Source organism: Salmo salar, chromosome 05 (assembly GCF_965601325.2).
Source record: "Salmo salar chromosome 05, fSalSal1, whole genome shotgun sequence".
NCBI classification, from domain to species: domain Eukaryota; kingdom Metazoa; phylum Chordata; class Actinopteri; order Salmoniformes; family Salmonidae; genus Salmo; species Salmo salar.
Window position 1 is genome coordinate 76957359 of NC_138295.1, and position 72089 is coordinate 77029447.

Below are 72089 nucleotides of genomic sequence, written 5' to 3' on the forward strand. Positions count from 1 at the left end.
CTCCCTCCCTCCTAGAGTAGAGCCCTCATCTCTTCCTCCCTCCCTCCTAGAGTAGAGCCCTCATCTCTTCCCCCCTCCCTCCTAGAGTAGATCCCTCATCTCTTCCTCCCTCCCTCCTAGAGTAGAGCCCTCATCTCTTCCTCCCTCCCTCCTAGAGTAGATCCCTCATCTCTTCCTCCCTCCCTCCTAGAGTAGAGCCCTCCTCTCTTCCTCGCTCCCTCCTAGAGTAGATCCCTCATCTCTTCCTCCCTCTCTCCTAGAGCCCTGCTCTCTTCCTCCCTCCCTCCTAGAGTAGAGCCCTCCTCTCTTCCTCCCTCCCTCCTAGAGTAGAGCCCTCATCTCTTCCTCCCTCCCTCCCTCCCTCCTAGAGAAGATCCCTCATCTCTTCCTCCCTCCCTCCTAGAGTAGAGCCCTCATCTCTTCCTCCCTCCCTCCTAGAGTAGATCCCTCATCTCTTCCTCCCTCCATCCTAGAGTAGAGCCCTCATCTCTTCCTCCCTCCCTCCTAGAGTAGAGCCCTCATCTCTTCCTCCCTCCCTCCTAGAGTAGAGCCCTCCTCTCTTCCTCCCTCCCTCCTAGAGTAGAGCCCTCCTCTCTTCCTCCCTCCCTCCTAGAGTAGATCCCTCATCTCTTCCTCCCTCCCTCATAGAGCCCTGCTCTCTTCCTCCCTCCCTCCTAGAGTAGAGCCCTCATCTCTTCCTCCCTCCCTCCTAGAGTAGAGCCCTCCTCTTTTCCTCCCTCCTAGAGTAGATCCCTCATCTCTTCCTCCCTCCCTCCTAGAGTAGAGCCCTCATCTCTTCCTCCCTCCCTCCCTCCTACAGTAGAGCCCTGCATCTCTTCCTCCCTCCCTCCTAGAGTAGAGCCCTCATCTCTTCCTCCCTCCCTCCTAGAGTAGAGCCCTCCTCTCTTCCTCCCTCCCTCCTAGAGTAGAGCCCTCCTCTCTTCCTCCCTCCCTCCTAGAGTAGAGCCCTCATCTCTTCCTCCCTCCCTCCCCTCCCTCCTAGAGTAGAGCCCTCATCTCTTCCTCCCTCCCTCCCTCCTAGAGTAGAGCCCTCATCTCTTCCTCCCTCCCTCCCTCCTAGAGTAGATCCCTCATCTCTTCCTCCCTCCCTCCTAGAGTAGAGCCCTCTTCTCTTCCTCCCTCCCTCCTAGAGTAGATCCCTCATCTCTTCCTCCCTCCCTCCTAGAGTAGAGCCCTCATCTCTTCCTCCCTCCCTCCTAGAGTAGAGCCCTCCTCTCTTCCTCCCTCCCTCCTAGAGTAGATCCCTCATCTCTTCCTCCCTCCCTCCTAGAGCCCTGCTCTCTTCCTCCCTCCCTCCTAGAGTAGAGCCCTCATCTCTTCCTCCCTCCCTCCTAGAGTAGAGCCCTCATCTTTTCCTCCCTCCTAGAGTAGATCCCTCATCTCTTCCTCCCTCCCTCCCTCCTAGAGTAGAGCCCTCCTCTCTTCCTCCCTCCCTCCTAGAGTAGATCCCTCATCTCTTCCTCCCTCCCTCCTAGAGTAGATCCCTCATCTCTTCCTCCCTCCCTCCTAGAGTAGAGCCCTCCTCTCTTCCTCCCTCCCTCCTAGAGTAGATCCCTCATCTCTTCCTCCCTCCCTCCTAGAGTAGATCCCTCATCTCTTCCTCCCTCCCTCCTAGAGTAGAGCCCTCCTCTCTTCCTCCCTCCCTCCTAGAGTAGATCCCTCATCTCTTCCTCCCTCCCTCCTAGAGTAGAGCCCTCCTCTCTTCCTCCCTCCCTCCTAGAGTAGAGCCCTCATCTCTTCCTCCCTCCCTCCTAGAGTAGAGCCCTGCTCTCTTCCTCCCTCCCTCCTAGAGTAGAGCCCTCCTCTCTTCCTCCCTCCCTCCCAAAGTAGAGCCCTAGTGTTCATACTGAGGTATCCTCTTCTATTTCCAGTTGAACCCTGTGGCATAGCTAGGTCTCTCTCCCTGTGGCATAGCTCTCTCTCTCTCCCTGTGGCATAGCTAGGTCTCTCTCCCTGTGGCATAACTGGTCTCTCCCCCTGTGGCATAGCTAGGTCTCTCTCCCTGTGGCATAGCTCTCTCTCTCTCCCTGTGGCATAGCTCTCTCTCTCTCCCTGTGGCATAGCTCTCTCTCTCTCCCTGTGGCATAGCTAGGTCTCTCTCCCTGTGGCATAGCTGGTCTCTCCCCCTGTGGCATAGCTAGGTCTCTCTCCCTGTGGCATAGCTAGGTCTCTCTCCCTGTGGCATAGCTAGGTCTCTCTCCCTGTGGCATAGCTAGGTCTCTCTCCCTGTGGCATAGCTAGGTCTCTCTCCCTGTGGCATAGCTAGGTCTCTCTCCCTGTGGCATAGCTAGGTCTCTCTCTGTGGCATAGCTAGGTCTCTCCCTGTGGCATAGCTATCTCTCTCTCCCTGGCATAGCTATCTCTCTCTCCCTGTGGCATAGCTCTCTCTCTCTCCCTGTGGCATAGCTATCTCTCTCTCCCTGTGGCATAGCTATCTCTCTCCCTGTGGCATAGCTCTCTCTCTCTCTCCCTGTGGCATAGCGAGGTCTCTCTCCCTGTGGCATAGCCATCTCTCTCCCTGTGGCATAGCTAGGTCTCTCCCCCTGTGGCATAGCTAGGTCTCTCCCCCTGTGGCATAGCTAGGTCTCTCCCCCTGTGGCATAGCTAGGTCTCTCCCCCTGTGGCATAGCTAGGTCTCTCCCCCTGTGGCATAGCTAGGTCTCTCTCTCCCTGTGGCATAGCTAGGTCTCTCTCTCCCTGTGGCATAGCTAGGTCTCTCTCTCCCTGTGGCATAGCTAGGTCTCTCCCCCTGTGGCATAGCTAGGTCTCTCTCCCTGTGGCATAGCTCTCTCTCTCCCTGTGGCATAGCTATCTCTCTCCCTGTGGCATAGCTCTCTCTCTCCCTGTGGCATAGCTCTCTCTCTCTCTCTCTCCCGGTGGCATAGCCATCTCTCTCCCTGTGGCATAGCTAGGTCTCTCCCCCTGTGGCATAGCTAGGTCTCTCCCCCTGTGGCATAGCTAGGTCTCTCTCCATGTGGCATAGCTAGGTCTCTCCCCCTGTGGCATAGCTAGGTCTCTCCCCCTGTGGCATAGCTCTCTCCCTCTCTCTCTCTGTGGCATAGCTAGGTCTCTCTCCCTGTGGCATAGCTCTCTCTCTCTCTCCCTGTGGCATAGCAAGGTCTCTCTCCCTGTGGCATAGCAAGGTCTCTCTCCCTGTGGCATAGCAAGGTCTCTCTCCCTGTGGCATAGCAAGGTCTCTCCCCCTGTGGCATAGCAAGGTCTCTCCCCCTGTGGCATAGCAAGGTCTCTCCCCCTGTGGCATAGCTAGGTCTCTCTCTGTGGCATAGCTCTCTCTCTCCCCCTGTGGCATAGCAAGGTCTCTCTCCCTGTGGCATAGCAAGGTCTCTCCCCCTGTGGCATAGCTCGCTCTCTCTCCCTGTAGCATAGCTAGGTCTCTCCCCCTGTAGCATAGCTAGGTCTCTCCCCCTGTGGCATAGCTCTCTCTCTCTCTCTCTCTCCCTGTGGCATAGCTATCTCTCTCTCTCTGTGGCATAGCTAGGTCTCTCTCCCTGTGGCATAGCTATCTCTCTCTCCCTGTGGCATAGCTAGGTCTCTCTCCCTGTGGCATAGCTAGGTCTCTCTCCCTGTGGCATAGCTAGGTCTCTCTCCCTGTGGCATAGCTAGGTCTCTCTCCCTGTGGCATAGCTAGGTCTCTCTCCCTGTGGCATAGCTAGGTCCCTCTATCCTTTTCCTTGGTCCTTCCCGTCACACTCTGTCAATCTCTGCTGTTCCCTTGAACCTATTCCTCCCTCTCTTTCCTCACATTTCCCAATCACCATCTCCTCCTTTTCCATGTCCCCTCTCCCTCCTCAATCTCCTCCCCCTCTTTTTCCCCACTCTCTTGGTGTTGTGTCTGTGTTCTCAGTAGGGAGGCTGGATCTTTTGAGTACAGGAAGAGAAGCTGGCACACACACACACACACACACACACACACACACACACACACACACACACGCTGAGAAACCCGAAACACAGCCGTTCCCACAGCTGGCCAATCAGGCAGTGTTGGCTAGGAAAACACACTTACTCATGCGCACACACATCAACACATTCTCATTGCAGAACAATCACACTGCCTTGTCTCACTCACACAAACTCATTCCCAGTATTGCCCAATCACGCAAGTTCTCACACACTGCTTTCCATACAAACAAACCTAAAGAGTAACCTCATTAACCCTAAAACACAAACAAACCTAAGAGTAACCTCATTAACCCTAAAACAAACAAACAAACCTAAGAGTAACCTCATTAACCCTAAAACACAAACAAACCCCACATAAGAGCAGGGGTGTATTCATTAGTCGGATTGTTTACTGTTTACTCTAGGAAGCAAACAGAACCAAATGGGGAGAGACCTACCTGAATTTGTCCAATAGAAACTTACTTTTAGAGTAAACGTTTTGCAACTGACTAATGAATACACCACTGGTGTTCCACATGGTCAAGTGCAGTGCTCTCACCTCGTTCAATATGTCTGCATATTCAGCCAATCAAATTGTACCTATTCATGTTAGGCCTACTGCTATGTGGATAGTCTTTTTCCACACAAGGAAAAAGACTGGATGTTAGACAACAGTATAAAACATTTATTCAATCAGTCTGAAGAACCAGCAAAGCCCCAACTCCCTTATTTCCATAGTGATAATATCCCATTAAAATAGCATATGTAGAATACCCTATACACAATACAATGCGTCAACAACAACCAAAAAAGAGCACAGACAATATACTTACAGTATATTTAGTTTGGACAAACATAAACCAATAAAAACAAAAAAGACCATTGTTCACATGCACACGAAGACATACGACCCAAATACAACAAATAAAAACATTGTGTATGAAACACAATAAGAATGGAATTCTTAGACTTCCCTCAGTTCATGGATTTAGAGACCAAGTACTGATTATGTAGAGTACATGACATGTCTGCTTAGAGTAGGGTAAGGGTTGCAAAATTCCAGGAACTTTCAATAAATTCCCTGGTTTTCCAGAAATCCTGGTTGGAGGGCTCCAGATTTCCTTCCTTTTCCCTTCAGATTCTATGAATCCACCAACCGGGATGTCTGGAAAAACAGGGAATTTATTGAAAAGGTCTTGGAGTTTTGCAACCCTAGTAGGGATGCACAACTGAGGGCTCTACGCCCCAGCTACAACTAGTACTACTAGAACCACACAGTCCTGCTGGTTTTCATCTCACTGTGGTACTGAATTGATCCACTCATATAACTGATTGACTAGCGAGTCCAGACCTTAGACGTCTGGTTATCCAGGTATACAGTGCTTTCAGAAAGTACTATTCAGCTTTATTCTAAAATGGATTAAAAAAATTAAATAATAATCCTAATCAAGCTTACACAATATCCCATGATGACAGAGTGAAAACAGGTTTATATACATTTTTGCAAATCAATAAAAAACAGAAATACCTTATTTACATAAGTATTCAGACCCTTTGCGATGAGACTTGAAATTGAGCTCAGGTTCATCCTGTTTCCATTGATCATCCTTGAGATGTTTCTACAACTTGACTGGAGTCCATCTGCAGTAAATTCAATTGATTGGACATGATTTGGAAAGGCACACACCTGTCAGTATAAGGCACATGACAGCCTGCTTGGAGTTTGCCAAAAGGCACCTAAATGACTCTCAGACCATGAGAAACAAGATTGTCTGGTCTGATGAAACCAAGATTGAACTCTTTGGCCTGAATGCCAAGCGTCACGTCTGGAGGAAACCTGGCACCATCCCTACGATGAAGCATGGTGGTGGCAGCATCAGGCTGTGGGGATGTTTTTCAGCGGCAGGGACTGGGAGACTAGTCAGGATTGAGGAAAAGATGAATGGAGCAAGTACAGAGAGATCCTTGATGAAAACCTGCTCCAGAGCGCTCAGGACCTCAGTCTGAGGCAAAGGTTCGCCTTCCAACAGGATAATGACCCTAAGCACACAGCCAAGACAATGCAGGAGTGGCTTTGGGAGAAGTCTCTGCACTTGAACCCGATCTAACATCTCTGGAGGGACCTGAAAATAGCTGTGTAGCAACGTTCCCACCCAACCTGAAGATCTGCAGAGAAGAATGGGAGAAACTCCCCAAATACAGATGTGCCAAGCTCGTAGCGTCATACCCAAGAAGACTCGAGGCTGTAATCGCTACCAAAAAAGGTGCTTCAACAAAATACTGAGTAAAGGGTCTGAATACTTCTGTAAATGTGATATTTCCATTTTTTATTTATTTTATAAACGTACAAAATAAAAAAAATGAAACCTCTCTTTGCTTTGTCATTATGGGGTATTGTGTGTAGATTGATGAGGAAAAGAAACAATTTAATACATTTTAGAATAAGGCTGTAACGTAACAAAATGTGGAAAAACTCAAGGGGTCTGAAAACTTTCCAAATGTACTGTACATCAGTCTAGTTAAATGAGAAGGATAACAACCCAGCAGATACTGTGGCTACCAGGAACAGAGTTGTTTACAGGGTACCATAGTGATGAGGACAAGTCAACTATAAAGGTGAGGGAGTCTCAAACCCCACTAGAGGCGGGATCATCCTGCCCTGTTATAGTTAGAGCGATTCAACCAATAGCAGCTCATTGATGCTGAGCAAAAAAGCTCCCACTGGGTAACAGAGACTACTGTGATTGACAGGGCAGGACTGTCCCGCCCATGGTTGAGTTCTCAGGTGGCAGTAATGATGTCCCAGACTAGGACAGAAGGCACTAAAAGGAAGTGGTGGAGGGAGAAAGATGAGGAAGATGCCCCTAACCACTGATACAGGGTCAGATATTTATTCAGAATTGTTCATCCCCATTGCTAGGGTACTCTGATCCTAGATCTGTGATTAGGGACAGCTTCTGCCTTGAGAGGAGAAAGTCTCCTTCAACCCTTGGTAGGTAGGAGTGATCATGAATCATTTACAATATGAGTAACAATATCAGTGATTGACAGCCTGACCATGATATAACAGGCTTCTTGACCCTCTCTCTCCCTTGCAACCATTGGTGTGCGAGTCTCCAGCCAATTAGATTTCGATGAGCTTATAGGATGGCACGCCTTGATTGACATATGCAAATCTCCAGAACAGGAAGAACCGGATGAGACTGGTCACAATGCCTGGCGTGTTTGGAACCTGGAACACACAAACAAACACACAGAGGTTAAAGCCTGGCGGTTAGGAGCGTTGGGCCAGTAACCAAAAGGTTGCTGGATCGAATGCCCGAGCTGACAAGGTAAAAATCTGTCGTTCTGCCCCTAAGCAAGGCAGTTAACCCACTGTTCCCCGGTCGCCGAAGACCTGGATGTCAATTAAGGCAGCCCTCCACACCTCTCAGATTCAGAGGAGTTGGCTTAAATGCGGAAGACACATTTCAGTTGTACAACTGACTAGGTATCCCCTTTCCCTAAAGGTAATTTACAATAATTTAACAGTCCCCATCCATCTAGCCCCTACCATGTCTCACATACTGTCTATTCAGACCCCTTGACTTTTTCCACATTTTGTTACTTTACAGCCTCATTCTAAAATTGATTAAATACATTTTTTTGTCTTCAATCTACACACAATAACCCATAATGACAAAGCAAGAACTAGATACAATTTGTTTTTAAAAAATACCTTATTTACATAAGTATTCAGACCCTTTGCTATGAGACAGAAAGAAATTGAGCTCAGGTGCATCCTGTTTCCATTGATCATCCTTGAGATGTTTCTACAACTTGATTGGAGTCCACGTGTGGTAAATTCAATTGATTGGACATGATTTGGAAAGGCACACACCTGTCTATATAAGGTCCCACAGTTGACAGTGCATGTCAGTGCAAAAACCAAGCCATGAGGTCGAAGGAATTGTCCATAGAGCTCCGAGACAGGACTGTGTCAAGGCACAGATCTGGGGAAGGGTACCAAAACATTTATGCAGCATTGAAGGTCCCCTAGAACACAGTGACCTCCATCATTCTTAAATGGAAGAATTTTGGAACCACCAAGACTCTTCCTAGAGTTGGCCACCCGGGCAAAATGAGCAATCGGGGGAGAAAGGCCTTGGTCAGGGAGGTGACCAAGAACACTCTGACAGAGCTCCAGAGTTCCTCTGTGGAGATGGGAGAATCTTCCAGAAGGATAACCATCTCTGTAGCACTCCACCAAATCAGGATTTTATGGTATCGTGGCCAGATGGAAGCCACTCCTCAGTAAAAGGCACATGACAGCCCACTTGGAGTTGACCAAAATGCACCTAAAGACTCAGACCATGAGGAACAAGATTCTCTACTCAGATGAAAACTAGATTGAACTATTTGGCCTGAATGCCAAGCGTCACGTCTGGAGGAAACCTGGCACCATCCCTACAGTGAAGCATGGTGGTGGCAGCATCATGCTGTGGTGATGGTTTTCAGCGGCAGGGACTGGGAGACTAGTGAGAATCGAGGGAAAGATGAACGGAGCAAAATACAGAGAGATCCTTGATGAAAACCTGCTCCAGAGCCCTCAGGCCCTCTGACTGAGGCGAAGGTTCGCCTTGCAACAGGACAACAACCCTGCCAAGACAACGCAGAAGTGGCTTCGGGACAAGTCACTAAACATCCTTGAGTGACCCAGCCTGAGCCCAGACTTGAACCTGATCAAACATCTCTGGAGAGACCTGAAAATAGCTGTGCAGCGACAATCCCCAACAAACCTGACAGAGCTTGAGAGGATCTGCAGAGAAGAATGAGAGAAACTCCTCAAATACAGATGTGCCAAGCTTGTAGCGTCATACCCAAGAAGACCCGAGGCTGTAATCGCTGCCAACGTACAGAGTAAAGGGTTTGAATACTTATGTAAATGTGCTATTTTAGTTGTATATTTGTAATAAATTAATACAGTTGCAAAATGTCTAAAACTTGTTTTTGCTTTGTCATTAAGAGGTATTGTATGTAGATTGATGAGGGTAAAAAAAATTATTGAATACATTTCAAAATAAGCCTGTAACGTGGAAAAAGTCAAGGGGTCTGAATACTTTCCGAATGCACTGTATACACACACACCATGATATAGTAGTCTTGCAGCTGTAGTCCATAGAGCGTCCAGGATGTTGAGGTGAGGAAGGTAGCTACAGTCAAAGAGAAGGACAAACGCTCCACACTACCAGTACGCACTATCTCCATCTGACAGAAAGAAGAGAGGGGGTGAGAGAGAGAGAGAGAGAGAGAGAGAGAGAGATGAATTGACACAATTCCAATGTATCCAAAAAGACAGCAGAAGGGATAAGACACAAACCCAGAACAACAGGAAGACACAGATGAGAGAAAGAAAGGCAGGAAATAGACACAGGATCATATGAGGAGACAGACAGAGGGAGAATGAGACAAACAGGAAGGTGGAGGGTAGGGCTGCACAATTAATCGAATTCACATCAAAATCGCAATATTAACATGTGCAATATCCATACAGGAAGAGATCCATATTGCATGCAATACTTTGAAATGCCACGTGTAACATCCGTTTTTATAGTTTACTCAGTTTGTTTCTCTTCCGCTCTCTTCTTGCAGCTGCTTCCCACACACCAAGCCCCGCCCCCTGTCACTCAAGCAGCACACTTCCTATTCCCTCCGAGGTCCACCCCAGGCTGAGCCCCTGCCCAGTCATGTGAAATCCATAGATTAGGGCCTAATGAATGTATTTCAATTGGCTGATTTCCTTATATGAACTGTAACTCAGTTGTTGCATGTTGAGTTTAGATTTTTGTTCAGTATATATCGCAATATTTGCACCCCAAAAAAAAGAATCACAATTTGACTTTTTGCCCATATCATGCAGCCCGGGCAGAGGAATAAACAGGAACACAGAGGCAACAGAGGGAAAGAGAGGAGGCAAAGGGCAAGGGGAGCGAGAGTGATGAGAGAGGAGGCAAAGGGCAAGGGGAGAGAGAGTGATGAGAGAGGAGGCAAAGGGCAAGGGGAGAGAGAGTGATGAGAGAGGAGGCAAAGGGCAAGGGGAGAGAGAGTGATGAGAGAGGAGGCAAAGGGCAAGGGGAGAGAGAGTGATGAGAGAGGAGGCAAAGGGCAAGGGGAGCGAGAGTGATGAGAGAGGAGGCAAAGGGCAAGGGGAGAGAGAGTGATGAGAGAGGAGGCAAAGGGCAAGGGGAGAGAGAGTGATGAGAGAGGAGGCAAAGGGCAAGGGGAGAGACAGTGATGAGAGAGGAGGCAAAGGGCAAGGGGAGAGACAGTGATGAGAGAGGAGGCAAAGGGCAAGGGGAGAGACAGTGATGAGAGAGGAGGCAAAGGGCAAGGGGAGAGAGAGTGATGAGAGAGGAGGCAAAGGGCAAGGGGAGAGAGGTGGTCATGTTCTGAAGATGGAATCTTATTGGCCTGTTGTTGGTCTACCTTCCATATTTATGAGAGTATGTGAGGAATCTGAGTACAGTGGCTATCAGGATGGTAGGTATCAGAACATTGTAAAAATAGCTCTGTTTGCCAGGCTAGTGAGTGTATGTTATCTGAACATTGTATTAAAGTTGTATAAAAGTTTCTTCACCAGTGCGTGGAATAATGTGTCCAATGAGTGGACATAGGGTGCATATTGTATAAAGACTGTGTAAGAAAGGGTTTGCATATTTACCAGGTCAGCGAGTGGACTCAGGTACATGCTGATAGTGAACAGGCTACAGGTGAGACCTAGCTGGGCCAGCTGAGACTCTCCCTGAGGCAGGAGAACACTGAAGTACAGCCAGCCTCCACAGACCACTCCTCCTGCTAGTAACGTCTGAGAGGTCACTCGCCTCTGGAACGAACACACACACAAAGTTTACTGACCCCATAATAATTTTAACCATTTTGGCACACACCCTGAAACTGGGCTTCAAGCAGGGAACCAGTGGGCAGATATACTAAAAGTCTACTTCAAACCCGAACGGAAAAATACAGACAATGAACTAAAGCAAACAAACCTTGAATATCTACAGAAATGAACACCAGACCATCTCTAAGACAAATGAATGCACTCCTGGGGGATTCAGGTCCGGCCGTATCTATGTGATAAGTAACTATAAAACACTGTGGTCAACGAACCTTGTCATGGTGTAGTGGCAGTAGGAGACTATAAAACACTGTGGTCAGCTAACCTTGTCATGGTGTAGTGGCAGTAGGAGAGACTATAAAACACTGTGGTCAGCTCACCTTGTCATTGGTGTAGTGGCAGTAGGAGAGACTATAAAACACTGTGGTCAGCTCACCATGTCATGGTGTAGTGGCAGTAGGAGAGACTATAAAACACTGTGGTCAACTCACCTTGTCATGGTGTAGTGACAGTAGGAGACTATAAAACACTGTGGTCAGCTCACCTTGTCATGGTGTAGTGACAGTAGGAGACTATAAAACACTGTGGTCACCTCACCTTGTCATGGTGTAGTGACAGTAGGAGACTATAAAACACAGTGGTCAGCTCACCTTGTCATGGTGTAGTGGCAGAAGGAGAGACTATAAAACACTGTGCTCATATCACCTTGTCATGGTGTAGTGGCAGTAGGAGACTATAAAACACTGTGGTCAGCTAACCTTGTCATGGTGTAGTGGCAGTAGGAGAGAATATAAAACACTGTGGTCAGCTCACCTTGTCATGGTGTAGTGGCAGTAGGAGACTATAAAACACTGTGGTCAGCTCACCTTGTCATGGTGTAGTGGCAGTAGGAGAGACTATAAAACACTGTGGTCAACTGACCTTGTCATGGTGCAGTGGCAGTAGGAGACACTATAAAACACTGTGGTCAGCTCAACTTGTCATGGTGTAGTGGCAGTAGGAGACTATAAAACACTGTGGTCAGCTCACCTTGTCATGGTGTAGTGACAGTAGGAGACTATAAAACACTGTGGTCAGCTCACCTTGTCATGGTGTAGTGACAGTAGGAGACTATAAAACACTGTGGTCAGCTCACCTCGTCATGGTGAAGTGGCAGTAGGAGAGACTATAAAACACTGTGGTCAACTCACCTTGTCATGGTGTAGTGGCAGTAGGAGAGACTATAAAAAAGTGTGGTCAGCTCACCTTGTCATGGTGTAGTGGCCGTAGGAGACACTATAAAACACTGTGGTCAGCTAACCTTGTCATGGTGTAGTGGCAGTAGGAGAGACTATAAAACACTGTGGTCAACTAACCTTGTCATGGTGTAGTGGCAGTAGGAGACTATAAAACACTGTGGTCAGCTCACCTTGTCATGGTGTAGTGGCAGTAGGAGACTAAAACACTGTGGTCAACTCACCTTGTCATTGGTGTAGTGGCAGTAGGAGAGGATGTAGAGGGACTGTAGACAGGCTCCTATGGTGTTAACCAGGACCAGAGTACCATCCGTCTTCAGTATCCCATAATACAGCCAGCCCAGGTTACTAGAGACAGACAAGACTTTAGCTCAGTGGGCTAACACAGTATGACCCAGATGACCCAGGTTTGATCAGTGGTCCCTGGCATGTTGCCTAGGCACCACACACACAGCTTACTTGAGGCATGTGGTGAGGAAGGGGAGGAACTGGACGTTATCTGCACTTTTGGAAGCTCTCATCTTCTTCAGGTCCGTCCTGACAGAGGATCACACACACACACACACACACACACACACACACACACACTTTTATAAGACCTGCTTGCAAATCTAGCATAAGAAAAATGATGCAACTTAAGTAAAACATTATTTTAGTATCCCCTGTCCTGAGTATTCTATTTACACAAGCCTCGGGCATTGAACGAATAACTAAGCAAATATTTGATTAACTCATATCTGTGAGATAAGGGTAGACCAGCTAGCTAGCTAACCAACACCTAGTTAGCTAGCAATGTTTAATGCAATACAAGCAAGCAAATTAGAACTGAATTTGGTCTCTGCTCAAGTTTGCGATGTTGGCAATAAATAACAGGTATCTAGCTAACGTTAGCTACTTAGTCAGTTTCTCTGAAAAGCAGAAAGCTGTCAAACTTACAGTCCAGTCGAGAACATCCCGACTGTAAATACGATGCACGCCCATGATAGAAACTGCAAAAACTCCATAGATCGGAAAACGGAATATGTGGTGCACTACCTAGATAGCTAGGTATGTATCTAAATTATGAGTAATTTCGCTATGAATATCAAATCAGCTATCGTGCAAATTGTTGACATCTGCATCAGCGACTCAACGTTGACGTCGTTCTAACTGCACTGTATTTCCGTGTTTGTAGTCAGGGGCGTATTCATTACGCCAATTCTGTTGCAAAACATTTCTTATACGGAAACAAACATAACGAAACGGGGAGAGACCTAACATCATGTGTCCAATAGAAGCTCTCGTTTTGCTCTGTTTGGTTCTTTAACGTAAACGGTTTCCTTAATGAATACGCCACAGTATTCTGAAATAATTCTGCACTCTGATTGGCAGATAAGGATGAGAGGCTGGATAGGTTTCCACCAATGATATGATGGTCAATATGACGATGGATGATTTCGCTCGTAATCCAGCAAGGACTTTAGGTACAGATCTTGGATCAGACTTTTCTCCCAAAACATTAACCTTAACCATTAAGGGAAAGAATGATAAACTGACCTTAGATCAGTGTCCACGGGCAATGCTATCCTACCCCCTCTCTCCCTGGAGACATGAAGTTGCATCTGTGATCACCAATAATGGGATTTAGATGTTGCCGAGGGTACCGCTACATCAGTGTCCAGGGACATATTATAAGGTCGCTAAATGCACTAATTTATATGAACGCAGCAGAATATAGTCTATGTCAAATGTGCAGGAGGGGGAGATCATGATACTCTGATCGAATAGTGTAAAACCATAGTCTGTTTTGGGATAGGTAGGCTACTGCTGCAAAAACCTACTACTCCTACTGCTAGCAGGTACCCCACCAAAAAAAGGGTCCATTTGCTACTTTTGTTTGATTACCTGCCATCGGAGTATTTAGAAATATATGGGTCAAACAATCAATTAATCAAATGTATTTGATAAAGTCCATTTTACAACAGCAGTTGCCTGTCAAATTTGTATTTATTTTTATTTAACCTATATTTAACTAGGCAATTCGGTTAAGAACAAATTCTTATTCACAATGATGGCCTAGGAACACTGGGTTAACTGCCTTGTTCAGGGGCAGAACGACAGATTTTAACCTTGTCAGCTCGGATACTGTATCTGTGCTCCATAATAGCTGTATATAACTCCCATCCTTAGCAAATAATATCCTAATGACATATTCCTCTATGGGACAGACAACAAGACAACAGTCAGAATACTGGGATGTCTAGTAGTGTAGTCTGGGCATCACACAGTGTGAAGTTTTCACCTTGGAGGCATGCTGGGTTGGAATGAATGACATCCTCTGCTGTATCATCACTGAGATCCAATATAAATACCCAAATATAGCCTGGAATGTTCTAAACAGTGTAACTTTATACCACATACACCCTCTTCACAATATGCACCTTTATGTTATGTAGGATAATAATGAGCAATAGGGTTTTGTACATTGTGAGGGGGAACTCATCTCAGTCACTACAGTGTGAAGTGGAACTGCTCCTAATTCATGTAATAAACATTTCCAGGTGAACAAAAAGGAGAGCAGTTATAGATGAAGTCAATCAAAAATCACTCCTGTTTATTACCAGTTGCAACAGGGAGACACCACCCAGCACTGAAGCAGAGAAAATGTCTAACTGGCCTCTTGGAGACAGAACCTTAATATCTTAATCAGACAGCACCAAATGTTCTGGAAACAGTAGCCGAGAGGCTTGTAGAATCTCAAAATAAAAAGGCAACGACCTTGTCAGCTGCTACAGAATCACACAGTGTTCAGAATGTCATCAATATAATAGTGAATAATCAGTGTGTCCTCAGTCCTTGTACTTGGACCTCCATTCTTGCGTCACTCACTGTCAACAGATACGGGAATAATCCATAACATTCATTATCAAGTCTAATGACCATCAACTCACACTAGCATTTCGCTACACCTGCAAAAACATCTGCTAAATATGTGTACGTGACCAATAAAATTAGATTTGATCAACCCGCACTAGTGACCATCAACCCACACCTTGAGTTTCACAAACAGAACAATGGAAATGAAGTGTAATAAAGAAACTCCAAATATGCTAAACATTGTGTCTAAACTGAATATGAACTTTAGTTACAGTACCATCAGAAAGTATTCACACCCCTTGACTTTTTCTACATTTTGTTATGTTACAGCCTGCATTTACATTAGATTTATTAGAGGTTTTGTGTCACTGATCTACACACAATACCCCATGTCAAAAATAGATTTTGTTTGTAGAATAATTTCTAAATTAATACAAAATGAAAAGCTGAAATGTCTTGAGTCAATAAGTATTCAACCCCTTTTTTATGGCAAGCCTAAATAAATTCAGGAGTACAAATGTGCTTAACAAATCACATAATCAGTTGCATTGACTCATTCTGTGTTCAATAATAGTGGTTAACATAATTGTTTTATGACTAACCCACACATACAATTATCTGTAATGTCCCTCAATCAAGTAGTGAATTTCATGCACAGATTCAACCACAAAGACCAGGGAGTTTTTTCAATTCCTCGCAAAGAAGGGCACCGATTGGTAAGAAGACGCTGAATATCCCTTTGAGCATGGTTAAGTTATTAATTAGGTTTTGAATGGTGTATCAATACACCCAGTCACTACAAAGATATAGGCGTCCTTCCTAACTCAGTTGTCAGAGAGGAAGGAAACTGCTCAGGAATTTCACCATAAGGCTAATGCTGATTTTAAAACAGTTACAAAGTTTAATGGCTGTGATAGGAGAAAACTGAGGATGGATCAACAACATCGTAGTTACTCCACAATACTAATCTAAATGACAGAGTGAAAATAAGGAAGGAATAAACAATATTCCAAAACATGCATCCTGTTTTCAACAAGGCAATAAAGTAATACTGCAAAACATTTTTGCAATTAACTTTTTGTCCTGAATACAAAGCTTTATATTTGGGGAAAATCCAACACAACACATCCCTGAGTACCACTCTTCATATTTTCAAGCATGGTGGTGGCTGCATCATGTTATGGGCATGCTTGTCAATGGCAAGGACTAGGGAGTTTTTTTAAATAAAAAGAAACGGAAGGCAGCTAAGCACAGACAAAATCCTAGAGGAAAACCTGGTTCAGTCTTCCTTGCAACAGACACTGGGAGACAAATTCACCTTTCAGCAGGACAATAACTTAAAACACAAGGACAAATATACACTGGAGTTGCTAAGACAACATTGCATTTTCCTGAATGGCCTAGTTACAGTTTTGACATAAATTGGCTTGAAAATGTATCGCAAGATCAACAACCAACTTGACATAGCTTGAAGAATTTTTAAATAATAATGGTTATATATTGCACAATCCAGGTGTGCAAAGCTCTTAGAGACTTACCCAGAAAGACTCACAGCTGTAATCGCTGCCAATTGTGTTTCTAACATGTATTGTCTCAGGGGGTTGAATACTTATGTAAAAAAGGTATTAGTGTTTTATTTTTCAACATTCTAATAAATGTTAGAATTTTTCTTCCACTTTGATATTACAGAGTATGTTGTGTAGCTCGTTGACCAAAAATGACAATTAAATCCATTTTAATCCCACTTTGTAATCCAACAAAATGTGGAAAAAGTCAAGGACTGTTTCTGTATCATAAATGTCTCCATTACAGTCTTCTTTTACAAAGGAAGAGTTTATTTCCAAAATGCTATATCCACCAATTCTTCATCATTTGTGCCTTTTCATCACAAATGATTGCTTATGGGTACCTTCATCTGTGTGTAAAATATAACTGTTCTCAGATTTTTATTAATAGATTTTAGATGTGAAAGAAAATGAGTTTTTTGCAAAATGCTATGTATACATTGTTTAGCTGGAATGAAATGTTAGCATCCAGCCTTCCCTGTGGCTCAGCATGGTGTGTGCAACGCCAGGGTTGTGGGTTCGATTTCACCTTTGTATGTTATCTACTTCACTTGCTTTGGCAATGTTAACATATGTTTCCCATGCCAATAAAGCCCCTTGAATTGAAAAGAAAAATAATAATTTGAGAGAGCACAGGGGGAAGAGAGAGGGGTGACAGGAGACCATGAGCAAATTGACACCTGGGTATGAAAGTGCTACTCTCGCTCTCTCCCTCATACTCTCCCTTGCCCTTTTGTTCACTATCTTGTCTCTCCCCTCCCTCCCTCCCTCAATTAAATTCAAAGGGCTTTATTGGAATGGGAAACATGTCGACATTGCCAAAGCAAGTGAAATACATAACATACAAAAGTGAAATAAACAATAAAAATGAACAGTTAACAGTACACTCATTACAGAAGTTCCAAAAGATTAAAGACATTACACATGTCATTATGTGTATATATACAGTGTTGTAACGATGTGCAAATGGTTAAAGTACAAAAGGGAAAATAAATAAACATAAATATGGGTTGTATTTACAATGGTGTTTGTTCTTCACTGGTTGCCCTTATCTTGTGGCAACAGGTCACAAATATTGCTGCTGTGATGGCACACTGTGCTATTTCACCCAGTAGATATGGAAGTTTATCAAAATCTGATTTGTTTTCAAATACTTTGTGGATCTGTGTAATCTGAGGGAAATATGTGTCTCCAATATGGTCATACATTTGACAGGAGGTTAGGAAGTGCAGCTCGGTTTCCACCTAATTTTGTGGGCAGTGTGCACATAGCCTGTCTTCTCTTGAGAGCCAGGTCTGACTACGGCAGCCTTTCTCAATAGCAAGGCTATGCTCACGGAGTCTGTACATAGTCAAAGTGTCACGTGTGTGCCCTCTCGGTCACCAGGCTGCTCGTTATGGCACACACCTGTCACCATCGTGGCACGGACCTGCGCGTCATCAGAATCACCTGGACTCCATCACTTCCCTGATTACCTTCCCTATATATGTCACTCCCTTTGGTTCCTTCCCCAGGCGTCATCATTTCTGTTCCAGTGTCATGTCTGTGCGTTTCTTGTTTGGTATTTAGTTGTTTATTTATTAAAACACTTGCTTCCCGACTCTCAGCGGACTCGTTACACAAGGCTTTCCTTAAGTTTGGGGCAGTCACAGTGGTCAGGTATGCTGCCACTGTGTACTCTCTGTTTAGGGCCAAATAGTATCTCTCTCATCCCTCTTCACACCAACATTTGGCCATAGGGCTGTGATGTTATGGCCAGGGAAAACCAGCCCAGGATGAAAGACAGAAACAGCAAAAGCGAGGGAAGGAGAGAAGAGCACGGGAAAGACATGAGGGGAGTTGGCGAAAGGGTGATATTTCTTCAGAGAGCAGATGGATGGGCTTGGAGAGTCACCTTTCAACCATCAAAACAAATGTCAGAATGTTGCAGTGAAAGTTTTAAACTCCAGCTGTGAATTGTGTCAAAAGTAAAAACTTTGAAAGTGTGACCATCAATTTCTTTACCTTTGGCTATAAAATGTGAGAATTGAAAGCACTCAAGTCAGATTTATTATATCACTGTTTTTTAATTACATTAAAGTTCTCACATTTCAAACAAATGCTGTTATTTACATATTTTTCTATGTACAAATTTTCCATACAAACATTTACAAAAACAAGTTACAATACAGTGTGTATGTAGGGATTTCCTCTGCATTTTGTGTAACACTTGTAAACCACAGGAGGCTGCTGAGGGGAGGACGGCTCATAATAATGTCCGGAACGGAGCGAATGGAATCAAACACCTGGAAACCATGTGTTTATGTATGAGATACCATTCCACCGATTCCACTCCAGTCATTACCACGAATCAGTTCTCCCCAATTAGGGTGCCACCAACCTACAGTGCTGCACACACACCATAATATCCAGTGTACCGGGTATGTTGTTTGTGTGACGTTGTTTACAGTATATCAGAGTATGCGATGAATGCCCATCAGTAAAGGAAGGAAGCACAGCTCCCAGCCTCCATGCAATCACAACACCCTCTCAGAATCCTGTCATTACCGCTTTGCTCTCCTCCTTCCCCTCAACTCCCATTCCCTCCATCTCGTTCCTATACACTCATCTGTTCAACACTAAACCATAAAGACATACAAAAGCAAACCAGCAATGTCTAAAACAATCCCAATTTGTTCACTAGAAGTTGTTGTACCATCTCAATGACAGAGGATCTGGTTATGTAGATATGTGTATATCTACAACAGAATGTGTGTTTTGTTCTAGTGTGTGCTAATCTGTGCTTTAGAGTATGCATCGGTCACATCATTGGGTTTTGTACAGTGAATTATAATAGAATACTGCATTGTTGAGGAAGAGCTTGCAAGTAAGCATTTTACTGTACTGTTCACACCTGCTTTACCCTGTGCACGTGACAAATGCACTTTAGTTTGATTTTAGTGACATGTCAAGAAGAAACATCCCCATTGACCTGAGTAGCTAGTATACTAAACAAGACATAAACCGTGCTTAGAGGAAGGTCAGTTAATACACATACATCTATATACATCAATAGTCTCTACATGTAGAGGAGGAAACATGAGGCCGTTTCAGAGGACTAGTGTAGGCTTTGGCTCAAACTGTTTCAGATTGAACAAAGAATATGTACCCACATTATACACTGAGTGTACAAAACATTAGGAGCACCTGCTCTTTCCATGTCAGACTGACCAGGTGAAAGCTATGATGTCACTTGCTAAATCCACTTCAATCAGTGTAGATGAAGGGGAGGAGACAGGTTAACAAAGGATTCTTAAGCCTTGAGACAATTGAGACATGGCTTGTTTATGTGTGCCATTCAGAGTTTGAATGGGCAAGACAAATTATTGAAGTGCCTTTGAAGGTGGTATGGTAGTAGGTGCCAGGCACACCGGTTTGAGTGTTAAGAACTGCACACTGCTGGGTTTTTCACGCTCAACAGTTTCTTGTGTGTATATCAAGAATCTTTCACCACTCAAAGGACATCCAGCCAACTTGACACAACTGTGGGAAGCATTGGAGTCAACATGGACCAGCATCCCTGTGGAAGACTTTCGACACATTGTAGAGTCCATGCCCTGACGAATTGAGGCTTTTGAGGGCAAAAGGGGGGTGCAACTCAATATTAGGAAGGTATTGATCATGTTTTTTCACTCAGTGTATATCACTGTTACAATTCAATTCAGGGTAATCATGAAAACAGTTATCCCTTTGTCAGTTTTCTAATAATGATTAGTACATCACGTTTCCAGTTAGATCTGTTCCAGAGTCAGTGGGGTTTCCAAGTGTCCATACAGATCAAATGGAGTGAAAAGGGGAATAGCATCCATCCTCTTTCATTTACAAAAACATCCTTCACAAAATACTCTTGAAGATCCTCGTCTCTGGAACGATCCACGTTCCAATCACACACACACACACGAGCTCAGTCCAGTTGCAAATATAAAAATATCTATAAAAATCTTCTCTGTGCCAATGTCCAGCATTGGGTTGACAGTGTCTCTGTTGTAGCTAGGTCTGTAACTCAGTGTCGATATAGTAAGAGGGATAGTAGGACGGGGGACAGGGTGAAGAAGACCGACAGGGAGACCAGCTGAACACCTGAACTACCCACACTCTTCTGGACCTTAGGCTCCAACACAGTAGGGTCATCTGGAGAGAGAGAGAGAACATGTTATTATCAGAAACAAGTGGAACAATTCTACTGTACTTCTAGTATCCAGAGTCAATGCTGTACATCTGACAGTCTCTCTGGATGGACAGATGGGAGACGTACCGGCTGGAAGCCTGTTGGAGGGGTTGTGCACTCCTCCTCCTCCCATCTTTCCCTTTCCTCCATCCATCACTTTCTCCATCGCTCCATCCTTGACTTTGTCAGTCTTGGCCTTCCCAGAGCCTGTAGAAGACAAGAAGTCATTGGTAAGAACTTGATTGTATGAACACCCAACGGGAACACCACTGAATATGGGGAACACTAAGCCTAGCCATTAATGTGAACGGAAGCTAATGCTACCATAGCTTTAGCCTTTAGAGGGTTTTCCTAACAGAGGCTAATGCTAGCATGTTGAGGGAGACGGGAATGGAGCTCACCATGAGGTCCAACCACATCCACCTTCAGCCTCAGACACTCCTGGCCGTGGTGATGCAGCGGCTTGGCTGAAGAGGGAGAAGAGAGGGAAGTTTAGTACAAATACCCAAGCATTGTGTTAGAGTAGTCTATTGTACAGTTAAGTGGTAGTATTCATTCAGAGGTACTGCACATAGATAGTAGTGGTATTAGTAAATGTGTAGTAGTACTACTATAGTATTGTTAAACGTACAGATATAGTAGTAGCTCTCTCCCTGTTTGAACTCCTTGCCCAGGGTGAAGGGGGTGAAGCGCTGGAACTTCTCGGAGAACCTCTCGGGGGCGTGGGCGGCGAAGGGCCGGGAACATTCCCAACGCAGCTGGTCGAAGGAGTGGGGTTTACACACCTCATAGTCCTCCTTCTCCACCATGTACAGCACGTACCGCTCGGCCTCCTGGGACGGCAGCTCCCCGCGCGTGTAGTGAGGACAGATGATGTCCAGGTAGTCGTTGATTTTCACCTCCACTGTGAACTCATCCCATAGGAAACTAGGGAGAGAGAGAAGAGAAGGAGAGTGCTTAGTGACATGGCTGGCTATTATCTTTAGATGACCTTACATCTAGTAGTCATCTCTGACTGACCGAAGGAACAAACGTAACATTATGAAATATCATCATGGCCCATTCCCAGTCGGATGACAGAGTTGAGCCCATGTTTGTGTGGGCTGTTCCACTCACATGAACAAACACGCATGGAAGAACCGACTTCCTCAAACACACACTCTCATAATAAACACACTCACGGACAATCAAACAAAAAAAGCTGTTAAGACTCAGCTCAAAGAGACAGTGTGTGTGTGTGTGTGTGTGTGTGTGTGTGTGTGTGTGTGTGTGTGGTGTGTGTGTGTGTGTGTGTGATTGCGTGAGTCCTGGTGTAGACCTGTCACCCAGACAATGAGAATTAGTGAGTAGCCAATCAGGAGTCACTGGCTGAACTTGTTTGATGTATTTATTTAGACAAGAACACACCACTACACGCCTACACTCTTTCTGCATATCCCTCTTTAACTCTCTCCCTCTCATCTGTTTTCTGGAGCGTTCCACTCATGTTGTTTTAAGAGTAGAGTTTCACTGGCCAGCTGTGTCCATGGAGACAAGATTCTGAGTGGCAGTTTCTCCTCTCTCTGTCTGTCATCTATATGCACTGTCTGCACACGTCATTTAATCTCTTTCTCTCCCTTCCTACACAAGTCATTTGAATGGGTTAGTTATCTCTCTGTCCCTCTCCCTCCCTTTCGTTCCCTCTGCACCTGTTGGAGTGTCAGTGGGTGTGACTTTTTACTCCTCTAGTGACTCTTCACCCCTGATTCTGTCTCTTCCTACTTCTTTCTCCTCCCTCCATGAAAAATAAATATTGAGGGAGGTGGAGACAGTCTCTCTTTCTGTTCCTTTTCATTTTAACCCTCCCTTGACTTTATGACTCTTTCCCTCCATCTCGGTTCTAGATTCTAACTGTTGTTGTTTGTCCCTCCTTCCCTCCAGTCAACCCCTCCAATCTACTGAGGTATACACGTGAAAGGACACAAATGTCACACACACACACACACACACACCTCATGAAATAAACCCTAGAACAGTGGGTAGAGCAGTGGAACTTTATTTCTGGGAGGAAGGAAGGTTAAAGTGATGAAAGAAACAAAGTGCTGTATCTGGGTATCAAATTAAAACAGTGCTTTCCAGCTGTCCTCCAGGCCTATTAGGATTCAGCTCACACAGGGACTATGAGTTGTGTTGGCGAGTGGAGTCAGTGGTGCTGGCAGGGTACACACACACACACACTTTTCTGGAAGAGAGGTTGAGTTTGTGGGTAAGAGCTTGTTATCCCTGAGGATGTAATCAGTAAAATATGCACGTCATAGTCTCATTGGTTCCCAGCCCTGGGCTGAACAGACATCCACACAGGCCGCAGCACAAACACCCTGCCACATACTCCGGGTGTGTTCTGTGCCGAGAGAGAGCTTCTGTATCACAGGCAGCTGGTGGCACTTTAATTAGGGAGGAAGGGCTCATAGTAATGTATACACTAGCTTTGTGTGAGAGAGACAGTGTGAAGAACCCAGTTCATACATGTTTATGTTGTGTTGGTGTGTGCCCAAGCATCAAAGCCTAGAACAGGAGGTATCTGGTATCCTGCCTCCCTCCTTTCATCCCTCCTTTCTCTACTGTTGTTGTCCTTCTTAAGTGACAGACACACTGGCTCCATGTGGGTCTCTAACCCCCCTGCCACTGTGTGTGTGTGTGTGTGTGTGTGTGTGTGAGAGAGAGACAGAGAGAGTAACCTGCCTGTCACAACATGTATTGTTAGCAGAGCACGTCCCTAGGCTCATTAGCCAGGGCTAACAGCTAGATTAGCCTCTCACACCACTTCAAAACAGGATGATATCTTTGGCTTAGCCTTCGCATGCACACACGCCGGTCTGCAGTTCAAGCGCTTAATTGACAAACAAATCTGTGTTCCTTTCTTATTTCTTTGACTCAGACTGGTAATGACAGGGTTGAGACGAACGGCACGAGAGAACTGCACCGCTACAGTAGAGTGAAGAGACTTTCCTAACTGAATGGAATCCACCTGATTTCCACAGTAACCACAGCTTCTCCTTAAAAACATGTTCCTGTCCAAAGCTGTCAAAACACACATTCTGTTGCTAATCTCAGTCACTACAAACAATCACACTTTCAGATCTCCCTTTGTCGCTCTTCTGGAGCCTACTTAATTAAAAGCTATCTGGGGTCTGGGGCCAAGCTGTTGCCCACAAAGGGAGGAGGGGTTCTGAATAGGGTGTAATTACCCCTCCCCCCAAAGACATAAACCCTGGAGCTGACTAGACTCCAGTCTGCCCCCCACCCTTCACCCCCTCTAGCCCCAAGGCTGTGCTCAGTGTCCTCTGCTCACTAGTAGAGGCTGATATAGATGTGATAAGGTGAGGTGTGTTGTAGCTACTATGGCTCACAGCATTTTGCACGTGGTCCATGTTGCCCATAATACAATAATCATGATGAAGCTAGATTTCCAGTAACGTTGACGGTCGTACTTATCAATGGGAGGGGTTGTGTGAGTGTGTGAGCAATCTCAGCCTAGGGATCTGGGAGAAGTCCAGCTGATTGAAGCCAGTTGACACAGGGCCAGACTCACAACTGGAACACAAGCACCCCTTCCTCCCTCCCTCCGAACAGTATCGTCTTTCTCTCGTCTTTCCCTCTCCTTCGTCCTTCTACTCTGACTGACAGTTCACAGGAGAGTGAGAGTTGCGTTAATGTGATAGCTACGCGTGTGTGAGAGGCAGGGGAGTGAGGGAGAGAGAGGTTCTCTGAATACCAGAATTCAGGCCGCCTCACACCCCAGGCACTTGAGCACATGTGTTTATCAGGGCAGACCAGAGCCTGTGTGTCTGTCTGTCTGTCTCACTGAGGTGTGTGTGTGTGTGTGTGTGTGTGTGTGTGTGTCTTTGTCTCACTGAGGTGTGTGTAAACAGCCAGGATGGAAGGTAGTCTCCCTTCACCTCTCCTCTGAACTGAACAGTTCTCAGAGCTGCTACTGTCACAGATGTTTGTGTGTGTGTGTGTGGTTATGACAGTAGGGTGATTGGGTGAGTTTAACACCTCATTAAGTTCTCAACAGCTTTGAAGTCCTCTCCTCATCTCTTGCTGTTATCACATCCCTCTCTTCTCTTCCCTTCTTATAGGCCCATCTCTTTTCTCTCCCTACCACCCCTCCTGTGTTTCCCATATAGAATGCTCTCACACCATACAACTATAAAATCTGCACACACAGGCATATAAATCAACCTATTAATTAACTGTGGTATCCCACATTCACACCTCAACTCAAGAGGATATAGGCCTGTTCGTTGTAATCTGGGTTTTAGTTGTTGTATGTACTAATATAGTATTATACACTAACTACCCTAGTAGAACCTCTCTAGAACACTCTGATCTCCCACATTCTCTCCTGAGAGGAGAGTTCCAAAGAGGTCATTCTTCTGTCTGTCACGCTCCAAAAGATCAGAATAACAGGAGTCTAATCATTCTGTCCCAACCACCATTATCGCATCCAGACTCCACTTACCACCACCTCTATTCATGGTATGTGTGATTCTTTACAAGGAATTGCAGGGTTTGAGAGCCTTTAAAAATGTCAACACAACCTTTTCTCCCCTCCCTCCAGCCAGCCATCTATTCATCCATGTCCCATCTCTCCGTCTCTCCTTTATGCGCTTTAAATTAACCCATCCCCTTCCGTTCATCCCTCCTCTATTCTTCCCTTGCTCTTAAAAAAGGTAACATAATATCAGAGCTCTTCATGACAGCCTAATTTCTCAACACAAATCCCTTCCTCTCTTTTATCCATCCCCCGCTTTCTGTTCCCAACTCTCTCTTTCAGATGAGTAGAAAAAGGCTACATGTTGGCAGGTTACTAGATATGCAGCTTGGTTTGGGTCAATGAGGAGAACTAGACTCACAGGTCTCTCAACCAGGGCAATAACATTCCAACTAACCCTGGTTCAATCTGGATTATACAGAATAACACGGTTGGGGTCAAAACTATTTTCATTCATTCAAAGTGAATGTCATGAATTGCAAAAATTATCGTTGGAAATATCCCAGCTGCTTCAAACAGAGAAGTCAGTCAGGCCTGAGCTGAGACTGGAAGTGGCCCTTAGGGGGCAACAGAGAGCCATCTCTGAAACACTACATGAGATGATACTGGACACACACAAACATGACCCTACACACACAATGTGATAACGTGAGGATAAAGCAGTCCTCAGTATTGTAGAATTGAGACAAACAATAACAGTGGGGAGACACAGCAAGCTGCTGTGATCTGTGTGGAAAATTACTCAGGAAAACAGAGCAGGGTCTGAGAGAGAGAGAGGAACTGACGGAGAGAGAGGAAGTCTGGACCATAGATAAGGAGGCGAGAGGAAGAGCTGAGATGGAAGGGGGCCCAGGGGGTGCTAATTAAAGTATTTATTTTTAACACGGCAAAACATTGTTTTGTGTTACATCCATGATAATGTGTGTGTGTGAGTGTTAGGTAAGACAGCTGTTATGTCAGCAGGAAACAAGCTATATACCTAGATGTGATTGAATGGACAGAACTAGACACTGTGTAGCTGACTGACTGGAGCAATCCTATTGGCTCCTTTAACTGATTGTTCTATGTAGGATATGTCCCTCTACATATTTAAGGAGCTTCAGATTTACTAACACACACACACACACATTACGCCAGAGAGATAACAGGGATATAATCTATTCTAAATATAAAAAGCAGCAGAATGACGATTTTACTGTCTATAGGTCAGCTAGTCAGATTACAGCTCAGATCGTCTGTAATCTGTGTGTGCGCGTGTATTTCCCCCTCATTTTGCTGAGGGATTAGAGACCCAGAGCAACAGATGAGGTGGGAGGGAGAGAGAGACTTGCTTTGGCAATGTTAACATATGTTTCCTATGCCTAAAGCCCCTTGAATTGAAAGGTAGGTGGATAGATTAGATAAAATAGATAAGAAAGACTTCAGAATAGAGAAGGGAGGGGGAAAGAGAGGGGAGGGTTTCAGAATAGAGAGGGGGGAATATAGAATAGAGAGGGGGGAATATAGAATAGAGAGGGGGGAATATAGAATAGAGAGGGGGGAATATAGAATAGAGAGGGGGGAATATAGAATAGAGAGGGGGGAATATAGAATAGAGAGGGGGGAATATAGAATAGAGAGGGGGGAATATAGAATAGAGAGAGGGGAATATAGAATAGAGAGAGGGGAATATAGAATAGAGAGGGGGGAATATAGCCAGAGGAAAGAAGAGCTTTACAACAGAGAAGAAAATCACACATTTAACTTTACAACCACACCGCCCTCTTCCCCCACCAGCCACCACAACCCTAAACCTCTTCCTTTAGGACATATCTGTTCAGACAAGCCCAACACCTCAACACAACACGAGAGAAAGACAAAAGAAGACAGAGAATTGGAAATATCTAGCTATATAGGAGAGGAGAACATGAATACGTGATAGAGATGAACTCATGGAAACAGAGATAGTGAGAAAGAGAGAAGTGGTCAGGAAATAACAAGCTGGAGAAGACGCAGCTGGTGTGGAGAAGAGGGAGTGGCGATGGAGAGATGAACGGACAGGTACAGAGAGAAGGCACAGCGACAAGGGGCGGGGGGGGGGGGGTCGAACACAGCTGACAGAGTTGAGTATAGTAACAGGGGAAGTGTGGAATGCTGGCTGCTACTAATATTAACACCCACCTCCTCCCTCCTGCCCCGAGAGAGTGTGAGTGCATGCGTGTGACTCACTGATTTACCAGTGCTCCGTAATATCGCCTACATATAGGGCCCCTCCCTTTCTCTGACATTGGAGTTCAGGCAACACTACACACTCACCCTCAGTCAAAAACAAAAAAACACTTCCAGTAACAAGGCATTGCGCCAGAACTAATGATTAAACTGTTGGATCAGGTCGAAACAAGCCCAGTCTCTCTCTCTCTCTCACACACACACACACACACACACACACACACACACACACACACACACACACACACACACACACACACACACACACACACACACACACACACACACACACACACACACACACACACACACACACACACACACACACACACACACACACACACACACACACACACACACACACACACACACACACACACACACCAGGCTATAACAAGGTTGGAACAGACTGCGAAAAACCAGTTTCTACACCAGTCAGGTCAGAGACTGACAACTGTGTGCTACCATCTGAAGTCAGTCAGTAAACATCAGTTTACACCTGATCGCCTTAGATCAATCAGCCAGGAACCAATTAGACTCAGTGATCCCATGGGAGTGAATCAGGTGGTTGAGACAGTGTAAAGTGGGACAACAGTTGAGGGACCAGATTGGGCAGTTTTCTGAAAGCCCAGAGAGAAAGAGAAAGTTGAAAAATAAAGATGGTAACTGAGAACGAGGGATTAAAGAGAAGGACGAAGGATTATACAGTGAAAATGTGGTAACAATAGCAGGTGGGTACGGGCCAGACTAGGATTATGTCCTCATTTTTAACAGTGATTATTCTTCTTCTGAAAACCACATTCACTGAGTTCCAATTGGAGGTTTTCAGAGACTTTAGATAAAGACGTCTGGGGGAAAAAAACGGTGTGTGTGTGTGAGAGACATGCAGTACAGAATGTGAGTAGAGCTTGTGTCATGAGTAATAGTTATCAGTCTTCAGTGGACACTGAGCATCACTGCTCCCACATCAAACTGGTGCGGCCAGTTTCCATGTAGTTTGTTTTTGTTAATATGTGACAATGTGTCAATGTGTAAGTGAGTGTGTGTCTGAACGTGCTTGTTTGTGTCTACAGTGCATGTGACGTGTGAACATATTTCTCTGTCTGGTTGTGTGTTAGTCTATCTTTAGTCTGCTACGAAAAGGATTAGTGTACATTATGATTGTTGTTGTTGTTGATGTTGTTATGCAACGCAAGTTACAGTGGGAATGTAGTCCAGAGCCAGATTAAAGAACACAGTCTTGCACAGCTAAACTAGTGGGGACAAGGTTAACCCCGAACCCTAACCCGTACCCTTATCCTAACCCTAAAACTAACCCTAGAAATAACAATTGATCTTGTGGGGATCAACAAAATGTCCCCAGTTGGTCAAATGTTTGTTTACTATTCTGGTGGGGACTTCTGGTCCTCACAAGTATAGTTAAACACACACTGACTCAGACCACTGCCCCTCAAGTGTTCTTTCTGTATTTCTCTGCATTTATAGCAATTCTCACTTGACCCAGAACTCTGATTTCTCCTTTATAACCTTTATTTTCTCATTATGGACTAAGAGTTTGGTTCAGATGTCCTTCTCTTCAGTTCTTTTCTCCCCCTCATGTCACCTGATCAACAGAAGTCGTGTTCCTTGTGCTCGAGCCACCGTCTCAGTGATGTCATACCGACAAACCCAGGTAAAGTCAGACCTGCGTACGGAACAGGTAAAGTACACGGCTGACTCACACCGACAAAACCCATTTCGTCACAACTCATGACAAGGTATGACTAGTCAACAACATTTTCCTGTGCTCACATCATTAAACCAATTACAAAACCAATGTCTTTCCCATTTCATATGAAATCTAATTTAGTGCTCTGTCATCATCATTGGCCTAAGGAGAATTAGGCTACAGAGAAAGTGCAAATCGAATTAAGGTAACACAAATAGGCCGTAATGGCATCTGAACTTGCGATAAGAAGGTACAATAACGTCGACCCAGAGTCGGCTGAAACCGTGACCCCTCAGTCTTTGTCCATTTTCTCTATAAAATAAACCATCCTTCTTTCTCACCATCTTTAGCTCTGTGCTTAAAAGCTCAATAACTCACGCGGCCTCGCATACGCCTGTCAAGCTCCATTGATCCCACTGAGTGGCAGGGTAGCATTACAATTTCTGACCCCAAAACAATCAGCATTGGACATCTCCCCCCTCCCCCCTCTTGGAGAGCTGAAGTGTCAGACTGTCAGAAGTACCAATAGAGTGAAACACAGACATACAGTCTGTATTCAGACACTCAGGTCGATGTGGTTCAGGCTTTATTTTTATGCTGTGTGAGGGAGTCGGTCTATGTATCGAGATCATATATATGGTCGATTCTGTCTCTCCAGCTGTCTCAGAATTCGTTCCCAATCTTCCCCTTGTTCTCTGTTTATGCCCTGCTGCGCGATTGCCCTACCATAACCTAATTACAATTATGTTACCTGGTTAAAGGGGCAAGCAGACAGCTAATACAACAAGGCACACAGCCTACAGCTAATATACTACAAGTGGAAGAAATAAAAGCAATACCAAAATCCAGATGTCAACTTCTATTCCACCTTGGTTCAACATAATTTCCTTGAATTGAAGTGCAATCAACGTTGATTCAACCATGCGGTGTGTGTCCAGTGGGGTGGGATGTCTGATAAAGAACCGAGGAAATTCAGCGCCTAGGCGATCCATTGAGTGGATGAGACGCAAACAGTATTTATCCCCTGACAGAAAGTGTACTTGAGTAGGCCTAGTATAGTGTCAGATAAGCATTCTCAGATAAGCATTCTCAAAGTGAGTAGAGTACTAGGTGCGCGTAAACAGAAATCACACACACTTTTAATGTGTGCTACACCAAAATACGCACAACACGCGCGCGTAAACAAACACACACACACACACACACACAGAGAGAGAGAAAAAGATTAAGAACACCTACTTTGGGTTTGTGCTATTCCAGAAGACGCTGTGTCTCTCTGCAGAGACGAACCAGGTTCCGAAGCTCACAGCCAAACACACCAGCCACACCAAATCCATAGCTGCTGATTTAGGACCAGAACAGGACGAAACACTAACAAATACTGTCAGTTATTGCAGAATAAGTGTGTGCAGGATGTGCACACTGTCAAAATAAATGTATGATAGGGGTGCTGGTCTATAGCTGCTGCTTTTCTGTATGGTTGAGACCTCCTTCTATGGAGTTTAACGGCTGTTTGTATGGTTAAGACCGAGGCGCGTTGAATGTTTTGTCTAACGGAGCCACGCCTCTCCCGGTTGTATAGCCAATAGCAGCGGGAAAAACGCCCCACTGCTCTGACTATTCAACTAGATACGCCATGAACACTTTATCCAATCTATATAATATAGTCAAAGCTATGGACAGAAATATATAGGCCTATAGCTATTTTTGTGACATTGAAAGGAATTCATGACACACTACAAATAGTTGTGTTTCTTTTGTTGTGACCAAAAGTGTTTCTTAGAATTTTAGTCATTAATGCAAAACTTGCTGATCCCCCCTCTGATTAATTATAGGCTCACATATTCAACAACATAAAAATGTGAAATAACAATACTATGGTATACTTTAGAAAATAAATGAATCTAATGTAATGCAAGGTATAGGTCTACCTAAATGTTCTATGTCTGTCAGTCAGATGTTATCCTATAGAATCATTAAGATGTAATTTTAAGATGTTATCTGTGTAGCTAATCTTCTGGGTCCCCTGTAGCCATATAGTCTGCAGGCACACAGTGACTGTAAATTAGCAACACAAAGCTGCTCAAAATAATGCATTATAATACTGTATAGCCCACCTTTTTTATCCCACATTTAGTATTCACTTCTTTTGTGCCACTAAAAAACAAGACTGGCAAAAACAAAAATGAACACATTGCCGAAATCAAGCAAGAATATCAGTAAATGTGCCAAACACACTGTTCCCTGCTAGTCCAGGACTCCATGGGTTCAGGGGCTGACCAACAGGGGCCAGGGACTAGGACAAGGCCCGGTGAGCAGGCTCAGAACTCCATTTTGTGTGTGTGTGTGTGTGTGCGTGTGCGTGCGTGCGTGCGTGCGTGCGCGTGCGTGTGCATGTGTGTGTGTGAAGATTAATGAAGATGGCTCTGCAGTGGATAGTTATTTGTGTTTTTTTTATGCTGATCTGAATTTTTATTTCCGCCATAGTTTCCTATGACCGAAAAGAGCTTCTGGACATCAGAACAGTGATCCCTAACTTCCATTTGGATTCAGATTTCTGCTTCAACAAGTTGGCAGCTGTTGACATACTGCTCAGACCAGGCTCTAATCCCGGGACTCAAAAGAGGAAGAGACGCTGCAAAAGAGGCAAATAAGTGGGCACCCTGAGGAGATAAATAAACACCTGTACCCTCCATTCTATTGGTAAATGTACAATTACCAGAGAACAAACTAGACGAGCTCCGTTCTATTGGTAAATGACCAATCACCAGAGAACAAACTAGACGAGCTCCGTTCTATTGGTAAATGACCAATCACCAGAGAACAAACTAGACGAGCTCCGTTCTATTGGTAAATGACCAATCACCAGAGAACAAACTAGACGAGCTCCGTTCTATTGGTAAATGACCAATCACCAGAGAACAAACTAGACGAGCTCCGTTCTATTGGTAAATGACCAATCACCAGAGAACAAACTAGACGAGCTCCGTTCTATTGGTAAATGACCAATCACCAGAGAACAAACTAGACGAGCTCCGTTCTATTGGTAAATGACCAATCACCAGAGAACAAACTAGACGAGCTCCGTTCTATTGGTAAATGACCAATCACCAGAGAACAAACTAGACGAGCTCCGTTCTATTGGTAAATGACCAATCACCAGAGAACAAACTAGACAAGCTCCGTTCTATTGGTAAATGACCAATCACCAGAGAACAAACTAGACGAGCTCCGTTCTATTGGTAAATGACCAATCACCAGAGAACAAACTAGACAAGCTCCGTTCCAGACCATCCTATCAACAGGACCTGAAGAATTGTAATATTTTAATGCAGGGAAACTGAAACCTGTCACCTGTGTAACTAGCGGTGACAAGAATCTAGATCACCTTTACCCCACACACAGAAACACATACAAAACTCTAGATCACCTTTACCCCACACACAGAAACACATACAAAACTCTAGATCACCTTTACCCCACACACAGAAACACATACAAAACTCTAGATCACCTTTACCCCACACACAGAAACACATACAAAGCTCTAGATCACCTTTAGCCCACACACAGAAACACATACAAAGCTCTAGATCACCTTTACCCCACACACAGAAACACATACAAAGCTCTAGATCACCTTTACCCCACACACAGAAACACATACAAAACTCTCTCGCCCTCCATTTGGCAAATCGGACCAGAACTCTATCCTCCTGATTCCTGCTTACAAGCAAAAACTCAAATAGGAAATACCAGCTCAATACGGAAGTGGTCTGATGAAGCCAACACTAAGTTACAGGACTGTTTCACTAGCACAGACTGAAAAATGTTCCGGAATTCATCTGATAAAATGTTGGTGTTTACCACATCAGTCACCAGCTTCATTAATAATTGCGTCAATGACGTCATCCCCACAATGACCACACATACATATCCCAAGCAGAAGCCATGGATTACAGACAACATCCTCACTGAGCTAAAGACTAGAACTGCCGCTTTCAAGGAGCAGGACACTAACCTGGACGCTTATAAGAAATCTCACTACGACCTCCGATGAGCCATCAAACAGTCAAAACGTCAATACAGGACTAAGATCGAATCCTGCTACGCCAGCTCTGACGCTCGTTGGTTGAGGCAGGGCTTGAGTAAGGACTATAAACAGGTTAACATTCACATGGCCATGGGGCCAGATGGATCACTAGGACGCATACTGAGAGCATGCGCTGACCAGCTGGTAAGTGTCTTCACTGACATTTTCAACCTTTCCCTGACCCAGTCTGTAATACCTACATGTTTCAAGGAGACCACCACCTGTGCCCAAGAATGCCAAGGTAACCTGTCTAAATGACTACCACCCGTGGCACTCACATCTGTTGACCCGAAATGCTTTTAGAAGCTGTTCAAGGCTCACATTAACACCATCATTGTCACGTCCTGACCAGTAAAAGGGGTTATTTGTTATTGTAGTTTGGTCAGGGCGTGGCAGGGGGTGTTTGTTTTGTGTGTTTCGGGGTTTGAGTTATGTTCTATATTTTCTATTTCTATGTTTATTCTAGTTTTCTATTTCTATGTTGTGTTTTTCAATGACCTCCAATTTGAGGCAGCTGGTTGTCGTTGTCTCTAATTGGAGGCCATATTTAAGTGTGTTCATTTTTCAATTGTGTTTGTGGGTGGTTATTCCTAGTATAGTCTGTGCACCTTACTGGACTGTTTTTGTCGTTTGTTTTGTTTAAGTGTCTTCTCGTTAATAAAATGAAGAAAATGATCAATATACCCGCTGCATTTTGGTCCAATCCTTACGATGCCCGTGACAGAACCACCCACCAAAGAAGGACCAAGCAGTGGAGGAAGGAGCAGAAGGAGAGCTATTTGGACTGGACATGGGAGGACATCCTGGACGGCAAGGGATCCTACACGTGGGAAGAGATCCTGGCCGGAAGGGATCGCCTCCCATGGGAACAGGTGGAGGCAATCAGAAGAGCGGAGGCAGCAGGAAAAAAGGACCAACGGCGAAGTTATGAGGGAACACGGCTGGCAAGGAAGCCTGAGAGGCAGCCCCCCCCAAAAAATTGGGGGGGGCACACGGGGAGTTGGGGTAAGTCAGGCAATAGACCTGAGCCAACTCCTCGTGCTTATTATGGGGAGAGTTTGGCGTGGAGAGCACCGTGCTATGCGGAAGTGCGCACGGTCTCACCCATCCGCATGCACAGTCCGGTGCGGTCGATACCAGCCCCCTGCAAGTGTCGTGCTAGAGTGGGCATCCAGCCAGGAAGGAGTACGCCTGCTCAGCATATCTGGCCACCAGTGTGTCTCCTAGGCCACCAGTGTGTCTCCTGCCTGCTCTACGCACGGCAGCCATCATTCCTCAGCACAGCCCAGTTCACCCTGTGCCAGCACTCCGCCCGTACAGGGCTACAGTGACAACTCAGCCAGGACGGGTTGTGCAGGCTGTGCGCTCCAGACCTCCAGTGCGTCTTCAAGACCCAGTGTATCCTGTTCCTGCTCCTCGCACTAGCCCTGTGGTGCGTGTTACTGTTCTGGCGCCTCCAAAGCCAGCCCCACTCATCAGGCCTCTAGTGCGCCTGCCCAGTCCAGTACATCCTGTTCCTGCTCCTCGCACTAGCCCTGTGTTGCGGGTTACTGGTCTGGCGCCTCCAAAGCCAGCCCCACTCATCAGGCCTCTAGTGCGCCTGCCCAGTCCAGTACATCCTGTTCCTGCTCCTCGCACTAGCCCTGTGTTGCGGGTTACTGGTCTGGCGCCTCCTAAGCCAGCCCCACGCATCAGGCCTTCAGTGCGCAGTCCAGAGCTTCCGGCGACAGTTCCCCGTCCAGAGCTTCCGGCGACAGTTCCCCGTCCAGAGCTTCCGGCGACAGTTCCCCGTCCAGAGCTTCCGGCGACAGTTCCCCGTCCAGAGCTTCCGGAGACAGTTCCCCGTCCAGTGCTTCCGGCGACGTCCCACAGCCCGGCGCCTGCAGAGACGGCCCACAGCCCGGGGCCTGCAGAGACGCTCCTCAGCCCGGGGCCTGCAGAGACGCTCCTCAGCCCGGGGCCTGCAGCGACGCTCCTCAGCCCGGGGCCTGCAGCGACGCTCCTCAGCCCGGGGCCTGCAGCGACGCTCCTCAGCCCGGGGCCTGCAGCGACGCTCCTCAGCCCGGGGCCTGCAGCGACGCTCCTCAGCCCGGGGCCTGCAGCGACGCTCCTCAGCCCGGGGCCTGCAGCGACGCTCCTCAGCCCGGGGCCTGCAGCGACGCTCCTCAGCCCGGGGCCTGCAGCGACGCTCCTCAGCCCGGGGCCTGCAGCGACGCACCTCAGCCCGGGGCCTGCAGCGATGCACCTCAGCCCGGGGTCTCCAGCGACGCACCTCAGCCCGAGGTCTCCAGCGACGCACCTCAGCCCAGAGCCTTCAGCAGTGGTCTACAGCCCTTAGCCTTCAGCGGGGGTGGGCAGGTTAGAATGGGGACTAAGGCTGGAGCCAGAGCCACCTCCGTAGTTGGAGGATTGGGGGGGTGTAGCACGGGAGCCGTCGTTGACGGTGGCCACCCTCCCTTCCCTCCCTTTAAGTTTGGGGTTATTTTTTGTGGGTTTTTTGTTTTGAGGTGCATTCGGGGTCTGCACCTTTGGGAGGGGGGGGGGGGGGGGGGGGGGGTACTGTCACATCCTGACCAGTAAAAGGGATTATTTGTTATTGTAGTTTGGTCAGGGCGTGGCAGGGGGTGTTTTATGCCATATTTAGTTGTGTTTGTTTTCACTTGTGTTGGTGGGTGGTTGTTTCCAGTATAGTCTGTGCACCTTATTGGACTGTTTTCGCCATTTGTTTTGCTTAAGTGTTTTTTTCTTTAATAAAATAAAGAAGATGAGCACTTTACCCGGTGCATTTTGGTCCACTCCTTTACGACGCCCGTTACAGTCATTCCAGACACGCTGGACCCTTTTCCAATTCGCATACCAACCCAACAGATCCACAGATGATGCAATCTCTATTGCACTCCGAACTGCCCATTACTACCTGGACAAGAGGAACACCTATGTGAGAATGCTGTTCATTGACTATAGGGCAGTGTTCAAAACCATAGAGCCGTCCAAGCTCATCACTAAGCTCAGGACCCTATGACTGAACAACTTCCTCTTAAACTGGATCCTGGACTTTGACAGGACGCATCCAGGTGTTGAGGGTGGGCAACAACACATCTGCCACGATGACCCTCAGGGGTGCGTGCTTAGTCCCCTCCTGTACTCCTTGTTACCCATGACTGCGTGGCCACGCACAACTCCTACACCATCATTAAGATTGCTGACGACATGAAGGTGGTTGGCATGATTACAGATGACGATGAGACAGCCTATAGGGAGGAGGTCAGTGGCCTGGCAGTGTGGTGCCAGGACAACAACCTCTCCCTCAACGTTAGCAAGACAAAGGAGCTGATCATGGACTACAGGAAACGGAGGGCAGAGCACGCCGCCATCCACGTCGACAGGGTTGTAGTGGAGCGTGTCGAGAGCTTCAAGTTCCTCCACATCAATAAGGTATTAACATGGTCCACACACACCAACACAGTCGTGAAGAAGGCACTACAATGGCTCTTCCCCCTCAGGAGGCTGAAAAGATTTGGAATGGGCCCTCAGATCCTAATAAGGTTTCACAGCTGCACCATTGAGAGCATCTTGACTGGCTGCATCACCGCTTGGTATGGCAACGGCTTGGCATTCGACCGCAAGGAACTACAACAGGGTAGTGCATATGGCCCAGTACATTACAGGGGCCGTGCTCCCTGCCATCTTTATAGCCAAGTTATCATTGACACATTACAGGGGCCGTGCTCCCTGCCATCTTTATAGCCAAGTTATCATTGACACATTACAGGGGCCGTGCTCCCTGCCATCTTTATAGCCAAGTTATCATTGACTCAGTACAGGGTCCGTGCTCCCTGCCATCTTTATAGACAAGTTATCATTGACACATTACAGGGGCCGTGCTCCCTGCCATCTTTATAGCCAAGTTATCATGGACTCATTACTGGTACCCAGTGTAAACAGTCAAGTTATCATGACTCAGTACTGGTACCCAGTGTATACAGCCAAGTTATCATGGACTCAGTACTGGTACCCCGTGTATACAGCCAAGTTATCATGACTCAGTACTGGTACCCCGTGTATACAGCCAAGTTATCATGACTCAGTACTGGTACCCCGTGTATACAGCCAAGTTATCATGACTCAGTACTGGTACCCAGTGTATACAGCCAAGTTATCATGACTCAGTACTGGTACCCCGTGTATACAGCCAAGTTATCATGACTCAGTACTGGTACCCCGTGTATACAGCCAAGTTATCATGACTCAGTACTGGTACCCAGTGTATACAGCCAAGTTATCATGACTCAGTACTGGTACCCAGTGTATACAGCCAAGTTATCATGACTCAGTACTGGTACCCCGTGTATACAGCCAAGTTATCATGACTCAGTACTGGTACCCCGTGTATACAGCCAAGTTATCATGACTCAGTACTGGTACCCAGTGTATACAGCCAAGTTATCGTTACTCATTGTGTATTTATTCTTTGTGTTATTATTGTTCTATTATATCTATCTATCTATCTATCTATCTTTGTATTGTTGGGAAGGGCCCCTAAGTCAGCATTTCACTGTTAGCCTACACCTGTTGTTTACGAGAGAGTGTCTGTCTGAACTGCTCACAGGCTGGGCTGGGCAAGCACACACTTGCCCCTGGCTTTCTGACAACACACACACACACACACACACACACACACACACACACACACACACACACACACACACACACACACACACACACACACACACACACACACACACACACACACACACACACACACACACACACCCCAGGCTGTGGGGTAGATATTCAGATCTGAGGGTGCTTTTCCATTTAGAGGAAGAGATGGGAGGTACAGCCAGGAGGACTGAGGGAGAGAGGTACAGCCTGGAGGACTGAGGGAGAGAGGTACAGCCAGGAGGACTGAGGGAGAGAGGTACAGCCAGGAGGACTGAGGGAGAGAGGTACAGCCAGGAGGACTGAGGGAGAGAGGTACAGCCAGGAGGACTGAGGGAGAGAGGTACAGCCAGGAGGACTGAGGGAGAGAGGTACAGCCAGGAGGACTGAGGGAGAGAGGTACAGCCTGGAGAACTGAGGGAGAGAGGTACAGCCAGGAGGACTGAGGCAGAGAGGCATGAGAGGAGGAGAAATAGAGTGTGAGCGGGGTACAGGGGGAAGGTAAGGTTTAGAGGTGCAACACACACACGTGCACAACCTTACACATTATCTAAATATAGACAGGATTTTGAATCCCCCAAATCCACACATCCCACACACACAGCACATCCTGCATCCTATACAACTCCTCTGCTGTAGCAGCCGTAGGATGGGATCTCCCGAACACACACTTCCGACCCGGCCGACACACTCCCTCTTCAATGGCAAGGTTTGGTCCTTACGTCACAGTGCTCCTGATGATGATGCCTGTAACTCCAGCCTCCCACAGCCAACAGCCAACAGAGAGGGAAGACCTTCCTGTTAATAAAATAGTTACTAAGAAAGATAAGTGAGAGTAGAACCAATTAAAAGAGGACAGAAGAATGAAAAAGAGAGAGCGAGAGAGAGCGAGAGAGCGAGAGAGAGAGCGAGAGAGAGAGCGCGAGAGAGAGAGCGAGAGAGAGAGCGAGAGGTCCTGGGGCTCTGTTCACAAACACAAACAGACCCCACAAAGCCCAAGGACAGCAACACATTTAGACCCAACCAAATCATGAGAAAACAAAAAGATAATTGCTTGACACATTGGAAAGAATTAACAAAAAAACAGAGCAAACTAGAATGCTATTTGGCCCTAAACAGAGAGTACACAGTGGCAGAATACCTGACCACCGTGACTGACCCAAAATTAAGAAAAGCTTTGACTATGTACAGACTCAGTGAGCAAGCTGTAGGCAGACCTGGCTTTCAAGAGAAGACAGGCTATGTGCACACTGCCCACAAAAATATGTGGAAACTGAGCTGCACTTCCTAACCTCCTGCCAAATGTATGATCATATTAGAGACACATATTTCCCTCAGATTACACAGATCCACAAAGAATTCGAAAACAAATCCAATTTTGATAAACTCACATATATATAATATATATCACAGTGTGCAATTACAGCAGTAAGATCTGTGACCTGTTGCCACAAGAAAAGGTCAACCAGTGAAGAACAAACACCATTGTAAATACAACCCATATTTATGTTTATTTATTTTCCCTTTTGTACTTTAACTATTTGCCCATCGTTACAACACTGTTTATAGACATAACATGACAATTGAAATGTCTCTATTATTTTGGAACTTGTTTGAGTGTAATGTTTACTGTTCACTTTGTATTGTTATGTTTCCCATGCTAATAAAGCCCCTTTGAATTAAGAGAGCGAGAGAGAGAAAGAGAGAGCGAGAGAGAGAGTGAGTGAAAGAGAGAGAGAGAGAAAGAGAAAGATTTGTTGCTTCTTCCATTACAATGGAAGAACAGGTTCTGAGCCTGATGCGGGAGGTAACCACCACATATTTGGACACCCCTCCTTGTACAGTAGCCCTATTATAAATAATAGAAACAGTCCTGACCAAATACCAAACAAAAACGGGAAGGAGTGAGTGCATCTCTGTCGAGGCCTGTAAGTGCTTTATGGTAGAATCAGAGGGGACTCTTTAGGTCGGTTTACTTACTGCTCAGCTCTTGGGACAAGTGTAGTCGATTATGCCATCACTGCCATCGTCCCCTTTTCCATTAGTGCATTCACTGTCAGACCACTGACACCATTGTCGGATTGATGTGTTTCTGAAGAAATTAACCAGCAATACGCATAAAAACAGCCCAATAAACTCTACAACATGAACCAATAGTACAGATGGGCTTCAAACAGTGCAGAGAAAATCATTGAAACATTTAACTCAAATGAAATGATGAACTCTATACAGGTCTTCAATAACTCACAATACCAAAACAATAAAGAAGGTGTCAATTCGACTACTCGAATCATCAATTGCGTATTCCAAAAAGCAGCATCAAAAGCAAATCTGAGAAAACCAAAGAAATGCAACATCAGAAATAAACAAAAACACGTTTCTGAAAAACGGTTTGGTAATGAACGTAAAACAATTAGAAAAACATCTAAGACAAATGTCAAATGAAAAACATAAGCAGAAAAACAACCCAGAATTACACTATGAATACTTTGAAACAGTATTGTAACGCCCTGGCCATAGAGAGGGGTTTTTTGTTTTTTATTTTGGTTAGGCCAGGGTGTTACATTGGGTGGGCATTCTGTTCCTTTTTCTATGTTTTGGTATTTCTTTGTTTTGGGCCATGTGTGTGGCTCCCAATCAGGCACAGCTGATGCTCGTTGCTGCTGATTGGGAGTCACACATAAGGAGCATGTTTTTCCTTTGGGTTTTGTGGGTAATTGTTTCTGTTTGAGTATTTTCCTAACAGGACTGTTTGCTGTCGTTTTTGTTCATTTTGTAGTGTTCTCTTGTTTATTTTGAATTAAAATTCTAATGATGAACACATCCTCTGCTGCACCTTGGTCCCCTCTTCCAGACAGCCGTTACAGAATTACCCACCAACACAGGACCAAGCAGCGGAAGAAGGCTGGCGAGGTAAGGGAGACCGAGAGGCAACCCCAATAATTTTTTAGGGGGGGGCACAAGGGGAGTTTTGCGGGGCAAGAATGGAGCCCCAGGCCAGCTCCCCGCACTAGCATGGAGGTGCGTGTTCACAATCTGGTACGCCCAGTACCAGCACCACGCACCAGGCTTCAAGTGCGTGAACCCAGCCTCGCCAGTCAACAGTCACCAGAGCTGCCCGCCAGTCAACAGTCGCCAGAGCTGCCCGCCAGTCAACAGTCGCCAGAGCTGCCCGCCAGTCAACAGTCGTCAGAGCTGCCCGCCAGTCAACAGTCGTCAGAGCTGCCCGCCAGTCAACAGTCGCCAGAGAGGCCAGACTGCGCTGAACTGCCGGAGTGGCCAGACTGCGCTGAACTGCCGGAGTGGCCAGACTGCGCTGAACTGCCGGAGTGGCCAGACTGCGCTGAACTGCCGGAGTGGCCAGACTGCGCTGAACTGCCAGAGTGGCCAGGGATGCCCGCCAGCCCGGTGAGTCCTGTGCCTACACCTAGGGCCAGGCCTCTGTCATGTCTCCCCAGCCTGGTGAGTCCTGTGCCTGTGCCCAGGGCCAGGCATCCATCATGTCTCCCCAGCCTGGTGAATCCTGGGTCAGTGCCGTCGGAGGCCGCCAGGGACGCCCGCCAGCCGGACGCCGCCAGGGACGCCCGCCAGCCGGGCGCAACCATCGCCGGGCGCAACCAGGGTCGCCCGCCAGCCGGGCACAGCCATCGCCGCCGCCAGCCGGGCGCAGTCAGCGTCGCCCACCAGACCTTCGGCGTGGCCAGGTGCGCCACCTAAGAGGGCGACGTCAAGGGTGGAGCAGAGGCCACGTCCCGCACCTGAGCTGCCGCCGTAAGAAGGCCCACCCGGACCCTCTCCTTCAGAGTCAGGTTTTGCGGCCGGAGTCCGCACCTTTGGGGGGGGGGGGGGGGGGGGGTACTGTAACGCCCTGGCCATAGAGGGGTTTTTTGTTCTTTATTTTGGTTAGGCCAGGGTGTTACATTGGGTGGGCGTTCTATGTTCCTTTTTCTATGTTTTGGTATTTCTTTGTTTTGGGCCATGTGTGTGGCTCCCAATCAGGCACAGCTGATGCTCGTTGCTGCTGATTGGGAGTCACACATAAGGAGCATGTTTTTCCTTTGGGTTTTGTGGGTAATTGTTTCTGTTTGAGTATTTTCCTAACAGGACTGTTTGCTGTCGTTTTTGTTCATTTTGTAGTGTTCTCTTGTTTATTTTGAATAAAAATTCTAATGATGAACACATCCTCTGCTGCACCTTGGTCCCCTCTTCCAGACAGCCGTTACAAGTATAAACATACACTGAAACGCAAGAAATGTAATTATATTAAGAAGAACCTTGAATTGACCAAAATCAGTTCTGGGACATTTGGAACAATTTCAGCACAACAAAGCCACAAGAATCAGCCATAGCCATTTGGAAAACTTATTTTGATAATCTATACAAAATCATCCCACAAAAAGACTTATATTGTAACTAATTAGAAATTGAAGAAAAAAAATGAACATCTGTCATTAAAAACAACAAATCCATTTGATTACCCAATAACCCAACAAGAACTAAATAAAAAGCTAAAATCTATAAAAACAGAACGATTGTGGTCTAGATAACATCAGAAATGAAATGCTGAAAAACAGCACACCTGAGTTGCAAAATGCTGTGCTTAAATTGTTCAACAAGGTACCATCTTCTGGCTGCTTTCCTGATGTCTGGAACCAGGGGCTCATCTCTCCTATCCACAAAAGAGACAAATCAGACCCCAATAATTACAGGGGAATTTGCGTAAACAGCAACTTGTTTTCTGTAGCATTTTGAATTCAAGAATCCAAACCATTCAAGAAAAAAATTTAATAAGTAAATGTCAAATTGGCTTTCTCCCTAAGCATCTTATTTCACCTTCATTTAACCAGGTAGGCCAGTTGAGAACAAGTTCTCATTTACAACTGCGACCTGGCCAAGATAAAGCAAAGCAGTTCGACAACAGAGTTACACATGGAATAAACAAACACACAATCAATAACACAATAGAGAAAAAAAGTCTATACAGTGTGTGCAAATGGTGTGAGGTGGTAAGGCAATAAATAGGCCATAGTAGCGAAGTAATTACAATTTAGCAAATGAACACTGGAGTGATAGATGTGCAGATGATGATGTGCAAGTAGAAATACTGGTGTGCAAAAGAGCAGAAAAGTAAATAAAAACAATATGGGGATGAGGTAGGTAGAATGGATGGGCTATTTATAGATGGGCTGTGTACAGCTGCAGCGATCGGTTAGCTGCTCAGATAGCTGATGTTGAAAGTCGCACTACTGACCATACCTTACACACATTAATTAATAAAAAACGTCCACCAAAAAAAAAAGACAAAATCTTTGCTTGCTTTATTGACTTTAAAAAAGCCTTTGATTCTATTTGGCATGAAGGTCTATTCTTCAAAATTCCCCAACATGGGCTTGGTGGTAAGGTGTATGACTTAATCAAATGTACACAGACATTTACGTCATTTAGCAGACACTCTTATCCAGAGTGACATACAGTAGTGAATACATACATTTCATGCATTTATTTTTTTAATTATTTTTTTATACTGGCCCCCCATGGGAATCGAACCCACAACCCTGGCGTTGCACACACCATGCTGGCGTTGCAAACACCATGCTCTACCAACTGAGCCACAGGGAAGGCTACACAGAAAACAAGTGTGCAATAAAAATCTAAAACCAAAGAACATAATTATTTTCGCAATGTCGAGGTGTGAGACAAGGCTGCAGTTTGAGTCCAAACCTTTTCAACATGTATTTCAAAGAATTAGCAGCCCCAGGACTCACACTATTTGACAGAGGTGAAATACATTTTTTTTACATTGCTATATGCTGATGATTTGGTTATTCTATCACCAACCAAAGAAGGTCTTCAACAGAACCTTAGCATTCTGGAGCAATATTGCCATAATTGGGCCCTGGCAGTAAAAAAAACCCTAACTAAAATCATGATTTTCCAGAAGAAAACCCACATGTCAGAAACATATAAATTCACCATCATTGAACACAAAAAATTACTCATACCTTGGTCTGACCATATCTGCGTTGGGAAACTTTAATATGGCAGTGAATGCACTCAAAGAAAAACCCCGCAGTGCATTGTATGCAATAAAATTGACATTTTTCAAACTCAACATCCCAATTAGAATTTAGACCAACATTTTTGTCCAAATTCAAGTCTCCAATTTAAAGCACTTCAAACCCAAGAGCTGAGCCCAGAAACGAGCCCTCATTCTGCTGGTGTTGGACCTAACCAACCAAGCTGACACCAGCACTGTTTCCAAAGAAAGAATTCCAATAAACAAAATCATGAACCAATCAAAGGACTTATATTTACAACATTTGAAAAACGAAACAAAATCCCAAAGCCGAATAAATTACTATCTGGTCCTAAACAGAGAAGATGAATTGTCTTATTATCTCTAGTCTGTCAGAGATACGAAGCAGAGACAGATCCTTACCAAGTACAGGCTGAGTGACCACCGATTGGCAATAGAAAGCGGCCGACATCAAAAGACATGGCTACCCAAAGTTGAGCGTGTATCTGGTCACTGCACAACAGGGGAGTGTCATAAACGTCGTAAAAAGTGGACCAAGGCGCAGCGGGTATCGTGCTCATCTTCCTTGTTTTATTTGGAAAACCGTGAACACTTAACAAAAATAACAAACAACGACAACCCAGTTCTATAAGGCTTACCAGCTATACAGAAAATAACTACCCACAAACACAGTGCCAAAAACCCCCTACTAAAACATGGCCTCCAATTAGAAGCAACGAAGAACAGCTGCTTCCAATTGAAGGCCAAACCAAACCTGAACAAAGAAATAGACTAAATAGACATTCAAACATAGAAATAGACAACATAGAACATTACCCAAAAACCCAAGACACATAAATCAAACACACCCCTGCCATGTCCTGACCATACTATAATAACAAACTGACCCCTTTACTGGTCAGGACGTGACAGTACCCCCCCAAAGGTGCAGACCCCGAATGCACCTTAACCAAAAGACCAACAATAACCCACAAAAAAATAAAAAAAATAAAGGGAGGGAAGGGAGGGTGGCCACCGTCACCGACGGTTTCTGTGCAAACATCCCCCCCTTCCCCAAACTCCCCCCTACAGAGGTGGCTCTGGTTCTGGCCCAAGTCCCCAACCTAACCTGTCCGCTGAAGGCTCTGGGCTGAGTAGTAATGATGATGGTAGTAGTAGTAGTAATGATGATGGTGGTAGTAGTAGTAGTAATGATGATGATGGTAGTAGTAGTAGTAGTAATGTTGATGGTGGTAGTAGTAGTAGTAATGATGATGGTAGTTGTAGTAGTAGTAATGATGATGGTGGTAGTAGTAGTAGTAATGATGATGGTGGTAGTAGTAGTAGTAATGATGATGGTGGTAGCAGTAGTAGCAATGATGATAGTAGTAGTAGTAATGATGATGGTGGTAGTAGTAGTAGTAATGACGATGGTGATAGTAGTAGTAGTAATGATGATGGTGGTAGTAGTGGTAGTAATGATGACGGTAGTAGTAGTAGTAATGATGATGGTGGTAGTAGTAGTAGTAATGCCGATGGCGGTAGTAGTAGTAGTAATGATGATGGTGGTATTAGTAGTAGTAATGATGATGGTGGAAGTAGTAGTAGTAATGATGATGGTGGTAGTAGTAGTAGTAATGATGATGGTGGAAGTAGTAGTGGTAATGATGATGGTAGTTGTAGTAGTAGTAATGATGATGGTGGTAGTAGTAGTAGTAATGATGATGGTGGTAGTAGTAGTAGTAATGATGATGGTGGTAGTAGTAGTAGTAATGATGATGGTGGAAGTAGTAGTGGTAATGATGATGGGTAGTTGTAGTAGTAGTAATGATGATGGTGGTAGTAGTAGTAGTAGTAATGATGATGGTGGTATTAGTAGTAGTAATGATGATGGTGGTAGTAGTAGTAGTAGTAATGATGATGGTGGTAGTAGTAGTAGTAATGATGATGGTGGAAGTAGTAGTGGTAATGATGATGGTAGTTGTAGTAGTAGTAATGATGATGGTGGTAGTAGTAGTGGTGATGGTAGTTGTAGTAGTAGTAATGATGATGGTGGTAGTAGTAGTAGTAATGATGATGGTGGTAGTAGTCGTGATGATGGTAGTTGTAGTAATGATGATGGTAGTTGTAGTAGTAGTAATGATGATGGTGGTAGTAGTAGTAGTAATGATGATGGTGGTAGTAGTAGTAGTAATGATGATGGTGGTAGTAGTCGTGATGATGATGGTGGTAGTAGTAGTAATGATGATGGTGGTAGTAGTAGTAGTAATGATGATGGTGGAAGTAGTAGTAGTAATGATGATGGTGGAAGTAGTAGTGGTAATGATGATGGTAGTTGTAGTAGTAGTAATGATGATGGTGGTAGTAGTAGTAGTAATGATGATGGTGGTAGTAGTAGTAGTAATGATGATGGTGGTAGTAGTAGTGGTAATGATGATGGTAGTTGTAGTAGTAGTAATGATGATGGTGGTAGTAGTAGTAGTAATGATGATGGTGGTAGTAGTAGTAGTAATGATGATGGTGGAAGTAGTAGTGGTAATGATGATGGTAGTTGTAGTAGTAGTAATGATGATGGTGGTAGTAGTAGTAGTAATGATGATGGTGGAAGTAGTAGTAGTAATGATGATGGTAGTTGTAGTAGTAGTAATGATGATGGTGGTAGTAGTAATGATGATGGTAGTTGTAGTAGTAGTAATGATGATGGTGGTAGTAGTAGTAGTAATGATGATGGTGGTAGTAGTAGTAGTAATGATGATGGTGGTAGTAGTCGTGATGATGGTGGTAGTAGTAATGATGATGGTGGTAGTAGTAGTAGTAATGATGATGGTGGTAGTAGTCGTGATGATGGTAGTTGTAGTAATGATGATGGTAGTTGTAGTAGTAGTAATGATGATGGTGGTAGTAGTAGTAGTAATGATGATGGTGGTAGTAGTCGTGATGATGGTGGTAGTAGTAGTAGTAATGATGATGGTAGTTGTAGTAGTAATGATGATGGTGGTAGTAGTAGTAGTAGTAATGATGATGGTGGTAGTAGTAGTAATTCTCTTCATTATTTTATTTCAATATATGATATATCCCTTGTTCCTTACCTGGTAAAATAAGGGTTAAATAAAGCAATTTTAAGTTGAGAGAGAGAGAGAGAGTCCCCACAAGGTAAAATGCTATTTCTTGGGGGTTTAGTGTTAAAGGTTAGAATTAGGGTTAGGAGCTAGGGTTAGGGTAAGGGTAAGGGTTAGATTTAAGGTTAGGTTTAGGGTTAGGGGAATTGGAAAATAGGATTTTAAATGGTACTGAATGTTGTGTCCCCACAGGGTTAGTTGTACAAGACTGTGTGTTTGTGTGTGTGTGTGTGTGTGTGTGTGTGTGTGTGTGTGTGTGTGTGTGTGTGTGTGTGTGTGTGTGTGTGTGTGTGTGTGTGTGTGTGTGTGTGTGTGTGTGTGTGTGTGTGTGGGTGAAGCAGAAAGCCTAACAGAGATGAGTTTCAGAGGGAAAAGGGTGTTCTTCCTTGAATTACAGAGGGAGAGAAAGAGAGGTAGAGGACCTACCAAGTAGCCAAAATAAATGTTATGGAATCAGATAGGACTCATCTAGCCACTAACAGGGACTCTCCCTCAGATTCTCACCCCGTCTCTCTATCCCTCCTTTCCTCTTCCCGTCTTCCTCTCTCTTCTCTCATCCTGTCATTGCCCGAGGGGCTGCCTGATGTAGTTCTCTTAAAATGTCCAGATGTTCAGCCGACACACACACACACAAATTGGCGTAATGAATAGAAGGTGTGTTTCCACTAAAGGTGTGTTGAAGTAAAAGAGACATGGAAAACATAAAGCTGTAACAGAAACCAAGACAAGGTGGGGTGAAGTAAAGACAACAGAGAAAGGAGTGATGGAAAGGCTTGAAAACAGAGAAAGGGAGGGTAGAAAGACAAATACATACATGCCATGCAACATGGAAAGAACAGGGATGGTGCAGAGAGAAAGAGATGCATGGACACAAACACACACAACACACACACACACACACACACACACACACACACCACACACACACACACACACCACACACACACACACACACACACACACACACACACACACACACACACACACACACACACACACACACACACACACACACACACACACACTACTATAGTTGGGGCAGCACTCTTCTCCCTGGAGCTGTTTTTATTGTTATTGAAAGAGCTTGCGATGTTATCTTTTAATCACATCTCTGTCTACCCATGTCCCCCCTTCTCTCTATTTCTCTATCACACTCCCCCTTCTACCCCCAAGTCTCTGTTTCACTGGCTGGAATCCTCTATCCCCTTTGTTTATCTCACTCCAACCTCTGTCCTGCTCTATTACAATAATACAACTCTAGCTAACATTTTCAATAATACGGCTCTAGCTAACATTTTATGGACATCGTAAAGAGAGATTAATGTTACTGTACGTCCTTTTAGAAGTTTTACCGTACAGTGTATATTTTCTTCACATGTCACCACTAATCGACAGATAGAAGATGTAACCCAGTGATCCCAACAGATTTGCAGAGCCTGTCTTTATCCCCTGACCCTGTCTCATATCGGCACACTCCGGCAAGCTGTTCCTTTTCTGGCAGGACAAAGGAATCCATTCAGCCCTATTCATCTGCATACAGGTGGTCCCAATTCATCCGCTGTGAGACACACACCTGCTCAATAGTGCTCCATGTGTCCACATGGCATTCTGCAGGGGGCAAATAGTGATACTAACTGACACACATAATGCCTAACTAGAAGCCTATACACACACACACACAGACACACACACACACACACACACACACACACACACACACACACACACACACACACACACACACACACACACACACACACACACACACACACACACACACACACACACACACACACACACACACACACACACACACACACACACACACAAAGCGTTTCCTGTGTGTGTCAGTATGGGTTATATGGTATAACCAAGAGGTCTACATGGTTGAGTTAACAAACTGAACCCCTCTGGCTCGATGCTGTGTCTTTGTTCACACACACCAATCATTAACTAACCCATTCAACAGGCACACTTCCCTTCTGTCATCCATCGTAGCTGTGTACCTCCCACTAAAGCACTTAGATCATCCCTCCTAACAAAGTCATCACTGGCAGCATCTATGGTCATAGACCAGAGGGTCCACTAACTCATTCAGCTATACACCTGGCTTCATTATCATCTACAGCTATCTCTTTCTCTCTCTCCTAACTTCTGTCTCTCTTTCGCTTTCTTTTCATCTGTTCATTCTGTTCTCTGTCCTTCCTCTCCTGTCTTCTGTTCATCTGTTCATTCTGTTCTCTGTCCTTCCTCTCCTGTCTTCTGTTCATCTGTTCATTCTGTTCATCTGTTCTCTGTCCTTCCTCTCCTCTCTTCTGTTCATTCTGTTCATTCTGTTCATCTGTTCTCTGTCCTTCCTCTCCTCTCTTCTGTTCATTCTGTTCATTCTGTTCTCTGTCCTTCCTCTCCTCTCTTCTGTTCATCTGTTCATTCTGTTCATTCTGTTCTCTGTCCTTCCTCTCCTCTCTTCTGTTCATTCTGTTCATTCTGTTCATCTGTTCTCTGTCCTTCCTCTCCTCTCTTCTGTTCATCTGTTCATTCTGTTCTCTGTCCTTCCTCTCCTCTCTTCTGTTCATCTGTTCATTCTGTTCATCTGTTCTCTGTCCTTCCTCTCCTGTCTTCTGTTCATCTGTTCATTCTGTTCATTCTGTTCTCTGTCCTTCCTCTCCTCTCTTCTGTTCATTCTGTTCATTCTGTTCATCTGTCCTTCCTCTCCTCTCTTCTGTTCATCTGTTCATTCTGTTCTCTGTCCTTCCTCTCCTCTCTTCTGTTCATCTGTTCATTCTGTTCTCTGTCCTTCCTCTCCTCTCTTCTGTTCATCTGTTCATTCTGTTCATCTGTCCTTCCTCTCCTCTCTTCTGTTCATCTGTTCATTCTGTTCTCTGTCCTTCCTCTCCTCTCTTCTGTTCATCTGTTCATTCTGTTCTCTGTCCTTCCTCTCCTCTCTTCTGTTCATTCTGTTCATTCTGTTCTCTGTCCTTCCTCTCCTCTCTTCTGTTCATCTGTTCATTCTGTTCTCTGTCCTTCCTCTCCTGTCTTCTGTTCATCTGTTCATTCTGTTCTCTGTCCTTCCTCTCCTCTCTTCTGTTCATCTGTTCATTCTGTTCTCTGTCTTTCCTCTCCTCTCTTCTGTTCATTCTGTTCATTCTGTTCTCTGTCCTTCCTCTCCTCTCTTCTGTTCATTCTGTTCATTCTGTTCTCTGTCCTTCCTCTCCTCTGGACTCTTTGGCCTAAACTGTTCTAACCTAGTATCACTTCTCTTCATCTCTCTCTCTCTCTCTCTCTCTCTCTCTTTCTTTCTTTCTTTCTTCTCTCTCCCCCCTCATCTATTGCTCCCCTTCTCCCCCTCTCTCCTCCTATCCTCCTCTTCTCCTGGTGTTAGTCCTCTGTTCATCAACAGCCTCAGTGATCCCAGATGGGCTGATATGTAATCTACGGGGGCGAGGTGTGGCTGGCTGCATCCAAGTGTGTGTGTGGGTGGATGTGTGTGTGTGTGTGTGTGTGTTGTCATTTCTCAAAACCAAGCCCAAACATAATTGATGTTAGTGTGCAAAGGAATCTGTGTATGCGTGTTTATAGTTGTTTTCGAAACATGTATCTATTTGTGTGTGTGCATGCGTGTTTGTTTAAGTGTGTATTTCTGTGCGTGAGCATGTGTGTGTGTGTTGTCATTTCTCAAAACCAAGCCTAAACATAGTGACCTGGTCACAACCTCATCCAGAATGCTGAGTATTGATTTCCCATCCTCCCACAGAAGGAAAGAAAGAAAAAGCGAGAGAGAGATCGGATATGGTCGTTGTCTTAAAGTGGCAACACAATGTGACTCAGACAGCCACAGACATTCTGAAACAAACACACACAGACAGACGGACAGACGGACGGACGGACAATGAGTCTCTGTCAGGTCTCAGGTTTCCACTGAAATAGTAACCCCTGGTCTTATTCCCAGAGATGACCATGTTTCCAGTTAGGACAGTCATGGTGTGTGTGTGTGTGTGTGTGTGTGTGTGTGTGTGTGTGTGTGTGTGTGTGTGTGTGTGTGTGTGTGTGTGTGTGTGTGTGTGTGTGTGTGTGTGTGTGTGTGTGTGTGTGTGTGTGTGTGTGTGTGTGTGTGTGTGTGTGTGTGTGTGTGTGTGTGTGAGAGAGAGAGAGAGAGAGAGAGAGCCAGGACCAAACAGGTACCTTGGCACTGTAAAGGGTGCGTGATGGTGGCAGGGAAGTCAGACGCAGGAGAATGAACTTGGTATAAACAGAGTTATTTAATAAGTGCTCACAAACCCCCGAAAACCAAAATATACAAAATAATAAAAGTGGGTACAAAACCCGTCATGCACCAGAACATAACTTGCACATCACATACAAACAAACAATCACCGACAAGTACATGAGGGGAAACAGAGGGTTAAATACACAACATATAATTGATGAGATTGGAACCAGGTGTGATGTAAGACAAGACAAAACCAATGGAAAATGAAAAATGGATCAGCAATGGCTAGAACACCGCCCGAACAAGGAGAGGGACCGACTTCGGCGGAAGTTGTGACAGGCACAGCATCAAAAGGTTATGGAGTCATAGGTGAGCTATGCTGCAGTAAACTAGTTCCATTTCAAATGTGTTTTATTTGACTGTGGATATCTGCAGGTTTTTTGCCCACACATCATATCTGCTATCAGGCTGACCTTTACCTTGATATCTTGAGTCTTGGCAAGGCTGGTACTGTAGTGCCAAACTCCTCTAGCCGACGCTACACTCTTAGAAAAAAGGGTTTCTAAGGGGTTCTTCAGCTGTCCCCATAGTATAATCCTTTTTGGTTCCAGGTAGAACACTTTTTGGTTCCAGGTAGAACCCTTTTGTGTTCCATGTAGAACCATCTGTGAAAATGGTTTTACCTGAAACAAAAGAGGGTTCTTCAAAGGGCTCAAGAACGGAGATAACCGAAGAACCGTTTTAGGTTTTAGATAGACACTTTTTTCTGAGATTGGAGTTAATACATCATTGGCTGACACCACATCATACCGGAGACAGCTATCGGAAATGCCCGTCTGTATAAACAACCGTTAATTGAGCTGTGCTGTTCTATTAGTCCCCAATAAGTCCTGCTGCTACCGTATGAAGACTAATGTTATTAGTACATGACAAGTTTCTTTCACCAGGAAGACTGAACAGTAGAATGGGTTGTGTGGGTGCTTCTGATGGCTCTGCTATGTTCCTGGTTCTACCATCTAGATCCAGTGTAAAGTCTTTTAAAGACATTGAAGAGGCATATTGTTGTCATTTACACTAATATACCAGTAGAAACATTTGGTCAATGCTGTTCACGACTGATATTCAAACTGGGGTGTTAATATTACAGATATCTACAAAGACCACGCATGGGTGTCACTGATATTCCCTACAGTAAATACATAAACACATCTTGGTCCTCCTCCAAATATAGCCCAGTCCATGCTCGTTTGCACAACACACAGACTGACATACATACCATTCAGCCTAACTAAGACTGCAGTATATGTAAAGGTCAAAAGCTTGTTGGCCCTTACAGAGCTTTTTTTTCAGACTGTGTCCTCTCCTTCTGTATTTATCTTTCTCTTTCTCCCCTTTTCTATTCCTCTGTTCACTCGTACTCTGGTTTTCTGCTCTCTCTCTCTCTCTCCCTCTCTCTTTCTGTCTTTGTCTCTCTGTCTCTCTCTCTCTCGCTCTCTCTCTCTCTCTCTCTCTCTCTCTCTCTCTCTCCCTCTCTCCATCTCTGTTGTTAGTTTGTTAGGCTGGTATATTGGCAGAGTGTATCTTATTGCGTAAGCATCTGCTTGATTAAAAAGAACACACTCAGTCTACCACTTTCTCTACCACCCCCTGAAGGAATAATCTCCCTCTAGGCCCAGTGAACAGGGTGCTGTTCCAGCTCTGACTCTCTGGGAGTTTGTGTCAGAGGGAGTTTCTCTCTGGAAGACAAGTTAGTGAGATTCCAATCATGATTGATATGCACTGTGCAGGAGGTGTGTGTGTTTGCAAGTTTATGCGTGTGTGTGTGTTTACGTGTGTGTACGTGTTTGTGCGTATGTGTATGCTTGGAACAGGCTGCTGTTGTCATGGCGAATAGAGGTTATCCTAAATCACGCCAGTGGGAGGTAACAATGTCTAGGGCATTACACACACACACACACACACACACACACACACACACACACACACACACACACACACACACACACACACACACACACACACACACACACACACACACACACAGAGTTTGGGAGGTTTATCCTTGGCAGATGTATGTGTTCATCATGTTCCTGTTGTCTGTGGGATTCTCTACTGAGCTGACAAATACTGATGCACTGTGGTTAGGTCACACTAGTTAAACTGTTGGCATGAAGACAAGTTGACAGTGAAGGATAGTGGAGGACATTGAAGGATAGTGAAGAACATTGAAGGATAGGGAATGATAGTGGAGGATAGTGAAGAACATAGAAGGATAGTGGAGGATAATGGAGAATAGTGGCATATGGTAGAGTATAGTGAAGGATAGTGGAGGATAGTGGAGGATAGTGAAGGATAGTGGAGGATAGTGGAGGATAGTGGAGGATATTGGAGGATAGTGGAGGATATTGGAGGATAGTGAAGGATAGTGGAGAATAGTGATGTATAGTGGAGGATATTGGAGGATAGCAGAGGATAGCAGAGGATAGCTGAGGATAGCGGAAGATAGTGAAGGAGAGGGAAGGCAAGAGGAGGATAGTGGAGGATATTGGAGGATAGTGGAGGATAGTGAAGGACATTGAAGGATAGTGAAGGATAATGGAGAATAGTGGCATATGGTAGAGTATAGTGGAGGATATTGAAGGATAGTGAAGGATAGTGGAGGATAGTGGAGGATAGTGAAGAATAGTGAAGGATAGTGGAGGATAGTGGAGGATATTGGAGGATAGTGAAGAATAGTGGAGGATATTGGAGGATAGTGAAGGATAGTGGAGAATAGTGATGTATAGTGGAGGATATTGGAAGATAGTGGAGGATAGTGAAGGACATTGGAGGATAGTGGAGTATTGTGGCGTATAGTGGAGGATGGGGGAGAGTAGTAAAGGATGGTGGAGGATAGTGGCATATAGTGGAGGATAGTGGAGGATAGTTAAGGATAGTGAAGGATAGTGGAGGATAGTGGAGTATAGTGTAGGATAGTAAAGTATAGTTAAGGATAGTGAATGATAGTGGAGGATAGTGAAGGATAGTGGAGGATAGTGGAGGATAGTGAAGGATAGTGGAGGATAGTGGAGGATAGTGAAGTATAGTTAAGGATAGTGAAGGATAGTGGAGGATAGTGAAGGATAGTGAAGGATAGTGGAGTATAGTGGAGTATAGTGGAGTATAGTGAAGGATAGGGGAGGATAGTGAAGGATAGGGGAGGATAGTGAAGGATAGTGGAGGATAGTGGAGGATAGTGGGGGATAGTGGAGGGTAGTGGAGGATAGTGGAGGATAGTGAAGGATAGTGAAGGATAGTGAAGTATAGTGAAGGATAGTTAAAGATAGTTGAGGATAGTGAAGGATAGTGGAGGATAGTGGAGGATAGTGAAGGATAGTGGAGGATAGTGAAGAACATTGAAGGATAGTGGAGGATAATGGAGAATAGTGGCATATGGTAGAGTATAGTGGAGGATAGTGAAGGATAGTGGAGGATAGTGGAGGATAGTGAAGAATAGTGAAGGATAGTGGAGGATAGTGGAGGATAGTGGAGGATAGTGAAGGATAGTGGAGGATATTGGAGGATAGTGAAGGATAGTGGAGAATAGTGATGTATAGTGGAGGATATTGGAGGATAGCAGAGGATAGCGGAGGATAGCGGAGGATAGTGAAGGAGAGGGAAGGCAAGAGGAGGATAGTGGAGGATATTGGAGGATAGTGGAGGATAGTGAAGGACATTGAAGGATAGTGAAGGATAATGGAGAATAGTGGCATATGGTAGAGTATAGTGGAGGATAGTGAAGGATAGTGGAGGATAGTGGAGGATAGTGAAGGATAGTGAAGGATAGTGAAGGATAGTGGAGGATAGTGGAGGATATTGGAGGATAGTGAAGGATAGTGGAGAATAGTGATGTATAGTGGAGGATATTGGAAGATAGTGGAGGATAGTGAAGGACATTGGAGGATAGTGGAGTATTGTGACGTATAGTGGAGGATGGGGGAGAGTAGTAAAGGATGGTGGAGGATAGTGGCATATAGTGGAGGATAGTGGAGGATAGTTAAGGATAGTGAAGGATAGTGGAGGATAGTGGAGTATAGTGTAGGATAGTGAAGTATAGTTAAGGATAGTGAAGGATAGTGGAGGATAGTGGAGGATAGTGGAGGATAGTGGAGGATAGTGAAGGATAGTGGAGGATAGTGGAGGATAGTGGAGGATAGTGAAGTATGGTTAAGGATAGTGAAGGATAGTGGAGGATAGTGAAGGATAGTGGAGTATAGTGGAGTATAGTGGAGTATAGTGAAGGATAGTGAAGGATAGTGAAGGATAGTTGAGGATAGTGAAGGATAGTGGAGGATAGTGGAGGATAGTGGAGGATAGTGAAGGATAGTGGAGGATAGTGAAGGATAGTGGAGGATAGTGAAGGATAGTGGAGTATAGTGGGCTTGTAATAATACTAGAGGTCAGAGAGGACAGGAGATCATAACAATGGAGTTATAAACGTTTACTAAAGCATAGAAGGATTGCTCTCTTTCTAAATCCTTTGTGGCCCTTTGTAGCTCAGTTGGTGGAGCATGTGCTTGTAATGGCAGAGTAGTGGGTTAGATTACCCGGACCACCCATACGTAAGGGATAATCCATGAGGGGGTATGCGTTCTATGGAAAATAATGAACGATGTGGAAGGTGTGTTGACAAATTGTCTTTCTATACTAAAGCCCTTTTGGGGGGAAAAAAAACGAATTCTGATTGGCTGGGTTTGGCTCCCCAGTGGGTGGGCCTGGCTCCCTGCCCAGTCATGTGAAATCCATAGATTAGGGCTTAATTTATTTGTTTCAACTGACTGAGTTCCTTATATGAACTGTAACTCAGTAAAATTGTTGAAATTGTTGCCTGTTGCGTTTATATTTTCATTCAGTATATATAAACTACCGTTCAACATTTTGGGGTCACTTAGAAATGTCCTTGTTTTTGAATGAAAAGCACATTTTTTGTCCATTAAAATAACATCAAATTGATCAGAAATACAGTGTAGACATTGTTAATGTTGTAAATGACTATTCTAACCCCCCCCCCCCCTTAAAATATTTAGATGCACTATTGTAAAGTGGTTGTTCCACTGGATATCGTAAGGTGAATGCACCAATTTGTAAGTCGCTCTGGATAAGAGCGTCTGCTAAATGACTTAAATGTAAATGTAATGTAAATGTAGCTGGAAACTGCTGATTTTTTATGGAATATCTACAGAGGCGTACAGAGGCCCATTATCAGCAACCATCACTCCTGTGTTCCAATGGCACCTTGTGTTACCTAATCCAAGTTTATAATTTTAAAAGGCTAAATGATCACCTGAAAACCTTTTTGCACTTATGTTAGCACAGCTGATTGTCCTGATTAAAGAAGCAATAAAACTGGCCTTCTTTAGACTAGTTGAGTATCTGGAGCATCAGCATTTGTGGGTTTGATTACAGGCTCAAAATGGCTAGAAACAAAGAACTTTCTTCTAAAACTCATCAGTCTATTATTGTTCTGAAGAATGAAGGTTATTCCATGCAAGAAATTGCCAAGAAATTGAAGATCTTGTACAACGCTGTGTACTACTCCCTTCACAGAAACAGCACAAACTGAATCTAACCAGAATAGCTAGAAGAGTGGGAGGCCCCGGTGCACAACTGAGCAAGAGGACAAGTACATTAGAGTGTCTAGTTTGAGTAACAGATGTCTCACAAGTCCTCAACTGGCAGCTTCATTAAATAGTACCCGCAAAACACCTGTCTCAACGTCAACAGTGAAGAGGCGACTCCGGGATGCTGGCCTTCTATGCAGAAAGTCCAGAGAGGGAGGTGGTCTTACTGCAGACAGATGGTGTTCTCTATGAGACCAGACTAACAGACTTAGGGAGATGTAAGGGAAGTATTTAAGTAAAGGGATAAAGAGATCGGGAGGGGGGATAGAGGGATAGTGAGGGGGTAGAGAGATCGGGAGGGGGATAGAGGGATATTGAGGGGGATGGAGAGATCAGGAGGGGGGATAGAGGGATAGTGAGGGGATAGAGAGATTGGGAGGGGGGATAGAGGGATAGTGAGGGGTAGAGAGATCGGGAGGGGGGATAGAGGGATAGTGAGGGGATAGTGAAATCGGGAGGGGGATTGGACAAGTCATCTTACCAAGGACTATCTGTCATTCAGATGAAATGTTCATATAAATGTTTGGTCTTGAGACAGATAAGATGTCTTGGTGTCACTGTGTCTGATCACTACTGTACATACACTATGCAATATTAGTTTGTCTACTAGAAGAGTTAAATTGGGTATTAAATGATATCTTATTCATTGTTTTCTGTGGGACTGGTATCACTTTACTACTGATTGATAATGACATAGACAAAATTACATCTACAGATGTCGGATCTTAATTGGATCACTTATGTTGCTGATAATTTCCCTGCAAATGTGTAGTGTATTTGACTTTTAAAAAGGCTTCTAATGTTTGTAATTTCTACTTTGACATTTCAGACTTGATTTGCCCTAACAAAACATTTATCAACCCCTACAAAAATGACCATTAATTAGAACCCACATAACTGTTCACATTTCCTGTTGCTGCAGGTGTAAGGTTCTGTATTTATTTTCTTAGTCAACCTTGTGTTCTGTTTTGTTGTGTTCTTGAATGTAGCCTTGTTTCGTTGTGTTCTTGAACGTAGCCGTCTTTCATTTTTGTTCATTGATTTCACCTGTGTTAGTTACTCACCTGGTCTCATCAGCTCCTCATTTAGTTCAGTTCATTCTGTTTGTGCCTTTGTGAGGTATTGTTTGTTTTGACTCTACTAAGCCTTTTCCTAGCTCGTTTGTGAGAACCAGTTATGTCCTAGTTTTGATTCAGCTGCCTGTTTGACTACCTGTGTATGACCATTGTCTGCCTGTGACCACGATTCCTGCCTTCTGCGAAGGCAAAATAAACACCTGCCGCGCTCTGCGCGTGAATCTACACCTTTTTATCCCTGAGTATTCATTACAGCAGGATTATTTTCTGGCTGTAGCAAACTGGCTCAAATTAAGATCCTACATCTGTAGATGTAATTTTGTCTATGTCATTATCAATCAGTGGCAAAGTGATATCAGTTCCACAGAAAATAATGAATAAGATATTGTTCATTACCCAATTTAACTCTTCTAGTGGATAAACAGGTATTGCATATTGTCTGTACAGTAGTGATCAGACACAATGACAGACAATGACATGTTTAAAAGGAACATTTCATCTGAATGACAGGTCGTCGTTGGTAAGATGACATGTCCAATGGTAGTGTCAAAACTCAGCTGTAGTTTGGTAGGTTGTTGGCTTGTTTATGGATGGTTATAGCATAGCTAAATAACCCCACAGCAATGCACAGGATACATTGTATCATCTAAATAACATTGTCTTTCTTTTTGGAGAAAAAACATATGAACAGATGTTATTCTAGAAGCGACAGTGACCTCAAGGTTGTGGTACGTGGTACATAACAACTAACGTTGTGATAACAGTCCTACTACAACATCTGGACGAGTCCTGCTTTATTAAGACCTGTAGGCCTACTGGATACTCCAAGTGTTGTTATGGCACCACAGTTCATCTAGATGTCAGGTAAAGGACACTGTAGTGGTGCAGCCTTCAATAAAATAATTCACTACACTAGTCTGACGATAATAAATACATTCAACAGCTGAACCTTTTCTATACTATAGTAATGAAAGGTTTACAGAGAAAATCAATACAACACGGTTAAAAACTGTATTGCTCCATAGACTTCTTCTTTCCCAATGAGCTAAGCAATGATGTCAGTGATATGATGTCACACAGGCTAAACTAATGGAGCGTTCTAACAGGGCGGTTTCCTGTACAATGTACATAATAGAACGGTCTAAATAGGAAGATTATACTAATGTGCAATAAATACATGAACAATAATACTGTAATAACTTAAAACAGCAAAATGCTTACAGATGTATGTACAGTATATAGGATAGAGAGACCATTGTCTAACCTCCCCACCAATTACACTCATCTGATTACAGTGTAGGACTGGTATTGGTTCTAAGTAGGGTTATAACAAGCTTAGGATCCCTGTCAGGCCTTAGGGCTCCGCAGTCTCACGGATCCTCCGTCCGTAAGGAATGTCGGGAGAGACGGGCGGCTGGGATCGGATGCATATGTGCCGTCTCCCGTCGTCAATGGGAATAACAAGCTAATCCTACTATAGGATTACAATGAACTGAGTTAAAGTCTACGCACGACCAAACAAACAAAATCTAACCAAAGGATTTGTGTGTGTGTGTGTGTGTGTGTGTGTGTGTGTGTGTGTGTGTGTGTGTGTAATGTTTTACAGTTGATTTGATACAGATTAAGGATCGTATGATTATACCTAATGTTTTACAGTTGATTTGATACAGATTAAGGATTTTGTGAAGATACCAAATGTTCTACAGCAGATTTGATACAGATTAAGGATCTTATGATTAGACCTAATGTTTTACAGTTGATTTGATACAGATTTAGGATCTTATGATTAGACCTAATGTTTTACAGTTGATTTGATACATATTTAGGATTTTATGATTAGACCTAATGTTTTACAGTTGATTTGATACAGATTAAGGATCGTATGATTATACCTAATGTTTTACAGTTGATTTGATACAGATTTAGAATCTTATGATTAGACCTAATGTTTTACAGTTGATTTGATACAGATTTAGGATCTTATGATTATACCTAATGTTTTACAGTTGATTTGATACAGATTTAGGATCTTATGATTAGACCTAATGTTTTACAGTTGATTTGATACATATTTAGGATCTTATGATTAGACCTAATGTTTTACAGTTGATTTGATACAGATTAAGGATCGTATGATTATACCTAATGTTTTACAGTTGATTTGATACAGATTTAGAATCTTATGATTAGACCTAATGTTTTACAGTTGATTTGATACAGATTTAGGATCTTATGATTAGACCTAATGTTTTACAGTTGATTTGATACATATTTAGGATCTTATGATTAGACCTAATGTTTTACAGTTGATTTGATACATATTTAGGATCTTATGATTAGACCTAATGTTTTACAGTTGATTTGATACAGATTAAGGATCGTATGATTATACCTAATGTTTTACAGTTGATTTGATACAGATTAAGGATTTTGTGAAGATACCAAATGTTCTACAGCAGATTTGATACAGATTAAGGATCTTATGATTAGACCTAATGTTTTACAGTTGATTTGATACAGATTTAGGATCTTATGATTAGACCTAATGTTTTACAGTTGATTTGATACATATTTAGGATCTTATGATTAGACCTAATGTTTTACAGTTGATTTGATACAGATTAAGGATCGTATGATTATACCTAATGTTTTACAGTTGATTTGATACAGATTTAGAATCTTATGATTAGACCTAATGTTTTACAGTTGATTTGATACAGATTTAGGATCTTATGATTAGACCTAATGTTTTACAGTTGATTTGATACATATTTAGGATCTTATGATTAGACCTAATGTTTTACAGTTGATTTGATACAGATTAAGGATCGTATGATTATACCTAATGTTTTACAGTTGATTTGATACAGATTAAGGATCTTGTGATTAGACCAAATGTTTTACAGTTGATTTGATACAGATTAAGGATCTTGTGATTAGACCTAATGTTTTACAGTTGATTTGATACAGATTAAGGATCTTATGATTAGACCGAATGTCTTACAGTTGATTTGATACAGATTTTGGATCTTCTGATTGGGCCTAATGTTCTACAGTTGATTTGATACAGATGTAAGATTTTATGATTAGGCCTAATTTTAGGCAGTCGTTGTAAATAATTTGTTCTTAACTGACTTGCCTAGTTAGATAAAGGTTAAATAAATAATATAGATATATATATGGTTCTTTGGTGTCTTCTTCTTGTGTGTTTTCCCTGGCTGTGGCTCCAGTGTACAGTATGTAAATGTTTATTATGTGTAGGTCTGGGAGTTGTATGACTGATATAGAAGCTGTGGGATTTTCTCTTCTCTGGTTCTCTCTGTTTTCTCACTATTCTGGGACTGACTTAATTGCAGTCCACACTATGTGGCTGGGTCACTGTGGTTCAGACCTGTACTTACACTACTACTATAACCTCTCTCTCTCTCTCTCTCTCTCTCTCTGTCTCTGTCTCTCTCTCTCTCTCTCTCTCTCTCGCTCTCGCTCTCTCTCTCTCTCTCAGTAAATACATCCTATGATGATTGATCTATTGCTTTCCGCTACTGACAAGTATCTCATTTTACCCCCTCATTCAAACGTTTCTGTTCTTCCACCTCGCTCTCCCTTATGCTTCCTTCCCCTCTCCCTCTTCCCTCTCCCCCTTGACTCCCTCAATCTTTCTCCCCCTCACTCCTCTCCCTCCACATTACCTTGCTCTCTGCCTTTCTCTCCCCTCTCACCATATTTTCTCTCCTCTTTCTCCCTCTTTCTCTCTTTCTCCCTCTTTCTCTCTCTCCCCCTCTTTCTCTTCTCTCTCTCCCTCTTTCTCCCTCTTTCTCCCTCTTTCTCTCCTCTCTCCCTCTTTCTCCCTCTCTCTCCTCTCTCCTCTCTCTCGCTCTTTCTCTCCTCTCTCTCACTCTTTCTCCCTCTCTCTCTTTCTCTCCTCTCTCTCTCCTCTCTCTCTCCTCTCTCCTCTCTCTCCCTCTTTCTCCCTCTTTCTCTCCTCTCTCCTCCCTCTTTCTCTCCTCTCTCTCCCTCTTTCGCTCTCTTTCTCTCCTCTCGCCTCCCTCTTTCTCTCCTGTCTATCCCTCTTTTTCTCCTCTCTCCTCCCTCTTTTTCTCCTCTCTCCCTCCATTGCTCTAGCTCTTTTTCTTCAGCTGTGTAGTTCTAGTTCTGCATGGTGACACAGGGCTGTTTCTGTTCACTCCAAAATACATTTAGCTTTATCGGGTCCCAGGGATCAGGTTTCGTCACCCCACCCTCTCCATAGGTCTCTCTATCCTATTTCTCTCTGTACAGATTTCTGCACTGCACTGCACTCACCCTCTCTTTCTTTCTTTCTTTCTTCCTTCTTTCTTTCTTTCTTTCTTTCTTTCTTTCTTTCTTTCTTTCCTTCTTTCCTTCTTTCCTTCTTTCCTTCTTTCCTTCTTTCTTTCTTTCTTTCTTTCTTTCTTTCTTTCTTTCTTTCTTTCTTTCTTTCTTTCCTTCTTTCCTTCTTTCCTTCTTTCCTTCTTTCCTTCTTTCCTTCTTTCCTTCTTTCCTTCTTTCTTTCTTTCTTTCTTTCTTTCTTTCTTTTTTTCTTTCTTTCTTCCCTCCATGTCTCATTTCCTGGCCCTGGCTGTGACTTTGTGCAGTAAAGTGAATGGCATAATTAGACTCACACACTCATAATTGGCTCTTTCCCGGCTCCATTCAGAAGGACCATTTTAAAGCTCACCCTTCTCACTGTGTGTGTGTGTGTGTGTGTGTGTGTGTGTGTGTGTGTGTGTGTGTGTGTGTGTGTGTGTGTGTGTGTGTGTGTGTGTGTGTGTGTGTGTGTGTGTGTGTGTGTGTGTGTGTGTGTGTGTGTGTGTGTGTGTGTGTGTGTGTGTGTGTGTCACTGGAGGCGGTACACTATGTGTGTGTGTGTGTGCGGGTCTCTGTGCATGTCAGCGTGTGTGTAGCCTCATTACTACTCCCTGTAATGTCTTCCCAGGGCTGTGCCCCCCCTCCATGTCTAAAGACAGGCCAGGCCAGCCAGACTCAATACAGTCTGATTATAATGATCCCAGTCAGAACAGAACTGCTGTGCATTAACAGCCTGCTCTCTGTTATTACCATACATTATTAGAATTATAGCACTTACAGATCTATTGTGCATTATGGACCTGAACTGTTCTGTACACCGCCTCCGTTGACCTCGGATGGAGCCAGAAACCACATACAGCTCCAAAAGTATTGGGACAGTGAACATTTTTGTTGTTGTTTTGGCTCTGTACCCCAGCACTTTGGATTTAAAATGATACAATGACTATGAGGCTAAAGTGCAGACTGTCATCTTTGATTTGAAGGTATTTTCATCCATATCAGGTGAACCGTTTAGAAATTGCAGCACTTTTTGTAGATATTCCCCCCATTTTAGGGGACCAAAAGCATTGGGACATGTTCTCTTATATGTGTATTAAAGTAGTACAAAGTGTAGTATTTGGTCCCATATTCCTGGCACGCAAAGATTACATCAAGCTTGAGACTACAAATCTGTTGGATGCATTTGCTGTTTGTTTTGGTTGTCTTTCAGATTATTTTGTGCCCAATAGAAATGAATGTTAAATCATGTATTGCATCATTTTGGAGTTACTTTTATTGTAAATAAGAATAGAAAATGTTTCTAAACACTTCTATATGAATGTAGATACTACTTTGATTCCAGATAATCATGAATGAGTCATGGATAATGATGAGTGAGAATGTTACAGAGGCATGAATATCATTCCCTCAACACCTCCCCTGTTATTGTATTAGTGAGAGGTTAGTGTTTCTTGGGATATGATACTTCTGCATCTGGAAGTGAATTTGTCCAAATACTTATGATCCCCTAAAATGGGGGGACAACAGTATGTACAAAAAGTGGTGTAATTTCTAAACGGTGAACCCTATATGGACGAACATGGTCACTGTCACAATACTTTTGGAGTTCAGTGTATATCCCTGTCACGTGGATACAGACAAACTGGGTGCTTTTGGCTAGTGGCCAACCGTTTCCCTCAATTCATTGTGCTTTTCCACAATACCTCAAATATCAGTCCAATGAGTGATATCAGAGTATCAGTTGTACGTGCTGAGTGACAACAACGTGGTGGATCATCCAAAGAACATGACACATCAGGACAGACTACTACAACCAAACTGTGTGGGTGTGTGGTTGTGTGTGTGCCTGCACAGACATCCCATAGAGGTCACATACTTCCATATGTCAATAATTAACCGCTGATTGCTTTGTGACTGGAACAGTCCTGACTGACAGCTGAGTGACTGGAACGGTCCTGACTGACAGCTGAGTGACTGGAACGGTCCTGACTGACAGCTGAGTGACTGGAACGGTCCTGACTGACAGCTGAGTGACTGGAACGGTCCTGACTGACAGCTGAGTGACTGGAACGGTCCTGACTGACAGCTGAGTGACTTGAAACGGTCCTGACTGACAGCTGAGTGACTGGAACGGTCCTGACTGACAGCTGAGTGACTGGAACGGTCCTGACTGACAGCTGAGTGACTGGAACGGTCCTGACTGACAGCTGAGTGACTGGAACAGTCCTGACTGACAGCTGAGTGACTGAAACGGTCCTGACTGACAGCTGAGTGACTGGAACGGTCCTGACTGACAGCTGAGTGACTGGAACGGTCCTGACTGACAGCTGAGTGACTGGAACGGTCCTGACTGACAGCTGAGTGACTGAAACGGTCCTGACTGACAGCTGAGTGACTGGAACGGTCCTGACTGACAGCTGAGTGACTGGAACGGTCCTGACTGACAGCTGAGTGACTGGAACGGTCCTGACTGACAGCTGAGTGACTGGAACGGTCCTGACTGACAGCTGAGTGACTGGAACGGTCCTGACTGACAGCTGAGTGACTTGAACAGTCCTGACTGACAGCTGAGTGACTGAAACAGTCCTGACTGACAGCTGAGTGACTGGAACAGTCCTGACTGACAGCTGAGTGACTGAAACAGTCCTGACTGACAGCTGAATGACTGGAACGGTCCTGACTGACAGCTGAATGACTGAAACAGTCCTGACTGACAGCTGAGTGACTTGAACAGTCCTGACTGACAGCTGAGTGACTTGAACAGTCCTGACTGACAGCTGAATGACTGAAACAGTCCTGACTGACAGCTGAGTGACTTGAACAGTCCTGACTGACAGCTGAGTGACTGGAACAGTCCTGACTGACAGCTGAGTGACTGGAACAGTCCTGACAGCTGAGTGACTGGAAATGGCTGTTGATATCAATGTACCCCATCAGTTTAGTTAAAGCCACATTGCAAAGCTAGTCAGAATGTGTGTGTGTGTGTGTGTGTGTGTGTGTGTGTGTGTGTGTGTGTGTGTGTGTGTGTGTGTGTGTGTGTGTGTGTGTGTGTGTGTGTGTGTGTGTGTGTGTGTGTGTGTGTGTGTGTTTGCAAGCATGGTTGTCGTCAGGTCATAAAACTATGACGTCACAGAGTCTGAATTTGCTCTGGATGTTATGGGTCTTTGGTTGTGTGTTCTGAGTCAGTGTTTAGCTGGGTGGTGTGTTCTGAGTCAGTGTTTAGCTGGGTGGTGTGTTCTGAGTCAGTGTTTAGCTGGGTGGTGTGTTCTGGGTCAGTGTTTAGCTGGGTGGTGTGTTCTGGGTCAGTGTTTAGCTGGGTGGTGTGTTCTGGGTCAGTGTTTAGCTGGGTGGTGTGTTCTGAGTCAGTGTTTAGCTGGGTGGTGTGTTCTGAGTCAGTGTTTAGCTGGGTGGGGTGTTCTGAGTCAGTGTTTAGCTGGGTGGTGTGTTCTGAGTCAGTGTTTAGCTGGGTGGTGTGTTCTGAGTCAGTGTTTAGCTGGGTGGTGTGTTCTGAGTCAGTGTTTAGCTGGGGGGGTGTTCTGGGTCAGTGTTTAGCTGGGTGGTGTGTTCTAAGTCAGTGTTTAGCTGGGTGGTGTGTTTTGAATCAGTGTTTAGCTGGGTGGTGTGTTCTGAGTCAGTGTTTACCTGGGTGGTGTGTTCTGAGTCAGTGTTTAGCTGGGTGGTGTGTTCTGAGTAAGTGTTTAGCTGGGTGGTGTGTTCTGGGTCAGTGTTTAGCTGGGTGGTGTGTTCTGGGTCAGTGTTTAGCTGGGTGGTGTGTTCTGAGTCAGTGTTTAGCTGGGTGGTGTGTTCTGAGTCAGTGTTTAGCTGGGTGGTGTGTTCTGGGTCAGTGTTTAGCTGGGTGGTGTGTTCTGGGTCAGTGTTTAGCTGGGTGGTGTGTTCTGAGTCAGTGTTTAGCTGGGTGGTGTGTTCTGAGTCAGTGTTTAGCTGGGTGGTGTGTTCTGAGTCAGTGTTTAGCTGGGTGGTGTGTTCTGAGTCAGTGTTTAGCTGGGTGGTGTGTTCTGAGTCAGTGTTTAGCTGGGTGGTGTGTTCTGGGTCAGTGTTTAGCTGGGTGGTGTGTTCTGAGTAAGTGTTTAGCTGGGTGGTGTGTTCTGGGTCAGTGTTTAGCTGGGTGGTGTGTTCTGGGTCAGTGTTTAGCTGGGTGGTGTGTTCTGGGTCAGTGTTTAGCTGGGTGGTGTGTTCTGAGTCAGTGTTTAGCTGGGTGGTGTGTTCTGAGTCAGTGTTTAGCTGGGTGGTGTGTTCTGAGTCAGTGTTTAGCTGGGTGGTGTGTTCTGAGTCAGTGTTTAGCTGGGTGGTGTGTTCTGAGTCAGTGTTTAGCTGGGTGGTGTGTTCTGAGTCAGTGTTTAGCTGGGTGGGGTGAATGCATTGCGGTGGAGTGTTTGGGGTTTGGGGGTTGAGTGAAAGGGTGATTTGGGTGGGGTGAGTGTCATTTAGGTGTTCCTGCGTTAGTGTGTGTGTTATTCTGGGGCCAGACACTGCGTAAGACACTGCGTAAGACTGCGTATCTGACTGTTAAGGCACTTTGTACGTCTGCCTGTGTCGTGTCTCACAGGGCAGAACAGCAGATGGACACATGAGCTCAATCAACACCAAGACTGTCTCTGTCTCCTGTGGGAGGGGTACTGTGGAGTATGGATATCAGTCTCTTACACTGTATGACTGGTCTTGTCTGGTATAAAAAGAGTTGGCCTGTTTGTGTTCTTCTGTATACAGTAATGTGTGTATATGTGTGTTTGTCAGTATGTGTTTGAGATTGTGTGTGAGTGTTTGTGTGTTTCCAATATATTGTGCCAATGTCCATCTGAATGGGTACACTCTGACCCAGTTCTGTGGTCCGTATCGTTCCAGACAGGCTAATAGTAGGCTAAGCCCTGCTTAAGCAGTACCCTAAGGGGGCAGCTCCTTGGATGCCCGAACAGCTTGGACCCCAAGCCAGCGGCTAAGTGCTGTACTAATGAGAGCTAGTGGGGAAGAGGACTGCGGTGTGTGTGTGGTGGTGTGTGTGTGTGTGTGTGTGTGTGTGTGTGTGTGTGTGTGTGTGTGTGTGTGTGTGTGTGTGTGTGTGTGTGTGTGTGTGTGTGTGTGTGTGTGTGTGTGTGTGTGTGTGTGTGTGTGTGTGTGCAAAAGAGCTACAATTATTTTGGACTTGTAAGTTGTATTCACCAGACCAACAGACAGACAGACAGACAGTGTGATCCCAGTGCCTTAAATCTGTACTGGGGCAGAGGCATTAAGAACAGACAGCTTAAAGGACATGTACTGTTAACTGCTGCAAACATCAATCTCATCCCTTATCTTGGATAGGGTCAGAGAGACAGAGGGATATAATGAAAAACATAGAGGGAGAAAGAGAGAGGGTGACAGAGAAAGATATACAAGGTGAGAGAGAAATAGAGGAGATAAAGAGAGAGATAGATGATGTCAAAGAGGTAAATGACTGGAGAAAGAGAGGTTAGAGGTGAGAGATAGCAAGAGGGATGGCAGGAATGTGAGAGACAGAGAGAAGTTTGGAGGGAAAGAGAGAGGGATGGAGGGGATAGAGAGAGGGATGGAGGGAATTGAAAAAGAAAGGGGAATAGATAGATTTAGGGTGTGAGACAGTAATTAGGCCCTGCTTCCTACTGGCTCCTGTCAGTCTGGGTTGCTGCAACAACACAAACAGCTGGAATGTATTATGGGATGTAAAACGGGCCTTTCTTCACACACATAAAACACACACACATACATCACACACACACACACACACACACACACACACACACACACACACACACACACACACACACACACACACACACACACATAAAACATGCCACTATAGTTGTGTGAGTGGTAGAGTGTTATAGAAGTATACAGTATAGTGTTGTGTATTTGACTGTGTTTGTGTGTGACAGAAATGTGTGTGTATGTGTTTGTGTGTGACAGAAATGTGTGTATGTGTTTGTGTGTGACAGAAATGTGTGTGTATGTGTTTGTGTGTAGAATGTGTCCCTCCACACGTCTATAGTGTTTTGGTTGCTCAATGTGTCACGCGTGTGAGAGCGTACGTGCGTTACACACATACACACCTTTCTCCAGAAGTGATAAGGAAAGAGCAAGAGAAAGAGAGAGTGAAGGAGAAAGCCAGAGTTAGATAAGAGTGTACATTTCCCTTATCTTACTCAAATCATATTTCTTGTATTGATGTCCAAGGTCCAGGGCTGTCAGACAGAGAGGGGACTTTGAGTTAGGAGTTGGAGATGTGTTTGTACAATAACAAGTTGATATATCAGACTTTGAGTGGTAATAATAGCAGCCTATAATGTCTTTATCTTAGCAGTAGTATAATGTCTTTATCTTAGCAGTAGCTGTTGAAATATTTTTATGTTCAGAGAAACAGTAACCAGTTAATACAAGTCTATATCCCAAAAGACCAGACGGCAGTTTGTTAAAGTCAATTCTTTGTCCTCAAAATTCAGGAATGAATGCGATCACACATGCATGTACTCTCTCTCTCTCACACATCCACACACACACACACACACACATACACACCACTGAAAACATGTAGAAGTTCTTATCCGGTGGTTGAGTGGGCCTACAGGGCCAAACCATAGAAAGCAGGAATGATTCATTGACGACTTGGCCATTCATATGATCCCTGTGGAAACATCCATTCAGCCTGTAAAAAAAGGATGTTTCCAATATATTTTGTTGGTGAGAAAGGAAAAACAAGACCTAGAGGATATAGTATTTATTTTTTGTTGTGTTCCCTTAGATACAGATGCAGTAAATCATGGACAGGACTTGCTTAGACACACGTGCATGCACACACACACTTTCACAGCTCATAGAGAGGCATGTTATTGTATGGCGCGAGAGGAAGAGAGAGAGAAATAGGGAAGGTAGAATGTCTATCTTTCAGGGAGGGACTGTCCAGGTCTTATCACATGTTACAGTGGGGGAAATGAGATCGTTGACAAGATCCTCCCGTGTAGTTCTGGGCTGATTCCTCACCGTTCTCATGATCATTGCAACCCCACGAGGTGAGATCTTGCATGGAGCCCCAGGCCGAGGGAGATTGACAGTTCTTTTGTGTTTCTTCCATTTGCGAATAATCGTACCAAATGTTGTCACCTTCTCACCAAGCTGCTTGGCGATGGTCTTGTAGCCCATTCCAGCCTTGTGTAGGTCTACAATCTTGTCCCTGACATCCTTGGAGAGCTCTTTGGTCTTGGCCATGGTGGAGAGTTTGGAATCTGATTGATTGATTGCTTCTGTGGACAGGTGTCTGTTTTACAGGTAACAAGCTGCGGTTAGGAGCACTCCCTTTAAGAGTGTGCTCCTAATCTCAGCTCGTTACCTGTATAAAAGACACCTGGGAGCCAGAAATCTTTCTGATTGAGAGGGGGTCAAATACGTATTTCCCTCATTAAAATGCAAATCAATTTATAACATTTTTGACATATGTTTTTCTCGATATTTTTGTTGTTATTCTGTCTCTCACTGTTCAAATAAACCTACCATTAAAATTATAGACTGATCCTTTCTTTATCAGTGGGCAAACGTACAAAATCAGCAGGGGATCAAATACTTTTTTCCCCCACTGTAAAAGGTGACCTCATACCTGCTGCTCATATAGTCCAGTTGACTAGACAACACTGGTACTGTTATCTCAAGTTACAGTCCCACACACACACACACACACACACACACACACACGCACGCGCACACACACACACACACACACACACACACACACACACACACACACACACACACACACACACACACACACACACACACACACACACACACACACACACACACACACACACACACACCACATTAATGTGACTACACCTCATCCACCCCTCCTCTACCACAGTAATGGGACTACACCTCATCCACCCCTACTCACTCCTCCTCTACCACAGTAATGGGACTTCACCTCATCCACCCCTCCTCTACCACAGTAATGGGACTACACCTCATTCACCCCTCCTCACTCCTCCTCTACCACAGTAATGGGACTACACCTCATCCACTCCTCCTCTACCACAGTAATGGGACTACACCTCATCCACCCCTCCTCTACCACAGTAATGTGACTACACCTCATCCACCCCTCCTCACTCCTCCTCTACCACAGTAATGGGACTACACCTCATCCACCCCTCCTCACCCCTCCTCTACCACAGTAATGGGACTACACCTCATCCACCCCTCCTCACCCCTCCTCTACCACAGTAATGGGACTACACCTCATCCACCCCTCCTCACTCCTCCTCTACCACAGTAATGGGACTTCACCTCATCCACCCCTCCTCTACCACAGTAATGGGACTACACCTCATCCACCCCTCCTCACCCCTCCTCTACCACAGTAATGTGACTACACCTCATCCACCCCTCCTCACCCCTCCTCTACCACAGTAATGGGACTACACCTCATTCACCCCTCCTCACCCCTCCTCTACCACAGTAATGGGACTACACCTCATCCACCCCTCCTCACCCCTCCTCTGCCACAGTAATGGGACTACACCTCATCCACCCCTCCTCACCCCTCCTCTACCACAGTAATGGGACTACACCTCATCCACCCCTCCTCACTCCTCCTCTACCACAGTAATGGGACTACACCTCATCCACCCCTCCTCACTCCTCCTCTACCACAGTAATGGGACTACACCTCATCCACCCCTCCTCACTCCTCCTCTACCACAGTAATGGGACTACACCTCATCCACCCCTCCTCACTCCTCCTCTACCACAGTAATGTGACTACACCTCATTCACCCCTCCTCACTCCTCCTCTACCACAGGCCTGGACACATGAATCCACTGGCTTGCTAAAGGTGCAATCTAGAACTTCTTTGCCTTGTGTTGAAATGGGATAAAATGCACAAAAATACAGCACAGTAAACACATGTCATCAATGGAAAACGTAGTCCAATGAAAGACAATCAGTGTACAGTACACTCTGAAATACCAAATGGTATTTATTTACACTCGGAAATATCAAATGGTATTTATTTACACTCTGAAATACCAAATGGTATTTATTTACACTCGGAAATATCAAATGGTATTTATTTACACTCTGAAATACCAAATGGTATTTATTTACACTCTGAAATACCAAATGGTATTTATTTACACTCGGAAATACCAAATGGTATTTATTTACATTCTGAAATACCAAATGGTATTTATTTACACTCTGAAATACCAAATGGTATTTATTTACATTCTGAAATACCAAATGGTATTTATTTACATTCTGAAATACCAAATGGTATTTATTTACGCTCTGAAATACCAAATGGTATTTATTTACGCTCTGAAATACCAAATGGTATTTATTTACGCTCTGAAATACCAAATGGTATTTATTTACACTCTGAAATACCAAATGGTATTTATTTACACTCTGAAATACCAAATGGTATTTATTTACACTCTGAAATACCAAATGGTATTTATTTACACTCTGAAATACCAAATGGTAGGTTGGATCCTACTAGGTGCTAAACAATTCCTTCTGGGTCACATAGAAAGACTGGGATGAAATAATGCTTTGATGATCTGTTCTAGACTGTCACACAGACATTCACAAGCTATTAGATTGTTCATGGCACAAAAACAGTTTGGGAGCAGATAGATTCTAGGTCACTGAAGATCAATCGTTTCTTTCTCCTCTCCATTCGCTGTCCTTCCTTTATTCCCATCCATCCGTCCGGTGTTTACCTTTCCCTTTGCTCCCTTTTTCTGTTACCAAACAGTGTTCTCTTTGTGTAGTTGGCCAGTTTG

At 44.5% G+C, this 72089-nt stretch overlaps 2 protein-coding genes across 4 annotated transcripts; both read right to left on the minus strand.

The window, feature by feature from the left end:
* Window positions 1–4594: 4594 nt before the first annotated feature.
* LOC106606111 (sugar transporter SWEET1) lies at window positions 4595–13308 on the minus strand. Of its 3 annotated transcripts, XM_082975597.1 has the most exons (6): window positions 12973–13302; window positions 12496–12573; window positions 12261–12384; window positions 10625–10786; window positions 9052–9171; window positions 4595–7156 (listed from the first exon to the last, which is right to left on the minus strand). In XM_082975597.1, the coding sequence occupies exons 1-6, from the start codon at window positions 13038–13040 to the stop codon at window positions 7049–7051; spliced, it is 660 nt and encodes a 219-aa protein (XP_082831723.1). In that variant the 5' UTR covers window positions 13041–13302; the 3' UTR covers window positions 4595–7048. The 3 variants fall into 3 exon arrangements, with proteins under 3 accessions (XP_082831723.1, XP_014057707.1, XP_082831724.1); XM_014202232.3 differs by lacking the exon at window positions 10625–10786 and having other exon boundaries at window positions 12973–13308; XM_082975598.1 differs by lacking the exon at window positions 9052–9171 and having other exon boundaries at window positions 12973–13308.
* A 5195-nt stretch (window positions 13309–18503) lies between these two features.
* Window positions 18504–30623, minus strand: LOC106574320 (ephrin-A1-like). Its single transcript, XM_045718916.2, has 5 exons — window positions 30357–30623; window positions 21296–21591; window positions 21066–21131; window positions 20752–20871; window positions 18504–20627 (listed from the first exon to the last, which is right to left on the minus strand). Exons 1-5 carry the CDS (start codon window positions 30452–30454, stop codon window positions 20500–20502), a joined length of 708 nt encoding a protein of 235 aa, XP_045574872.1. The 5' UTR covers window positions 30455–30623; the 3' UTR covers window positions 18504–20499.
* Window positions 30624–72089: the final 41466 nt, after the last annotated feature.

Bases quoted from the DNA above. Each gene is read 5' to 3' on its own strand.
- LOC106606111 (XM_082975597.1), bottom strand. From the start codon at position 13,040: ATGGAGTTTTTGCAGTTTCTATCATGGGCGTGCATCGTATTTACAGTC. The intron at 12,574-12,972 runs GTAAGTTTGACA...ATCCTCTGTCAG, and splicing joins GGGATGTTCTCGACTGGACT to GACGGACCTGAAGAAGATGA. The intron at 10,787-12,260 runs GTGAGTTGACCA...TGTTCGTTCCAG, and splicing joins GCCACTACACCAATGACAAG to AGGCGAGTGACCTCTCAGAC.
- LOC106574320 (XM_045718916.2), bottom strand. From the start codon at position 30,454: ATGGATTTGGTGTGGCTGGTGTGTTTGGCTGTGAGCTTCGGAACCTGG. The intron at 21,592-30,356 runs GTAGGTGTTCTT...CTCTCTCCCTAG, and splicing joins TGGAATAGCACAAACCCAAA to TTTCCTATGGGATGAGTTCA. The intron at 20,628-20,751 runs GTACGTCTCCCA...CTCTCTCTCCAG, and splicing joins CTCCAACAGGCTTCCAGCCG to ATGACCCTACTGTGTTGGAG.